Here is a 68,517-nt window from a genome sequence, read left to right as displayed (position 1 = left end):
AACATACTATTTCTTATACTACTGTTACTGGGCAACTATTAAAATTATGAGAATATGAATAGTATTTAAACAATTTTGATACGCTATAAAATTTCCGATTTGTAAGAAAGGACCCCAACACAGATTTAAAGCACGATCGTTTGGGTAGTTCTTGATGGTGTCAGGCAAGAAATATTTTTGGTCCCAAATTTAGTAATAATTTTTGGAAGAGCTTTACTCTACGTTTAGAAAATATGCAACTGTTTTTGTTTCTTGTATTATACTGGTGGGGAATATTTAGGAAATAGGCTTTTATTATTGAAAACAAAGATTGAAAAACCAACAGGTTATAGATTTGACAAAAAGTGAGATCAAAGTTTAAGATTTCCTCTCGACGAAAATAACCTCTAGAACTTTCTCTTTGTACGAGGCGACAGATAATATTCTAAGCGCCCTTTTTTAGAAGCACAAAAAACTCTCGCCAAAAACAATTCAGAAGCTGCCCTCACAACGTGAATCCATAGCCGAGAGCAGTGCCAATTTTTTCGAATATACACAGGTTTTAACGTTTCTTTGTTTGAGAAATTAGATAGATTCCGAAGACAAGAGGGTGTCGTGGCAAGCCTAATGCAATCTGGTCAAGTTTAGGGTTCCATCTCATGTCAGAATCGATTTTAAGACCCAAAAAACGAGACATGGTCTGAATGTAAGAGATAATCCTCATTGTAATGACCTTACTAGCCAGAATAAAACTAAGGTTTTTTATTCTCATGTGAAGGAAAACGAGGTTACTAAAAGCTGATAATGCAGTTTAAGGGTGTAATTAATAACCTGAAAGTTGAAAGGATTAAATAGTAAACGCTTATTTAACAAACATGAAAACTAATGGTTACAGTTTAATGTTTCAATTGCGCCAATGGCGATCATTCAGTACTAATGTACCATCGCTCAGTAACCACGATTTACACCTTATCTGACGGGGAGCTAATTGTGAGTGTAGCACGGTTAGTTTAGTTACATGACTAGAACGACCTCATGACCTTTTGGCAATAGGGTCGTGAGAGGGTATACAGAGAATAGCAGGGTTTGGTGTACGAGTATTTATTGTCGCACCGTGCCGAATCAGTCTGGCCATTAGAAATATATAACATGTAATAGTCTGGGAGCCTAGAACCAATTTGTATTGTATAGGAACACAACCTAGTTTTTCTTGGAATCAATAGAGGGAATTTCTTCCGGGAAAGAAATCAATCATCAGCCACGCTACTTTTTGGAAAGTTTGGTACACTTAACCTACGTACCGTCATACACACAAATAATATTTATACAGGTGTGTAACAAAAAGGGCTAGCTGTGCATTTTCAGATTTCACGTGTGATTCTAAACTAAAATTGACGAATAAATGTTTTCCCAATTTCCACAATTATTACCTTTAAAACTAGTAAAGCTAAAGAAATTAAATTTGGTGCATAGGTTTGAATAGATAACAGGAAAATGTGTTATTTTCTTTTAATATTAACAAAATGGCGTCTGTTCTGTACAAAATAAAATGATGCAGTATAGCAAATGCCTGTTAGAAGACAAAATGTTTGCTGCTTCTGGCGTGTGCAAGCGTACCTTTAAAGTGGTCGTGCTCATTTATGCCTTGACGGATTTTGTTGGAAACTAGTACTGTTGGAATTAGAATAAAAGTCTCCAAATAGTTGGTTCCTAGTGCTTTTAAACTATACTGGTTTATTTTTTATTTTGACTTTAAAAACTTTCAACTTGTTTGTTAATATTAAAGAAAATAACACTATTATTTTTTTTCCTTGTTACCTATTCAAACCTGTGTGCCCTTTAGCTTTAATAGTTTTAGAGATAATAATTTGTTAATAAAAAATTACATAATGGTGGGGGTAGCGGCGAAACGAAGTGGAAATTGGATAAAAGTTATTTTTCATTTTTAGCTTAGAATCACACACGGAATTTGAAAATATACAGTAAGCCCAAACTTGTTTTGCACTCTGTATATCTGGCATACGACTAGAAACAGGCAATAAAAATTATCACTTTCAATTAAATGGTCGGTCCAAAAAAAAGCTATGACGTGATATGACTAGTATATACGTACGTATCTTACGCCCACCCCCGTGGGTGCGCCCCTGCTTGTATATTTGTATTTGTAGGTTTTGTTGAACTGTTAAAGAACTCATATAATATGTGACTCAAGAAATCCATAACATGATTATTATGCTAACTGAAATAAATATCAATTAAGTTATTGAGGATTTATTAGACTACACAATTTTAAACTTTAACACACAATAATAAAGTATATGTATTGTATTATTTTATTCTTTATGTAAACAAAAGTGCACTATGCACTTAAAAAATTCTTCTGTAGGGTTGAGTAGAGAACAATTGAATTGTGCAATGAAAGGTACTTGGAAAAGAAAGAACAATGGGTAGCACTGCTAATTATAGGTTTTATTTGTCCAAGTATAACCATGTAATTGATAATCATAAATGGTGCCTGCATGTCCTTTACTGCCCTACTCAGAGTGATGAATAATATTAAACTATGTAACACTTGGAACTTGCAGTAAAATGATGTAATGCTCATTGTCCCAAATTTGATGTACTAAGCATTGTCATATAATAAATAATAAAAAAAATTAAAAAAACACACACACACAAAACATGGTAAGGGGTTCTTAGGGAATGGAATTTTTCTAATTGTATATGACGTAGGTTTACTTGAAAGTAAAACAATTTAGCTTATTTAATTTTCATTTGAGTTAGTATGATCATCGTGTTAAAGAATTCTTTAGTAATTCAAAAAAGTGTCTACTGACCCATGCGCAACAAATACTCTGTAGCACACTAAGTGTTTGAAGATCAAAGAATAGCACTTTTTCCAAACATTTTATTTTTAATTGGCGAAGTATGTCCTTGTAATAAATTGTCAGAAATACCTCCTTTATTTAGCAGTTTCTTTTAATGCCGTGAGCTAAAACGACGGTGAAACTGTTCATATATGGTAATACAGTGTTGAATTTAGCTAGTTCACATGACAGAAGACTAGGCGTCAGAAACAAGTTAAGTGGAATGTTCATAAACCGAAAGTATAACATATGTTGAACTTCATCCATTAATAGCAGCTACAATCCTGATGAGCCGCGAAGAACTTGAGGTTCATTGCAAATGCCCCTCGCAGTACGAGTGAACAAAAGAGACATTTAACTTCAAAAGTGCAAATTAGTAGAATCTTCGAAAACCAAAATGTTGCCTGAAACTGCAAGATGGAGAGGGGTTTCTATAGGGGTAACTATACAAGAGTGAATCTCTTCTCATATTACAGTATGGAGCCCGAGAGTTAATTGGCTCTTTATAAAAACCCAACTTAGATTTAATGAAATAGAGAAAGCAGTTTTCCCTAAAAAGGGAACCGATCATCAGCGTTAATTTTGTTAAAGATCTGAATGCTTGGAAGTATAGAATAAAATGTCCAAAAATCCAAATGATACGTTTTTATACAGTTCATGACTTTTTAGCGCAACACATAAAAATGAACCATCAGACATGTACATAATTAGACGAATGCAAAAAAGTCCATAATTCACGGGAGTGACGAAATTCACCGCTGCCTTTTTTCTGTGTATGAAATTGTTTTTACATAACAAAAACCGAGTTCAATGATGGTGCATGTCTTTCTGAACCACTGGCTAGGATGCCGTCAAGGACACGTCCACGACACCCAATAGAAGGGTAGCAGCCACCCTACTGGCTTGTTTGTAACACTTGGACGTTATGCCACTGTCAGCCAACGAGATAAAGAGAGTGGAGATAACCTATAAGTCACCATGTACAGTCCCTTAACCCTATTAGCTTATAATGTTGTAACTATTATTAAAGTGCATGACGATTGGCCTGAAGTGCATAAATCTACAACAAATACACTAGTGCAAACTTCATCATTTTAGATTTTTAGCCTTTCCACTATTCTCCAAATTCACGCCCCACAAAAATTAGTGTCTGACGATTGATTCATTCTTTTTGTATCGATTCCTGCAAACATTAGTCCGCACAAAGTACGAATTGACTTACCTTCCCAATAAGTGGACTGGTAATATCCATGCATATTTTAGGACCGATTGTTTTTTAATGACATTAACATAATACAGCAGGGTGTGAGACAGAACCTGGGGCCATGATCGTAGCCTCGTGTACAATGCAACTAGTTTTATAATGTGCAGTAATTATTTTTGGCTTTGTTAAATAACCAATTAAAATGTAGCTCCGAGAATACACGGTCGATGGTGTTTAGCTGCCGAATTTTAAAATTATCTTAAAGCATATTATTCTTAGTAGTCTATTACTGTATTAGCATTACAAAACCTTTTTGGGAAATATTCTATTACATCTTAAATTCAAGGTCATCAGATGCATAAAAAACTGTAAAACATTGAAAGGTGTCGAGTAATTATTTCCGAATGTCCACTATCACAATAGTGTACGAATCTTAATATATCCATCCATCTGAATGGTGAGTTATCACATTATTAATAATTGCTATTTATCTTCGTTATGAATTTTATTAATAAATGTCTACTACCAAGTTATAGTTGTCGAAATTGCTGTTAAATAACTTAATAAATTTGATACTGATTGATTCATTCTTTTATTTAATCATGTATCACTGACTTATATACTTTAAATCTGCCTAAGCAGGCCTTAAATGTCTTAAGCATTTTACTATTAATTGGTTTTGTTTGATTTATGTAATGATTTATTTATTTATAAAATCAAAAATTTTGAAACATGTTATTTATTTAAATTTACGTTCACCCTCTGCAAAAAGATGACTGGATAGGCTTTGATGTACTTTGTCAACTGTAGACTATAATGACAATGTATTAAAAAAAATTGTTTCTCTCTTCCACACGTGCTTTGTATAGTACATGGAATGGTTTTTGTGAACTGTGAATCTTCAAGTATCTATAAGGCAATAAAATCGCTTTCACGAATATAGTCCGGTTGTTGTGGAATTATGTGCAATCGATTGTATCGCTCTGTGAGGCAATGTTTACATTTTAGAAGTATACACGCATGTACAACCATGGATAGCACAATACAATAGAAAGATATTTTTGAAAAAGTGTACTTGCAGACGAAATACAAAACTCTTTATTTTGTACAGTGGCAGAGGGAGACAGAGTGGTAAATTTGTGCACCTCTCCAACACGCGAGTATATTAAAGTACCAGAACCCAATAGATCAGGGACGTGTACTCACCGCAAGCATGTCCGGCAGTCTGGCTGGTCGGCAGTCGTCCAGCTGCTTACATTCCCGCCACTCTCTCCTCTGCCTCTCCAGTCAAGGTCAGGACCGCTGGAGTTGAGTCCAGATAGTGTTATCAGTGGCTGAATGGTGGTGGAAAACCGGTGCAGAGCGCTCTCTACCCACCAGGCCGTCCAGTGATACCAACCGAACACCACTAAACATTTTATGTCACTACGTTTTGTTAAACTTGTCTTTTGCGTGTAAACTTTCACTTTTTTGGTTGTACACTAAGAAGCTCGCACGACCCAGCAGGGATCACTTCTGGCTGGTTTATACCTTCCAGTTGAACCCACCACTGGGCACAGCAAAACCCGATGTGTCACATAAATCTGGACAACCTTATGCATGTCCAGGACTCAGGAGCGGCAAATCACTAACCGTAAATGTAGAGATTCTGGGGTGCAAGGGCAATTTGATAGGTCTACTGCGGGAGATGACTTTTGGAGTTTGGTGGGGTTCGTTCCCTAACTATCAGAAGTTCTTGCTAGCCTCAACCAGGGTGTGCCACCCCCTGCTTGCTTTGATGGAGAGGCTGGTTCAGATTAGATTCATTCTTCCTTATGGACCTCGATAGGAAGCGGCCCCTACACCCCAACCTTACCCACCCTGAATATCCTGCACAACGGAAGCAGCGCTAAGGTTCTTACAGAACTAAGTGAGAGAGAGAGAAACACTCGACTGGATCGCTTACAATGAACAATCCATATCAGTTTCGATGTGTGCGTTTAATTAGTAAAACTTAGAATGATACACCTTGTTGATTTCGATGTAATCTCAAAATAGTCGCTGAGTGCGTAAAATTATTCTTTGCTTTTGCTTATAGTTTATTTTATTAGTAGCCTAAAGTAAATAAACGATATACATATATCTCCAAAGTTGTAGATAGTTATTTAATAGCGAACTAGTAACTATTAAAGTGTAGATGCATATCTGTGATAGATGTTTAATTTTAATTTTAAACGTAGCTGTATTGTAGTCTACCTAAATATTTAACTGTTTTAACTGTATTTTATTGTACTATTTATTTTTTTTATTATTGAATCTTTTACCAATTCATTCCGTAGAATCTGTTAATGCATGTATTTATTGTTGATTGTCCATGCTTACGTAATATACTACTGTTTTATCTCGGCCAGTCAGGTTTTTCACTTGAATTAACATTTAATTTAATATATTGTGAGCTAATATCCTATTGAAGCTTTGGTGACGATGTCAATGCATTTTAATGATGTTATGATGACTAATAAAAATTCTTGATATAAACCATTTATGATGTTTCTTATTATGTTTAACAACCAATTTCAAACAACACACTCCGTAAATGTTTATATAGTATACGCACATACTATAGTTTACACAGTATTATATTTTTATTACAGTGTGAAAATTAATATTACTTGTTGCTTTAAAAGAATTTTCAACTTTTTGGAAATTCAGTTAAAGAAGGTTTCTTACTTATTTTTTAAGGTCAAGGCGATATGAAAGAAGTTTTGGTCTATTGTTATATCAAAAAGACCAGCGAATCAAACCTAGCCTATGAGTTTCCAAACAACCAATCGGTTCAGTATTCTGTGCTGGATGGATCACAAAGGATACGTTGAACTAGACTGGAAAGATCTTGGAAAGATTTGTTCTCTTTGGTACATTGGCATTATATGGAGGCCACTCTGTCCCTATCTACTACTTATTACCACGCAATATAAGTAGGTTATCATATATATGTTACTATAGTACCAAAGTTAAAACTTACGAGCGATCACGTGATCAGAGCTTGAACTTAGATACCATCTCGACGGATATTTTCATCTTTTGCTACAAGTGTGGAATGCCGCTGAAATACTGATGGCCAGGAGAATTTCCAAGTGGTACTTTTCCGATGTCAGATCACATTGGACGATCTGGCACGTAAGCGTCCGAAAATTTTATCTTTAAATTTATAAAATAATAGTATTCTCATCTGTTTGGATAGAGTACTGCAATATAATTGATAGATTGTGTAATCATTTCATGTGTAGGAAAGTTTTGGAAATGCTATTGAGCTCACATGCAGACAGTTAGCCTTATATTCTGTACCCTGACAAACAGTTTGTTTTTTATTTTCTATTCATAAAGGTTTCTAAATGTAAATACGGTGGTTATGGTGAAATAAAACGTAAAGTTATTGAATTTTTCGATTAAAATGCTTAGTATTTTATTTCTAAATTATGTTGTTTAACAACACTTATTTAATCTAAGTAAGTAATCATTAACCACAATTCACTATTTCTAAAACGTGCTTATGTATTTACCTACTTTAATAGCGTAATTACAAGTAGTAGATAGGGACAGAGTAGCCTCCGTTTAATACTAAAGTGCCCTCTCAATTCTGGAATAACTAATTAATGTAACAAGCAGGTTTCGTTAGAATTCTTTTGACGTGACAACGTCTTAAATTAGGTTGCGGCTCGGAGTCACTCATGAAAAAGTGTAACGCCCGGTAACGTTACGATGCCCGTCCAGTGGGTCCGCCGCACGGGATCCGCACGGGATAAAGCAGATAACTGTGGGTCCGCCGCACGGGATAAAGCAGATAACTATGTTTATTCGTGAAAATGTGGAGTGCTTAGATTCGTCATTTACAACAACTACAACAATAAAGGTAAATAATTGTACACTGATATTTCATTATCGTAAACTATGATTGATTGATTAATTGATAGATTGACACAAAAGTTGAGAAACTGAGTTTATAGGTTATGTCATACTATTGACAAATGTTGATAGTGTTAAGTAAATTATTAGTTTAAATCACTCTGCAATCAATCGTAATTCAGTCGATTGAGAAGAAACAGCGCGTACTGCTAGTCAAACATTTAAAATAACAAATTATAACCTCTAACCTGTCATAACAGTGCGACCAAAACAACGACGAACTAAACGACCGACCAACCACGCGCGGAGTTAGAATTTAACTGTGTTTAGCAAGAATTTCAAATTCCAATTTTAGTAAATGTTTTATTCAACTTTAACCATTTACAATAACAAATTTTAATTAATTTCAAATTATGTACAATGTTTTAGTAAACAAAATATATTTCTATAGTTAAAATTTGTGCAATTCTTATTTTCATTCAATTCCTTGTTCCTATTGTGCAATTTAATAATATTCATATCAATAAATATTCTAACCGAGAAAAAGACGTTGTCACGTAAAATCTTCGCCCGTAAAACCGACTTTACAGGCAACCATAATTTTTTTACCAATATTCTCAAAAAAATAAATTCTTTACAAAACATTGTACAGAAAAGAAGTAGCCTGTTACAATACAAACAAAGCTGGAAGGATTATTTTGTGCAATAAACACTTGAGAGCGTGACGTATTTTAGCTACACAGACACAATTCAAGGTCACGTTTTAAAAATTACAAAATATTAAACTCCACCCATTAAGGGAAACAAGTTTAGAATGACACATTTATTCAACTCATCTGTAAATCCTTCTCGCTTAAAACACTTTCTTGAGAAAAAACATACTTGCGGCAATTCAACTGTTCGTGTAAATGCTAGAAATTTTTGATAAGGTGGGCGTTAGCGAAGCCTATTATTTGAGGAGCTGGAAAATTGCATAGATATGAATTTTGCATCAAGTTATACAGGATAGGCAACACCGAGTTCAATGATGGCGCATGTCACTTTATCGTCATGTTATATGGGTCTTATGGATACCGTAACAATATTGGCAACGAGAAAGTCGCAGAGTAAATAATGCTGTAAACAAACTAAGTAGCTTACAAACATATGACATTTTATTATGAGACAGTAACGTATGACGCTATACATTTGAAATTTTATATTCAGCCTCAACAGAGCCTGTTACGTAACACATGATGTGGTGTTTTCGTGCCTTATACAATGCATAAGATAAATTATTTTCGATAATGGTTTGATTAAAACCCACAATGATATTCCTATTATAGTTAATATTTACAACTTTTGGCAGCGACATTCTCTGTTTCGTTCAAACATTTTCAAAGAATTGATTATTCCTACAATAATACAAATGTGATTATTCAGTAAAATACACAGTTTCAGAACCAATGAAATATACTATAATATAGTCATTAATAGGAAATGCAACCTTCACTGTGGGTCTGTAGTGCATAAAATTGACTTAGGACATTATAACGCTTTAATTTTTATGTGTTTAACGAAAGTTTATTAAGAATGTCAGTGCGATAGTTTTTACCCTCGGGATCTGGGACATTCGTCGGCAACTTTTCCTTAGTTAAAATTTTCCTTATCTTTATATCCCTGATCGTATATTCCGTATGTATCTAAACATCTAAACATTTGTTTTATTCAACCCAGCTCGTCTAACATTAAAACCAAATGAATGAGATTGACTATGAATCACTCCAGAAATATACAGATTGCAATTAGGCCTACGGTAGTGGTTTTAATTCGTTTTATCACTAACTCAATACTTTTATAAATGTGAATTTTATTAATATAAGACAGGATAAACCAATTATATTCTAGAATATTTTCAAGTAAAACGGAATCCTCAGATGAAATATTATTGATTTAAAATAGAGTTTACTTGGTTTATATATATTCACAAAAGAACTTTTTATTCCATTAGGGTTCTGTAAATACTGACTTTAACAGTGTCTCAAGCTATTCAGCGCGTACCAAAATGTATGCTGTCAATGCATTTCACAACATTTTTCTGAACTTTAATAGGTATAAATGTAACTTAAGGGAAGTGTTAAGGTACGCCAGAGGATATTCAAAGAATAACGAACAATATTTCTGTAGACTTCATAAGTTTTGAGGATGTTGACTTTAAAAAACTACGCAGTAGTTTAGTCGGTCTTTGCTCATGTGTTACATCAGTCACATAAATGTAAACATCAATCAAACCAATGTAAAGAAGTTCAACTAGTATTTAATAAAGCATTTGATGGTTAACAATGTGAAATGCTTGGTTCACAACAACACAAGGCAGCATCCTTACTGCTCCTTGATAAGGAAACATTGAAAGCATCATAGAATAAGGATTCAGGTTCAGAGCTAATCGATAACCTCCAAACCCACCAATATGTCTAGTAGGAAACTATTAACCTATCAGCGGAGTTTACAGATATGGCAGATATCTCCGTGAAGGAAAACATCTAGTGTGAAAGTTTTGTTAGGACGCAACTTATTGTTATGCACTCTTCCTTCATGGCGTCCCACGGGGCTCGGAAAACTGATACACCTCTAAACTAGATCTGTGGGCAATATTGTGATCAAGTCCAAATAAAATGGCCAAATGTGACAATGAGAACTTTTACATTTTGTGCCGTATTGCTACAGAGATTGACATATTTTACTATAAGTTGTGACAGTTAAAATACATTTTTAAAATTAAATATAATTTAAGAAATTACTTGATTTAAACACAGTATTAGATTACTTAAGAAAACTAAATTATATATATTTTATCCTTTATATACATGCTGTAAAACTGAAAATTCTTATTTTCAACAATTTTATATTTCAAGCCTGATTATAAAAGTTATAGTAAATACTATTTGAAATGCTTAAAATCGCATTTAAATGATATTTTTGTCTTTAGAACAGTATCTTTAAAAAACTGTCATAAAAAAGGTTTAGATAATTCCAAAACCCTAGATTAGATAATTATCTCAACCTAATACCGATTTGCACCACATATAGTACAAAGTTTAAAAATAACTATGTTTTCTAGTACCTTTTGATCTCTAGAACGAACTTTTTACTCCAATAGACAGCTGTGATAAAACAAATTAATAATCTTGCAGGCAACCGAGGGGGAGACTTTGCTGTGGTCTCTCTATGTCATCTACTCAAGGCCTTTCACTGTTCTTCGAAAAAGTATTTACTTTTAAAATATATTTCCTTTACAATTTAAATTCTACCAGGAGTTTCATTTATGTACATCGTATCTTAAAGATAGAGAACAGTATGTGTTACTTAATTGTACACACTCTTCCCTCAAACCGGTAACAATGGCGTTCCCCAAGGCTCCGTCTTTGGGCCTCTGTTGTTCTTGGTCACATGGTAAACGCCTTGGCATGGACTTTCCGAACGACAGGTACTAATATCAAAGCCCACTGTGAATTTTTGTTTTAATTTAATTTTTGTACAATTCTTTCAAAATATAAAATCACTCTGTCACTTTTCATTTATCAAAACCTGACATATTGTGAAAGAACTGAACGTGTGTCACGGAATTAGTACACAAGAAGTGACGTGTAAAATAATTGCACGGGAATAATAAAATCCAAATTAACACCCCTTAATTGTGGAATTGCTAAAATTCAGCAAACACTCATTTAATGTTTGCATTAATGTTAATGAACAAGTTGCCGATGACTGTTACACATTTAAGTAGTAATATGTTTGAGAGGGCTGTTTCTAAGTTCTGTAGTGATTATGTTTTCTACAGTATACAAGACTTTTTAGATTTTAATTGAACAGAAAGCGACTTCTTAATTATGTACACCAGATCAGTTTCAAACACTTTTGTATTTTTTCAATGTGTTTGAGCTGTAAAATCAAATCTTCAAATCCATTTTTACTCTACAAGAATAATTTTCAACCTCAAAAACTATAATCCCTTCAGTTTGGTCAATAAATTGAAGAGCACTTTTCCAAAACCTGCTAAGTCCAAAAAGGTAATTTTTCAGGAAACTCGTTTTTTGAACAACCGCTCATTTATCAGATTAATATGCACTATATTAAGTTAAAAGAAGTACTTACTTATTTAAATATTTGAAAACACTGATTTTTTAAAATTTAAATGAATGAAGTCAATTTTTTGAGAAGGCTTTTTTCCAAAACACAGCTAAGTCCAAGGAAGCACTTCTACCTCGTCCTGGAAGCACAACTTGAGGGCTTATAAGCCCTTCTAAATCAAAATCACTCATACAAAAGTTTTAAAAGAATATACTTAAAAACTGGAAACATAAATGCAACACACTGGCAGCTTAAAACATCAACAAGTGAGGTTATGTTTATTACTGCTATACCGCATAATAGCTTGAGTCAGTCAGCTGTTGTCCTGTATTGCGCATGCTTCTGGACATAGTGGGTTTTGGAAAAAACCTCTGAGGGACCTAGATAAGTTTTGGAAAAAATCTGTTTTTATTTTATTAAAATAAATGTGACTAAGAGGGTTTAGGAAAAAATTATTATAATGCATAGTAGAGCTGTGAATGTTTAATAATGTAGTGATAGCAATTCAATTTATAACAAAATGGACTTAGCAGTTTTTGGAAAAGAGCTCTTCAATTATAAGGGATGTTTCATTTTAAAGATATGATCAATACACATACGATAATAAATAGTTCTTCGATATTATTATTGCGTTTTTGAAAAAGAAAAATCACAAACCACTTTGCTTTCTTGTTTTGTGAATGTTGTGTTAGCTCCAGATTCCTCTTAGTACCGTCTGGAATCTGGCGCTATCACAAACTTGACTCCTGGAGTCTGGAGTCATGTTCATCTAAAGAGATAAAAAAAGTCAATGATAAAGAAGCTCAAAATCGTCGTTTTGACATCAACGAAATCTAGACTCAAACTGTTGTGTAATCTAGGTGAAAAATGCAATCTCATTGTCTCATCACGTGCACGATTATTGGAGTAAATTCGAGTAAAGGCGCAAAATCTTAAGATGAACTTGGTTCCATATTCCAGGAATCAAGTCTGTGACAGTGTCATATTCCAGACGCTGCATTAGGAGGAAGGTGAACTGGAGCTAAACCCAACACTCACATTAATTCAACTCTTTTCTACCATAGCTGCGTGTATCTTTTTATTATTAAAATAGTATACACTTGTTTTAACAATGGTGTAACATTGTTCTTGAAGTTTTAAACTCAAGGTCGTTTCATTGCGACCGTTTTAAACTGGCCCGCGGTGATGGTGGACGACGTTCTTCTGGATGAAGCTGAATCCACCAAGTTCCTTGGAATGTACCTTGACAGAGGGCTGACATGGAAACACCCACGTTGAGAGCGTTTGCTCTAAGGTTGCCTCGGGCATTTATGTCCTGCGCAACCTTGCAAATTGTTGTTCCTAGGATGTTTTAAAACTGGCCTACTTTGGTCTTATACATCCATACCTGTCTTACGGCTTGATTTTGTGGGGCAGTTGTTCCAAAAAACATGTTTCAAAGAGTTTTTAGATCTCAAAACAAAGCCGTTAGAATTTTGTTAAAATTGAACCCCAGAGAGTCGTGCAAAGACGCCTTCAGGAGTCTTGGATTACTGACTTTACCCTGTCTCTTTATTTTAGAGGTTATCCTGTACTGTCGACTCAAATGTGAGTTGGAACGGGGCAGGGATGTCCACCAGTACGGGACTAGAGGCAGGGACAACTTCCGACTCGATCAGCACAGAACGACGGCTTACGGACGCTTACCGTCCCAAGTTGGTGTCAGGCTAATCAACAGACTCCCTGAGGGTATTAAAAATTTAAAACGATCCCAATCAATTTAAAGCTCGACTAAAACACGTCGTGGTGTCAAAGCCATTTTACTCTGTTGATGAGTTCATAATGGGCCGCTGGGATGAAAACATTAGAAATTAATGAAGTTATTCAAGATTATTAACACGTAACCCGGTTCTGATATAGATAAATGAAGACCGAATGATATCTTTACGACATGCTGTGTGCTTTATGACATACTCTGTTCCATTTTATGACGCATGCTATGCAATAATTGTAAATATTGTTAATGCAATAAAGAGTATTATTATTATTGCTACAACCAACTTTTAAACAGCTACGGTGTGCACGTTTACTTTCGGTTCTAATCAACCCTGCACTAAAGAAATGAAATTAGACCTACGGAATGCTCCCAATTTGCGATTTCCACAGCTTTTAGCGATTTAGTGAATCTCACGATAATCAAGAGAAGCGTAAGAAGACAGTCGGGCGCCTCGCCGCGTTGTTCCGGTCGACCGGAAGCAGGTTGTGCAACCGGAAGTAAGTGCTGCACTCTTGTGTAGTTTATCGGAAACTGACAGTTTCCTGATGTTAAGACATATCGGTTCCGGAACACTTTCAGTCCAACTATAATAGGCGTAAATAAAACTGAGCCATTAAGGATGATACTGATTGATAATGGTGCAAAAGTTTACTGAAAAAAATGTACGCTTGATTATAAAAATAATTAAATTTCTCCGTATCGACTTTTCTTTCAGTTTTTAAATTAAATGCTTAACACAGCATTTCGATAGTTTTGCCCTTTAAGAAACAATGTGGTATTAATAGTACTGTTTACTTTCAATTCTACCATAGAGTAGTGAAAAAATGGTAGTACCTGTTATACAATAGGTAGGCCTACTTAAATAAAATGATCAAATTCTATTTAACACCAACTAAAAAAATGTATTCCTTAATTCACGTTAGAATCAAATATTTTATTTTGTAGATCTTTATAAAGGTAATATACAATATTGTACTACGCATTACTAGAAATATTCTATACTGGTTACTTTTATTACTAACATGTCTAGTTTCACTTCTAGCGATACACACACGATTTATATGGGAGTGTCGAATTTTGCTTTATATATAGGGCTATCTGTGTGTCTTAAAGTATTGGGTGAAATATAATCAAGATTTATAGATATGACAACAACTTTTTACAAGAAGTCTCTTACTTTTATATCACATAAGCAACAAGTCTAGTGTTTATGTCCCGTAATACATTGCATGACTGCTCGGCTCATGAGTTTGGAGGAACAAATCAACTGTCAGAGGCAGCACAAGAAGTAAGACACATCATATTATCAAAGACATGTAAAAACGGCGTGACGAACCCGATGTCAGCGCAGATGAGTGGCGGCACAAGAAACATTATGCAGCTCGCTTAATACAGCAGCGTGGCGTGTACATTGTTATTCGACACGTCATCAGCAATCGTCTCGTCTAGTCGACGTGTATTACGATAACATATCATCTAACCGATGACGGTAGTGTACCTTCTGTTCTCTTGTCATTGTATTTGTTCAAACCTTCAAGAGTGTAAACAATGTAAAACTTTGGAGGTTAGATGTTTTAGCTGGTGTTCCTCAGGGATCAAGATTGGGCCTACTGTTGGTAGTAAAAATAGCAAATTTTGAATTTATAAATTACTACCTATACTACCTTGATGATACGCCATTGTAGTTTTCAAAATGTCGTGCACTATTAACGATAAAATTTAGTCAGTATACAGGTGTTTAAAAGAATATACAAAAATTGCGAATAAACTATTTTGAAATTGCTTATAACATTACATCGTGTCTAACGATACAAATATAATACTTAAGGTGTTCCAGAATCCAACGAGAATATTAAAATAAGAGTGGTGAAAGACGCTGCAGCGTCTATTAAATCTCGTTCGCGAGTGGCAAAGACGCTCTAGCGTCTATTAACGCAAGCCTCTCTTGTTCCGGTATTTCCGATGTTATGCCGCGACTTAAACGCTATATATTAGGTATGGTTAGAAAGACCAGATTCTAAACTTTAATTTGATATATTATTTAGATATGCTGGTACTAATGGAACTCTTACAAATGGTTCATCCACCTATTGTACTACCTCCTGGACCAAGTGTAGGTCTTCTTCACGGGATTGCTTATTTACCAGACTTTGTGCAGTGTGTGTACAACCAAAAAAGGGGGTAAAAGTCACTTCTGGTGCCCAACTTGTAATTTTGGGGTTCATAGGGAGTGTTTCCCTTACCTGGAACATTATTGGAGGCCTCTCAAACTAGGAAGAATGATGAGGAATGAGGTTGGTTCTGATACTGACTAAAATGCAGTAAAAAACGTGTACATAAAAGTTTCGATCAGCAAATAGTGCGTTGTTTTTAGGAATAATACTTATAACGGATACATATTTTTGTTCAGAATTAAATTTTAAACAAAATGGCTATTTTGGATTTGTGTTAAAAAATTAAGTTTAGGAACATTTACTCAGCCTAATATAAAACAAAAAAATTTGGATTTTTATTTTTGGAATTCAACCCATTGGTTTGTTACACCCAATCCAAGGTAAGTGTTTCATATTATTACCATTCTACTCTGTGTGTTATGATGTTTAAATCGATGTATGATATGTCATAATTATATAATATACAGGATTTTATATAAATTTTCTTTTGCGAACATACAAAATCAGTAAAAATGTCCCGCCACTTGGAGGGTTAAAGGTGTGATAGGTCTCCTAATTACTAATCCAAATAAGTAATAAAACATGACATTGGTAACAGTTACGTAATTTCTAAGATATCGAAGCTATTTTGAAAATCGCAAAACATGCTACTCTAGATTAACATTTAATCTATTACTGATACAAGACTGGAATATTTGTTCAAACACGTATTTGAATTAAAGACAATGCTAGGAGAAACGGTGAAAATCAAAGAAAAGAATGGACGCAATCTTAGTGTATTCATCAAAGTGGTTTATTCTAAGGAATATTAAAGCATTCTCTAAACTCATGCTTTAAATAGAAATCAGTAAAATATTTAATTTACTACTGATTCAAGACTGGAATGTTTGTTCAACATTTATTTGTATTAAAGACAATGCTTGGAAATCCGGTGAAAATTAAAAAAAAAGAATAAACACATCACTGTGTATTCTCAAAAGTGTTTTATTCTAGGGAATTTAACATAATCAATCTCTAAACTCATAAATTTATGCTTTAAAGAGAAATCTAATAGTAAAATGTCATTTTGGTTCAAAAAAGTTATAAATTTAGGGAAATTACAACATGGCATAGTTATATTATTTACTACCTACTTTAAAAAATAAAAGTGTGTATTCGATTTTATTAAAAAATCAACACTTCAATTACCGTACTTTGAAAAATATTAATAATATTAATCTCTAGGGACTAAAGGGTAACTTTTCCCTACTAAGCGTGTTGTTCTTAATTCAACACAAGTGTTCACTAAAATATCGTACAGTTTATACGAATAACTTTAAACTATTTTGGTACCAATACGGCATTGAGCCTATTCAATTTGTATTTGCTGTCAGTAAAAACCAATGTATTCAGGCTGGTACATAGTCCAGGAGAGCCAATTTGTATTGTGTACGAACACAACCTAGTTTTTGTATGAAATCAATTGAGAATTTTCCCACTAGACAGAAATCGATTGTTAGTACGTTCGCTTTGGTAGGAGTCGATATATGAAGCAAAAGGTTTAAAATAAGGAAAATAATTTTGTACAGACATATTTTTTAAATTCCTAAAAACCAACTGTCAAACAAGTGATTAATGTAATAATTAGCGTCAGTAAACTAGATAAAGAGACGGAAAATGGTCTGAAAATCTTAATGTCAGTTCGATGGCTGATGATGATTTAACGACTATTTACGAGTGAACATTGCAATCAACCATTCCCACCCCATAGTTACGTTATGTGTAGAAAACATGTGCTTAGGAGATCGCAGTGCACTCAATTGTGCACCTGATAATTTACTAGCATTTCCGCTGTTACTCAACAATTTCCCCCCAGCAGTCGTGTAGTCTTGTCGACGTGTATTACGTCAATCCAACCGAAGACGGTATTGTACCTTTTGTCCTTTAATAATGTTATTTGCTTAAACCTTAAAGAGTGTAAAAATCTATGTTACGGATAAACAATGAGAACACCTACCTAGATTGCACTATATTTTGTAGTCCAGGTGTCTTTGATGTTGAAACAATGTGAAGGGTCCATTTTGAGCTTCTTCGTCGTCGATTCTTTTTCCATCTCTTCAAACGAACATGTCTCTTGATTTTAGGAGATAAGTCTGCGGCGACGTCAAATGCCAGACGCTCCACTATGAGGAAGGTGAACTGTAGGTAAACTTTACGTTCACATTAGACCCGAAAGTCTTAATTTCGGTCTCGTTGACTGACGATTATACAGGGTGTCCCATGAAGAAACGGAGAAACTGTCAGGACTTGTTCTTACGATGAAAATAACGAAAAAAGTTCATATATACATAGGTCCAGAGACGCTTAGTTAGCGAGCTATACAGGGTGAAATATAATTTTTATTGGCTTATTTTACATCATTATCTTAAGAAATTAATTGTTTACAAGTTTTGTTAAAGAATTTTACGTGTTTGTTACACATTTAACAAAGTTAATCTACTTGAAACCTAAATGAAACTTGTTTTTGGACACCGAATTTTGCGTATTTCTTCAGATATCTTAAAAAAATACTGCTCTGGTACCTATTTTATTCAATTATTTTCAGTTCAATTTGCATAATATACATTAAATTTTACGTCCTGGGTAACGCTCAAAATAATTTAATAATAGGGCTCCCTTTTAACGGTGGCACTGAAATCTGGGCAAAATCTTTCACCCTGTATAGCTCGCTAAATAAGCGTTTCTGGACCTAAGTGTATATGAACTTTTTTCGTTATTTTCACCGTAAGAAAGTCCTGACAGTTTCTCCGTTTCTTCATGGGACACCCTGTATAGCTACTAGTATGAAGGCTGATTTTAAGTGAGCTAAACTAAAAAATACAACATGTAAAATTTTTATTATTTAACCATTTCACTATATTTCCATTTATAAAAAATCAGCATAATTAACGATCAATTTTTTTTTAAGAGAAATTCCTCTGTTGACTTCATATCTCTCGTCTTTGACTAAACTATCGCAGAAACTACTCATCCGAAAATCATCATTATGCATCCGCGTTTACCTTTTTTTAGTAACGTTTAACGTCTTAGTAAGGGAATCAACCGCTTTATTTTTTTGTAATTCCAGACACGGAACAAAAATTCGAAAAAAGTTTTAATGGACGTTACACCGATTAAGTGATCATATCGCTATTGCACGGTAATCTGTACAAATGGTAGTTAATCGTAAAATGACGCTTATACCGAGTAGCCGGACAGGAATAATAAATTAATAAACGCAATTGAGGTGAGGTTTGACTGATTGTTTTATAGCTTCCCGTTCTTCGAGTTTGCAAGATGGGAAAATGAAAGTGTAATTTATAAACGCAGCACTAATTCTCCCTCCCTGATCTGGTCCTGTCGTACTTGCATATACCTATTATAGTTCAAGTACCGTAACTTTAATTAAATATTGATCACTATTCCAAATTAAAGAGATACGTAAACAAAACAGATATATTTGTGTAAATATTCAAAGAGTATTAACCAATGGCTTTAATAGTTTATTAATATTTTTTAGTACACTTCAGACTTTATACACTGCAAGACTAATATTTATTTTTATTAATGTTCGTTTAAACGTTTACAAAAGTTTTATCACAGCAAATGTATATTAACAACCAGAGAAACGGGAATTCGAAATGATATTTACAATACACTGAAAAGCTTCAATAACAATTGAGTATTAGCACCTTCAGACATATTCAGAATCAACAATATGTTCCTTGCACTTTATCAATTAATTTTAACTGATCTTAAACGATCAAATATTTTCTGTGTGTGGTGTGTATAAAAAATGTGCCCTGAGTGTAATATGTTCATGTATTTAAAATAGTTTTTTAGGTAATTAAACTATATTCGGATTTAAGAGAACATTTTCTCCGTTGTAATAACGCGTTGTATAAACAGCCGTTGATTGAAATAAAATATCAGTGAATGAGTTTATAAATTGAAATGAGTAAGGGGGTAAAGAGCACCAAAGGGAACATTTTTCGTAAATAAATCAAACTGTAAATTAAGATTAATGATACATTCTAAGCCACAATTCAAAATTACGCAATAGTTGTTTTAAGTTAAAATGGACAATAAAAGTAGAACCCAGCAATCCAATCGTATGAATATGAGAGATTATAGTATCAACACGTTTCTGTAAATAATCTTCAAAACGGTAGGTAGTTAAACAATTCTGGACTTTTATAAGTAACTAAGGAGTTAATGATCCGTATGTCTACTGTATACACTTATTGATTAGAGTATTTTAAAGTATATTTTGTATTATTTATCCCCTGTATCATATGATATACAATACAACATTTTTATTGTCACATACAAAAATGTTGGGTAATGAATATTTATATGTACAGTAATTTAGATCTAATTACTATAATACAGAATAAAAAAATACAAAACACCAATACGAGCTATGTCGATACATGTACAGTAATGTTGTGTTAGCTAAGGAGAGAAGTTTTCTAATTGGTTTTTATGAACTGTATATTTTAAAAACTACCATTAACATTCGTTTGTCATGTACATCCAGTTACTAATGTAACAGATATGCAATTCTCTACTAATTTATATTATTACCTTTATAACTCATGAATTCATCAACAGTACTATAGAATGCTCTTGGTACTATATTCATCTTTTACAATTGTCTTTGGGTAATCTCTATTGTATAAGCTTATTAGTTATTTAACTATTACTATAAACTTTAATACAATCACAGGAACCCGCGCAGCTCGGCTCTGGCCAGCATTGACAACTTCTTTATTGCACATTCAAGCTTAAATCTTTCATTCGGTTGTATTCACCAAATTACTACTTCATATACTCGTATTTTTCATTTATTCGATTTCAAATAAGTGAAGAACAACTTCTGAATTACCAAAAGTGGGATTATTGACGTAATGCGGGTTGAAGATTTGACGTGTCCTTAAAACTGATTACAAAAGGTTCGAAAGTAATTTAATTTATAGTTTGTATGTTATATGCAACTATATTTTTCTTGTAATCGAGGCAAATTAACTGCTGTGGACCTGATGCGCCGTTATATCGTGTTTAATATTGAGTGTATGTTCGAAGGCTTGACCGTGATTTGCTAGGTGGAGACTCTCGGTGTCGTGCTGGATGGCGATCTCACTTTCTCTGATCACGCTCCCATGCTACTTAGCGTTCTTGAGGAACATTACGAGAACTATACAGCTTTACACGTTTACCAGAATACGCTAGGCTGTTTTATCAGTTTATTGTATTTTTAACCAGCCAATAAAAATAGCATGTGGCATATTAAAAACCAAAGAATGAAAAATACCGTAATTAGATTTCTATTCAACTTGCAAAGGTATGAGTATGTGTCATTCTTTAGACGTGCCTTCAATATATGTTTCCAATTGAAACGGTGTAAACCTTTATTAAAATTCATAATCCATCAAAGTCCTTACTCTCTGAGTAACAGAATATGTCTCTACGTGGAATGATACGAACTATAACAGCAAACTGCGATTTTCATACTTAGATAATGCAAATGTTCAATCTGTGACAGTTTAACAAATAAAGTACAAATATTTAAAGTACACATCGTTAAGTTTATGTTGCAAAAAGAGTTAAAACCTTTCTCTTAAATAACGAAAACAACCTCATTATTTTCCAGTCGCAATCTGATTGGAAACTCTAACGGAAGTTGAAACGATTTCTTTAAAAACAGTATTTCCGTGACATCGGCAATAAATAATATTCAACTGTTAGTTGAGTGGCGTGTGCCGCCAATAATGCTGTGGAGCTCTCAAAGTAAGCTTCCAAGGTACAAAGCGAAGACTCTAACGCTGACTAGAAGACTAGTCTGAACACACACTATTAACAAGAACACTGTGACGTTAGTTACAAACATTCATGTATCCTTTGTGTTCTCACTTATGTCAAGTTCTATTATACTGACACGTTTTGGTACTGCGCCCATGATCACAGTAACAGTAGTAAGTGAACCTTAAAATATAACAAACAAATTCCAGGACGCATGTTACATTATACTATGCGATTTAGTTTACAAAATAATCATGTACCGTACTTTATGCGGACTTGTCGCTTAGACAAATATGCATATTTTTCTAATATAAGACATTTTTTTCTAACTTGTATAATATTCAATAAGTTATGGGTTTTTTATAGTTCATTAGATTGTGTACATTTTATTTGTTCAGTGTTAATTTTTCACCTTTTATTTCAAACGTTTTCAAGTTCTTTGTACGAATGATTTGATGTATTTTGACGTGACAACGTCTTAAATTAGGTTGCGGCTCGGAGTCACTCATGAAAAAGTGTAACGCCCGGTAACGTTACGATGCCCGTCCAGTGGGTCCGCCGCACGGGATCCGCACGGGATAAAGCAGATAACTGTGGGTCCGCCGCACGGGATAAAGCAGATAACTATGTTTATTCGTGAAAATGTGGAGTGCTTAGATTCGTCATTTACAACAACTACAACAATAAAGGTAAATAATTGTACACTGATATTTCATTATCGTAAACTATGATTGATTGATTAATTGTTAGATTGACACAAAAGTTGAGAAACTGAGTTTATAGGTTATGTCATACTATTGACAAATGTTGATAGTGTTAAGTAAATTATTAGTTTAAATCACTCTGCAATCAATCGTAATTCAGTCGATTGAGAAGAAACAGCGCGTATTGCTAGTCAAACATTTAAAATAACAAATTATAACCTCTAACCTGTCATAACAGTGCGACCAAACAAACGAACTAAACCGACCAATCACCACGCGCGGAGTTAGAATTTAACTGTGTTTAGCAAGAATTTCAAAATCCAATTTTAGTAAATGTTTTATTCAACTTTACCATTTACAATAACAAATTTTAATTAATTTCAAATTATGTACAATGTTTTAGTAAACAAAATATATTTCTATAGTTAAAATTTGTGCAATTCTTATTTTCATTCAATTCCTTGTTCCTATTGTGCAATTTAATAATATTCATATCAATAAATATTCTACCGAGAAAAAGACGTTGTCACGTAAAATCTTCGCCCGTAAAACCGACTTTACAGGCAACCATAATTTTTTAATGTTCAGGAACATTTGATTTAATTCTAGTCTGTATATTTGACTTCAGTGCCTAAAATATGTTCTCTAAAACTTGAATTAGAATTTTGATTGGTTTTACCACAGGATAAAGATATTACTATAGAAACATCTTTAGGCTGTTAATTTAATATCAATCATATTCTCTGGGGAGTCTCAAACTGTCCGTAAAAAGTTTGCAGATTCAAACTTTTTTTAATATCCCAATGAGTAGAATTTAGATTTTTTTAATTTCGGATAAATTTGAAACTGTTGTTTTTAACTTTATAACTCAATTTGAATAAATCCCTTAATCAACTGAAAAGTTATTGTCTGTTGGTCAAAAAACAATTCTCAAGTTTGACCGGCAACATAATATTATTGTATTAATTTAACTACAGTGAGAAGAGTTAAAAAAAATACAATGCGATCATAGAAAAGAATGATACAGATGGTACAAATTAAAACACAAAACATGCACTTATGCAAATAACCATAGAAAGAAAACAAGTTCTGTCAAAGTGACAATAGAAGGTGCGGCCTCATAGCGCCACAGCTCACAGCGCCACAACAAATGTGTGGCGCTATGAGCTGTGGCGCTGTGAGCACTCCGGCCAAATGTGTGGCGCTATGACCTGTGGCGCTATGAGCTGTGGCGCTGTGAGCATGGATCCGATTATTTATTCGGTTGTGTTGGCGCTGTGAGCACTCGACCAAATCTGTGGCGCTGTGAGCCTGGATACGATTATTTATTCGGTTGTGTTGGCGCTGTGAGCACTCAGGCCAATTCTGTGGCGCTATGAGCCAGTCTCTACTTTCTGGTGTTGCATAGCGCCACAACCTCCTATTGGTTCAAATTTATTAAATAATAACCTTGGAGGGGGACACTTGATGTTGGGGAAATATTGCTAAAAAAAGTGTTTGTGTGAGTGGCTAAACGAAGAATTATGTTGTGACATTGAGACCCATTCCTTCGTTTCACTTGTAAACAGCATCTAGGTTATGTTGATATGTGAAATGTATTGGTCTCATTGGCCGTTCCCAGATTTACCGACGTGAAACTGGCCATAGATTCCATCCATAAAAAGAACGAGTACCGGGAACTAGTTCCTAAATGAATCCTAACCTAGTTCATCAACTCAAACCATACAAAATATATATTTAATTAATAACGTGAAGATAAATACTACAAATAAAGATTTTAAATGAACAAACAGTACTTTTATGATAATAATCCACTTTTATAGCAGCAATTTTCAAGACTATACTCAATTAAAAGGCAAGTTTTGAGAAACCCTATAAAAGGGCCCATACCTTAAAAACATACGAGCCAATTTTGATAAAACTTTCTGTACACATTCACTACATAGTCTACTACACTAAAATACAAGCCTCATTCTTAAGCCACGCCTATTTCCGGAGCCACATCGATTTTACAGGCCAAGTGCTGACAAAAACCAATCTATGGACAGCCATATCTCAAAAACGTACGAGCCAATTTTGATAAAACTTTCTGTACACATTCACTACATGGTCTAGTATACTAACATACAAGCCTCATTCTTAGGCCACGCCTATTTCCGGAGCCACATCGATTTTACAGGCCTAGTGCTGACAAAAACCAATCTATGGACAGCCATATCTCAAAAACGTACAAGCGAATTTTGATTAAACTTTCTGTACACATTCACTACATGGTCTAGTATACTAAAATACAAGCCTCATTCTTAGGCCACGCCTATTTCCGGAGCCACATCGATTTTACAGGCCTAGTGCTGACAAAAACCAATCTATGGACAGCCATATCTCAAAAACGTACGAGCCAATTTTGATTAAACTTTCTGTACACATTCACTACATGGACTAGTATACTAAAATACAAGCCTCATTCTTAGGCCACACGCCTATTTCCGGAGCCACATCGATGTTACAGGCCTAGTGCTGACAAAAACCAATCTATGGACAGCCATATCTCAAAAACGTACGAGCCAATTTTGATTAAACTTTCTGTACACATTCACTACATAGTCTAGTATACTAAAATATAAGCCTCATTCTTAGGCCACGCCTATTTCCGGAGCCACATCGATTTTACGTGCTGACAAAAACCAATCTATGGACAGCCATATCTCAAAAACGTACAAGCCAATTTTGATTAAACTTTCTGTACACATTCACTACATGGTCTAATATACTAAAATACAAGCCTCATTCTTAGGCCTCGCCTATTTCCGGAGCCACATCGATTTTACAGGCCTAGTGCTGACAAAAACCAATCTATGGACAGCCATATCTCAAAAACGTACAAGCGAATTTTGATTAAACTTTCTGTACACATTCACTACATGGACTAGTATACTAAAATACAAGCCTCATTCTTAGGCCACGCCTATTTCCGGAGCCACATCGATTTTACAGGCCTAGTGCTGACAAAAACCAATCTATGGACAGCCATATCTCTATGGCTACGTACATACTAACTACATACAACCCCAGATTGTTACAATACGTAGTGTACCTTGTATATTATATATGATTGAATTTCAGTTTAGCTTTCCGCAGAGCATCTCGAGAATGAAATGAGCTATAGATTTGAAACTGTGCATGCAACCCCGGTTTGTTATAATACGTAGTGTACCTTGTATATTATGTATGATTGAATTTCAGTTTAGCTTTCCGCAGAACATCTCGAGAATGAAATGAGCTATAGATTTGAAACTACATGCAACCCCAGTTTGCTACAATATGTAATGTACCTTGTATATTATGTATGATTGAATTTCAGTTTAGCTTCCCGCTGAACATCTCGAGAATGAAATGAGCTATAGATTTGAAACTACATACAACCCCAGTTTGTTACAATACGTAGTGTACCTTGTATATTATGTATGATTGAATTTCAGTTTAGCTTACCGCAGAACATCTCGAGAATGACATGAGCTATAGATTTGAAACTGCATGCAACCCCAGTTTGTTACAATACGTAATGTACCTTGTATATTTTGTATGATTGAATTTCAGTTTAGCTTTCCGCAGAACATCTCGAGAATGAAATAAGCTATAGATTTGAAACTACATACAACCCCAGTTTGTTACAATACGTAATGTACCTTGTATATTATGTATGATTGAATTTCAGTTTAGCTTTCCGCAGAGCATCTCGAGAATGAAATGAGCTATAGATTTGAAACTGTGCATGCAACCCCGGTTTGTTACAATACGTAGTGTACCTTGTATATTATGTATGATTGAATTTCAGTTTAGCTTTCCGCAGAGCATCTCGAGAATGAAATGAGCTATAGATTTGAAACTGTGCATGCAACCCCGGTTTGTTACAATACGTAATGTACCTTGTATATTATGTATGATTGAATTTCAGTTTAGCTTTCCGCAGAGCATCTCGAGAATGAAATGAGCTGTAGATTTGAAACTACATACAACCCCAGTTTGTTACAATACGTAGTGTACCTTGTATATTATGTATGATTGAATTTCAGTTTAGCTTACCGCAGAACATCTCGAGAATGAAATGAGCTATAGATTTGAAACTGCATGCAACCCCAGTTTGTTACAATACGTAATGTACCTTGTATATTTTGTATGATTGAATTTCAGTTTAGCTTTCCGCAGAACATCTCGAGAATGAAATGAGCTATAGATTTGAAACTACATACAACCCCAGTTTGTTACAATACGTAGTGTACCTTGTATATTATGTATGATTGAATTTCAGTTTAGCTTACCGCAGAACATCTCGAGAATGACATGAGCTATAGATTTGAAACTGCATGCAACCCCAGTTTGTTACAATACGTAATGTACCTTGTATATTTTGTATGATTGAATTTCAGTTTAGCTTTCTGCAGAACATCTCGAGAATGAAATGAGCTATAGATTTGAAGCTACATGCAACCCCAGATTGTTACATTACGTAATGTACCTTGTATATTTTGTATGATTGAATTTCAGTTTAGCTTTCTGCAGAACATCTCGAGAATGAAATGAGCTATAGATCTGAAACTACATGCAACCCCAGATTGTTACATTACGTAATGTACCTTGTATATTTTGTATGATTGAATTTCAGTTTAGCTTTCCGCAGAACATCTCGAGAATGAACTGAGCTATAGATATGAAACTGTGCATGCAACCCCGGTATGTTACAATACGTAGTGTACCTTGTATATTTTGTATGATTGAATTTCAGTTTAGGTGTCCGCAGAACATCTCGAGAGTGAAATGAACTATAGATTTGAAACTACATGCAACCCCAGTTTGTTACAATACGTATTGTACCTTGTATATTTTGTATGATTGAATTTCAGTTTAGCTGTCCGCAGAACATCTCGAGAATGAAATGAGCTATAGATTTGAAACTACATACAACCCCAGTTTGTTACAATACGTAATGTACCTTGTATATTTTGTATGATTGAATTTCTGTTTAGCTTTCTGCAGAACATCTCGAGAATGAAATGACCTATAGATTTGAAACTACATACAACCCCAGATTGTTACATTACGTAATGTACCTTGTATATTTTGTATGATTGAATTTCAGTTTAGCTTTCTGCAGAACATCTCGAGAATGAAATGAGCTATAGATTTGAAACTACATGCAACCCCAGATTGTTACATTACGTAATGTACCTTGTATATTATGTATGATTGAATTTCAGTTTAGCTTTCTGCAGTATATCTCGAGAATGAACTGAGCTATAGATATGAAACTGTGCATGCAACCCCGGTTTGTTACAATACGTAGTGTACCTTGTATATTTTGTATGATTGAATTTCAGTTTAGCTGTCCGCAGAACATCTCGAGAATGAAATGAGCTATAGATTTGAAACTACATACAACCCCAGTTTGTTACAATACGTAATGTACCTTGTATATTTTGTATGATTGAATTTCAGTTTAGGTGTCCACAGAACATCTCGAGAATGAAATGAGCTATAGATTTCTCTGGCTGTTGTTCTTCTGTGATTCTCCAGAGGACTTGACAATATCGATTACATTTGATGTTATCTTGACCAAATACTCTCGATTAGCTTATAAGAATAAAAGTAGGCAGATGCTAATTTAATGAACTAAACTAATTTTATTTTATTAAACTATATGTGTCTGAGATAGTAAGAACAACTACTTATTGAATGAACTTACATGATGGCCTCTTAATATACTTGAACGTTTGATTACAGAAAGGAGAGGACCAGTAGCAGCATCTCCAAAGAAAGCAGTAATTCAAATGTTGGGAAATTGGAGTACATGCATTAATCTAGTTATTTATTGTATAACTAAAAGTTTTAATTTAAAATTGTTTTATTATATTCATAGTTTATTTTTTTGAATGCATTTAATTTTTTCTTGTTAATCATACATATTTTAATATATAAAATTAAAATGTTTCATAGTAAATTTTGAAATGTCTTATTTGTTGTTTAAATGTTATTTTTTCGTGACTATATAAAATATTTTGTATTTGTTGTATTTTTAAAAGTTAATTTCAGTTGTGTTTGTTTTTTAATTGTTAGTTTAAATTTGTATTATTAAAAAAAAATATTAGTTTGACATAAGACCAACTTTCCAGTGTTTCCACACTTGTAGAGAAATGTCCTGCAGTCTTAGTTTAATTCAGTTTTCTTTAGTTCAAATATGTTTATGTTCAACTGTGATTTTTGTCCGAAATAAACTTTAATAACATGTGTTTGTTGTTTTTTAATACCAATGTTATGTCTCGTTATATGTGTGTGTGTGTAAACTGTATTATTTATATTCAACAGTTTTTCAATTGATTCACTTATTTAAAACTTTTCCTATAATAAAAATATTGTGTAATCATATTCGTAGCTATGAAATAAAGGATATTTTGTAATAAACACAGTTAAGACCAGATTTAGAATTTCCAAAAACTGTATTATACAAGTAACTAAACTTAAAATAATGCATTTGAATTTTTCTTGTTCATTCTTGCTATTCACATAAACTTCTAATACCATGTACATTTCAAAGACTAATAGTAAATAAATGCACCTGAAACATGCTAGTTACGTGTTTGTTCATATATTGTAACCAATATATTACTTTGAAACATATCAGATGTTACTTTGAAACATATCAGATGTTACTTTGAAACATATCAGATGTTACTTTGAAACATATCAGATGTTACTTTGAAACATATCAGATGTTACTTTGAAACATATCAGATGTTACTTTGAAACATATCAGATGTTACTTTGAAACATATCAGATGTTACTTTGAAACATATCAGATGTTACTTTGAAACATATCAGATGTTACTTTGAAACATATTGTATAAGTTACTTTGAAATGTATCAGATATGTTACTTTGCAACGTATCTGATATGTTACATTGAAACATATACATATATTTGTGACGAAACATGAGAGGACATTCTTGTCAGTTAGATACGTGTCTGAAACTAAGCAGATACATTTTGAAATGTATCTGAAACATTACCAATATTTAAATGAAATATTTTTGATACTATTGGGTGCTATGTGGGTTATTTTGATAGATGTGAGACTTCAGGAGCAGTTGCAGTCATGAGTTCTTCAGAGATTATTCTTCGTGTTCAAAGGGTTCTTATACAAGAGGATAAGATTTGAAACTGCAATGTTTCCACGTGGCATAAATTTTATAATAGAACAATTAGAATAACAAGTGATTCCTTTACTAAAAAGTTCTTTGATAAAATAGTAAATTATTATTATATAAATAATAATAGTTTAAATAAGTATTATACCACTTTTTAAGCCTTACGAAAGTATATTTATTTTTCTTATTTAAATTGGAGGCGATTGGCATGGTGCGCCTGAATTAGCACCCCCTGGACATAGCACCCCCTCGCTACTGACGTCATTTTGACGTCACCAAAGGGGGTGCTAAATCAGCACAGATGCCGTGTCCAGGCCCTGAATAAGCACCCCCTTCGAATAGGGGGGTCCTAATTCAGCGCCTTGACCGTGCTCATGTGCTGATTTAGCACCCCCTTGAATCTGGGCCGTATTGATGAGATGAATAATTACCCCAACGGAATAGAATATATAATCGTTTAACCATATTGCGATTTATTTTTAAATAAAATAAAATAATATATATATATATATATATATATATATATATATATAATAATTTAAATATAATGCAATGAGTACATTTACTGCATTTCTGTCGTTTACTTAATATTTTCAAAAAGAAACAGTTCATTACCAATTGTAAAAATACTATGCATGAAATATACTTAAGTAAACAACTAGGTTCTAGGCATTCAAATACAGGTTTATTTTAGAATAAAATTAATTTGGAATCATGGTACGAACAACGCAGAGGAACTGATATTGCGTAAATCCGGCATGTGTAATAAATATACATGATCAGGGATTACATCAACCTATTAACCAATTTAAAAACAATTATTTATTTATTTTAATTTTTCGAATACCAACCAAAAGCGGGAAAATTTAGAAGCGTGAAATTGTAATTTTGTGACGGCTAAGAGCCAATTATTTTTAATGACGCATCTCAACTGAATTATACTATTTAAACTGAATAGTATAATTCAAACACACTTGACAAACAATTTAAATATTATTTTATATCTACAAGAATCAATATCATTCAGTTATATCCATATCAGTTAGTTCAACTATAATTAAAAAAAAAAGTTGAAAACAATGTTTAAACACGTAGCAATAAATATACTACTGTATTTTCAAAAGCGTTATTGCTTAGGTCAAAACATACATTTATATACTGAGTATTATGGATCTACGTTGCTTAATTTCCCCTCTGTCGGTTAGTGTGCATTTTTTTGTTGTTGTTAAAAATGGAATATCTTGAAAAATCTAAAAGGAAAACCTAATAAATTTAATCCTACCAAGTCTTGGTCAAAACTTTATGGTGGCTAAAAATGATTGTAGGACTGTAGGTCCACGCCTAGTTTTGACGAGGGTGGCTGACGTCACTTTTCTGCAGAGTAGGACAGTTAGTCCACGGGTGTCGGCGTGGACTAACTGTCCTACTTTTCAAAACTGACCTGGCCGTGAAATAACTTTTCTACCTGCGCTCAATCTTCAATCTGTGGAAGAATGTGAGTGATACTTCCACTACACACGCACAGCGTACTGCTTAGGCAGTAAATATAACAGCTTACTCAAACCAAAACTCAAGGTATCACATATGAAGTGGGTTGCTAATTGGGATTAAATTTGAACAAATTCCATACATCACTACATTACTATCTGAGTAATTCGACAATATCCTAATGAATGATAAACATCTACAGTCAGTTTGTTATAATTTTATTATACCTTATCTTGGTCCATCGTTAGCGTAATACGGTATATGCGAGTAGACACGTCACTCATAGTAGGCAACACGTTAATTGAAATGGATAGTTGATTGTTTTATTATTACTGTTATTAATTAAAACTACACTTTAGATCATATTTAATATATCACATTTATAATTGTATCAAATTACTTTAAATATATAACTATAGATAGGCAAAATATTGTATTACCTTAAATAGTGGCTCTTGGCCTATAAACCAAAATTTCTCTCTTGTCTTCAGAGACATATTAGCTTACACAAAAGAGTGCGAGTATATACGAGTACTAACATGTCTCAGGAGGTAAGACGTTATTAAAAATTAATCTTTTAAAATAGGTATAACTCAATTAGGGAAATTTGTTGATTATTTGTACTAACAACGAACTTTATGTTTATTAAAAAAACAACTTGCAGTATAGACAATTTTACAAAGTATTATGAAAACTAATTATGGTCTCATATTAAAAATTCTTATTTTTGAATTACCAATACATGATTAATTACAATTTACAAATAAATGCTGAATTGGATAGTACCGCTAGATTAACCTAAAATGTAAGTTAACTTTCGACTTACAAATTGAGTATAATTTTAGAAGAAAATTACTTTACCGACGGATACTTCTTATTGAAGAAAACAATAACTTATACAAATTTAATAAGTGGGACTATTGCCCAAAGTCCAGATAGGTGATAAATTAAAACAACGTATATTACTCATAATATATGTATTTATACCCATAGTACAATTTTAAAAGGAGGACGATTAACAATAGAATAATATTTTCAACAGAAATGTTATGAACATGAAATTTATTGCATCTTTGTGTGTTTTATTATTGTTTAGCGCTAGAGATTTATATGTTAGTCTTAAAATAAATATTATACCTCTATTTTAAGTTAAACTGTACATTTACAAAGTTAGAAATGTAGCTGATAAAGAAAACACCTGTATACCTATTTTATGTAACATGTTCTGCTCAGTGAATTGCTATGTTATTTGGTACTCACGGTTTTGCTGGGACAAGTTTAATCCTGTCATAATATAAGTGCTAAACCACAAACATTTATGACAATCCAAGTATTATCTTAAAAAACTGACATCATATTTTAGCAAATTTGGATTTAAACAATCGTATCATTACATTTACAGCGAGGACAGTATTTAAAAGCATTTGACCTATTATATTTTAGTTGATGATACATAGGTGAGATGACATGCCCCTTTCATATTACATGGGAAATGTTTATGTGGACATTAGATCCACTTAAAGTAAATTAATTTCTAAAGAAGGAAGTCCTTTAAGCATTGACGCATAAAATAAACGTATTTGCACCGGACACAAGAGATTTTTAAGTTCCATTCAAACTTGCAGTTGCTATTCATGGCTATATGCCGTTACGACATAATTTTAAGTTCGTTCAAATCCCGGAAACACAGTATATAATATTTTTAGTTAGTAGCAAGTTACCAGCGACTTCGGCCACAATAAACTATTTAATAGCTTCTTAAACCCTATTAGTTTTATTCCTCTTTAAAATAAATCAAACCGTTAAAAATGAGGAACATCTTAGTTAATAAAAAATACAAATGATGTAAAAGTGTTGAAAGGCCACGATTACAATATGTTAAAACTAGTAGTTCCCTGCGGTTTCTTACACAATTTTAGACAGCTGTCGTATGACCACTTCTGGTTCGCATAATTCATATTTCCGACACCAACGTTGAGATTTCTTTGTTCCTACGATCCAGGAAATATGTCTAAAAGTGTATACTTATAGTGATTGTATTTATTCCTGGCTTAATATATTTTGTGCCTTAGTTCGCTTTGTTACTTTGTTTGCTCGATCAAGTTTGCGTTTTAGAACAGTCTTTAAATTTATAGTAAAAGTTATATAGTAAATGCTTCTTTGATATCAGATTTACAGTACTCACCAAACTCTGCATACTCAATATTTGCTAAAGTGCACAATTAAAAGTAGATCTTTATTACCAAAACTTTTAATTTTCTTATCTGAATATTTTTGTTACTATGTGTTCAACAATGGTTGCATAAAAGGTTAAATAAGTAGTGGTTACTATCAAGCTAATTCTATGCTTTCAACACCAAATATAAATAAATTGAAAATAATGGTAAAATTATTACACATATGATTATGCTATCATACATTTAAACAGAACAGTTTAACAGACTCGTATTATATAAAATTCTTGTTCTAATTACCTAATTTTTCCGTGCATTTTACGATAGTTTAATAGTTGTTTTAAAAGACCATTATAATCGTTACAGCAATTCTTAAGTTATAAATGATGTATTACTTAACAATATACTTAAGAAAATAAACCCGACTTTCATTTATGCATTTAGCTTTTTGTTTCATTCTTTCTGTAGCTGTATACTGCAGCTAGTTAGAAAGAACTAGTCTAATGAATAATAGTTAAAATATACAGAGTATAGATCTCGAAACATCCGTTCAAGGACAGTAGAGTGAGTACGGCGATCCCCTGTCAAACCCTCGTCAAAAGAAACCCGTGAGTCGGACAGTAGGTCCACGGTCCCGGCCTGGGACCCACTGTCCATCCCTTAAGAAGTAGGTAAGAAATGCTTCCGGCAAAAAGAAACCCGTGAGTCGGACAGTAGGTCCACGGTCCCGGCCTGGGACCCACTGTCCATCCCTTAAGAAGTAGGTAAGAAATGCTTCCGGCAGTTTTACGACGTGGACCTACAGTCCGTTTACCGTCTGAGTCAGCTCATGCTTGTCGCGCTAGGAGTACCACAGGAGGCCTTTTATTAATGTCCATTAAACATCTATAAAGCAGAATATACATGTACAAATAAAACATTTTGCCTATGATGTTGCAATTTTTATTCTGACAAAACCATTCAGAGATTTTTAAAAGAAATTAAATTAAATCTTCTTTCCATTTTAAATTGGTGTAATATAAATTAAATGCAAGTCGTAAGTAAAACCTTGTTTGTTAATTTTGATCTCAGAGGCTACACTTTTCAACATACTCTAAAAAATCACGACTCAAATTGTAATTGTGTTAATTTTGCAAATTGAAACTGTCAAATAATAGGACTTGTTCTAATTTTAAATATGTAGGATTAATTTTTGGATAAAAATCTTTCTTGGATTAACTAATTTCAACAATGCACAACAAAATATTTTATTACATATGAGATCGATGTGATCACACATGCTTCGTAATAAATGCACTTATTCAGTTCAGATTACAGTATGTTTTGAATACACCGGACCGAAATACTTTAGTACTACATTAGTTATAAGATTAAATGAAATAGACTACGACTATTTCAAAATAATATTATTGAATTTTTGAACTCAGTATCAACCTAAACTTATGGTTTATATTAAAAATTAAATATTCTTTTCTGTTGTAACTTACTTATTATAATATTGCAAACTAAAAGGTACTTGTGGTTTATTAATTTTGTGTGTGAAAAATCATTTGATCTCTGTTTACTTGTAAATTAATTTTAACGCCACGGAATGCCGACGTTATTTACGTCTGGTATCTTTGCTTTTGTATATATATTTCACTTAAGTATATTTAAACGTTAATACTTGTAAATATTTTTTTCACTTCTTGCTGTCCGTATACTGTATAATTGGACAGTAATTTTTCCGACAAGTACTATGTTGTAACCTTTACTTTAGAACGAAAATAAATCATTATTATCATATAAATTTCTTTTGGTTACAGTTAAAGAAAAACTATTATTGAGATCTAAAAGAGGAAGCACATGAGGATGGCTGAAAGTGTTATAATTTGTGTGATTTATATTATTTAGCGGCTAATGACTGTTTCTCATATATTCACCCGTCAATAAAACTATTCCAGCAGTTTATTGTAAAAATGTAGGCCTATTTTCAAATTTAAAGGTGAGCGATTACACTGCACACAATAACCATCATGTAACCAAGAAAATAAGTACTGACCAACATGCTTTTGCTGTAGAAACGTTTTACGAACAGTGATTCTTATGTAAAAACTCACAGATTTTTTACAACTCACTTTAACATTGGTTGGCACGGCGCTGTTCAAGATCTAAAAACAATTAAAATCTGGGTAAGTTCATTTACAAATACGGCCTCTACCCAAAATAAAACTGAGGGAAGTCTACAAACTGTTCAAACACCGAACAATGTGGAAAGAGTGAGAGTTGCCGTTAGTCGCAGGCCAAAGCAGGCGGCCTGATTGCAAGCTTTGGCTAGGGTTTTCAAAAACAGATCCCCGCTAAGGATTTTTCACCACGACATTCATTTTTATCTTTGCAAATTCACATTATGCAAGAACTTGTTATTACTAAATACATACAATATTGTTAATGTTAGTATGTAATAATACAAGTTCAGGTCTAGTACACTAAATAGGTATATGAACGTCCATTAAACAATAACTGTATTCTTTTTCAAATACGCATGTCATTCATGAAGAATTTAAAACAATCTGATCATTTAAAAAATTTATAGGTACATGATAAAACTTGTTTTAACTAAAACCAAAAAGTATTCACATAGTCCACACATAGTTCAAAATAGCATGTTAACAACAATTATGCATGTACGAGTGTGAGGACTAATTTTAAAGCGATTTCAATTCAATATACAACATGCAAATTCACAATGACATAAAGCTGATGTGTACAGAAAATAAAAAACTACAATCAATTCGTGATAATTAATACCTGTTCTACTATTATTTCATTAACAATAACAATCTATTTTTAAACATTATAAATACAGATATACACACAAAGATTAATTAATTAATACAAACGTGATTAGCACATAATAGGTTTTAAAATACCGGTTCAAACAATAGAAACAATGTTTCTTGGTTATCACGGGAATTATAACTTTGGAGGTTGGTACAGGGAAGGCGGGTTACCCCTCCAGCGGGTGTTTCCCCCACTCTCAAATCTGTGGCGCTGTGAGCACTCCGGCCAAATCTTTGGCGCTATGACCTGTGGCGCTATGAGCTGTGGCGCTGTGAGCATGGATCCGATTATTTATTCGGTTGTGTTGGCGCTGTGAGCACTCGACCAGATCTGTGGCGCTGTGAGCATGGACCCGATTATTTATTCGGTTGTGTTGGCGCTGTGAGCACTCCGGCCAAATCTGTGGCGCTGTGAGCACATTCACGTTGTGGCGCTGTGAGCAAATTCACGTTGTGGCGCTGTGAGCTTAGGCACTATGAGCCACCACCACAATAGAAATAATATAAATATAAATAATTAAAAGAGCTACCACAGTATAAAGAGTGTTTTTAACGGGTGTTTCAATATACCAACTTTAATTATTATAATAGATTAAAGGAAGTACTAAAGTTAAAAGATATAAGAAGCATATCAAGAAATAAACCATTACTCAAATGTTATGGAAAGAGAAATCTAAAACAAATCAACAAGGACATTTTGTTTTATTGACGTGTTTGTTTTGTGGTCGATGGTTTCTTTGTCCCTACTTCCTTTCCTGGTCGGGTTAGGACAGCCTGGCTGGCTGGGTCATGCATGGCGGGTCTCTGGCTGGAAGATTATCTCTCCTACCATTTTCGATTCAATCCTACTAAAACAATGCTAGTAATTTATGATTTAATGTAATAACAGTACACTGATAGACAATTAAGTACTTATTTTTATGTGATTAACAATTTTAGGGAAATAACATTTGAAACAAAACAAATATGTGCATATATTTATAATTGAACGGTAACTATTCACAGTACCCATAAAAAGAAACTTCGAAGCTTCATGGATAAAAGCCAAATCCCAAAAAATTAGTAATCTACACATATGTACAAACATAACCTAACTCCTAACAATAACAATTGTCGTAAAAGTTTTACATAACATAACTTACGTTATTAGTAACTATAATTTAGTTGTTTTATGATTTTAAATGTAGGTTTTAATTGTTATGAAAACAATGTGTTATGTGTAATTCTCTGTGTTAGTTAAGATTAGCCTACTATTTTCCTTTATTCTGATCTTGTTCCTGTTAATTTAGGTTATGTTAGGTAATTTTTATTTTGGTAAAGTTTATTAGTCCTACTCATGGTTTGTTGAATCTTTAGGAAAGTACTAATAAAGTATTTATGATAGCAATAATTATTAAAAAAAAATGAGACACCTACTCACAAGGAAGCAAATCCCTCAACGTAGGGAATTTGTTAACCTTCCATCTTAAGCCCTAATGTACTGAGGTTTTAGTTGGGGGAGACTTTAATAAGTAGCCTACACTTGCTATCCTGCAGTTTTTATTGAATTTTTCAATTGTTTTTAATAAACTGAAGGATTTGATAACATTTATTTAACTTAACATATTTTTAACTCTTAATGATAAAAATAACAAAGAGAAGTAACAATTTTTGAATAATTTTTGGGTAGGGCTCGATAAGCGGACCCGGTTTTATATATCGAAAATGGCAAACGATATTAATTAATCATAACCATCGATATAATCAATCGATCCTGATTAATTATTTTGAACTATTAAATTAAATAATCCATATCAACAACTGTAAACACTTTAAAATAATACACATAGGGTAATGTTTTAATTTCACATTAGTAATTTTGATTATTAAAAATGGCAGTCAATTTTATAAAACTACATGGCATTACTTTGAAAGATGAAAAGACATGTTTTTCGTGGCTTCAACATGTTGGACTCTTACGGAAAAACCCATTATGTGAAATTTGTGGGAAAGAAACAACTGTAACTGTGAGAGGAGCAAATATGGTCGTCTTCAGTTTTCATAATTTTGGTTATAATAATTTGTTTGATCACTGTAAATATTAAATTCATATTTTAATTTAAAACATATAATTGTTATTGAGGACAATAGGTACTTTTATATCGATTGATAGTCTAGGATTTGAGATGCGAATATTAGGTATCGATGACTACATTCTTTGATATATAAACCCGGATCCGCTTATCGTACCCTACCCGAATTTGTAAATGGTGATGAATATGAGGAAACTGTGTGAGATAGTTCTGAGCAAAATGTCAGAGAAATTTGAGGAGTGGAATAGGGATAGACTGTTTAGCAGACAATCTGTGATTTTTTTTGTACTACAGGGAAACTCACCTGAGGAGAATCCTTTTCTCCATTTCACAGAAACGGTTACTCACTGCTATTCAGGCAATCTATAAATGCTGTAACGTTTCTCTGAAATGTAGGTCCAGACAAAAGTTGGTTTTGTTATTTGTTAATATCATTGTCATATTTATTTTGTTAAGAATTCTAATGTATAATTTTTGTTACTAATGTAATATAATTCTTGTTGCATACGATTATTATATAATAATCAAGTTAGCTAATATATCAAATCGTTTGATAATAATCGATTAACGAGTGTAGGGTGCTTATTAAAGTCTCTCCTTTAAGTGAAATATGAGATTAACAGTTCCTGTTTTTCAATCCCCACTTCAGATTTTTTTTGTTATGCTTAATATTAGACCAAGATAGCAATAGTAATTTAATAAAAGTGGAAAAGGCCTAAAAACTAAAGTAAAATAAACATTCATCAGTAAAGGGAGATAATTCCTCTTGGATAGGGTTGCAAGTCTTCATATGAACAGTAACAAAGTATTGCACAGTTTACTGTTGCATGGTTTGAATTAATATTTAACGTCTGTTTTGTTAGATAGATTTTTTTGTTTAACTTAGTATTCAATATTAAGGATCTGTCTGAATACTTAATTCAATTTGTGTATGACTTTTCTTGGAAATGAATGTGTATAAGTTTGAATGTCTTCTAGCCTGTATACACATAAAGTGCACAGTAACTGTCTTTCTACAAAGAGCGACTATATTATTCTGATGTTGAGAAATTATAAATCATGTGTAGATCCTGTTAACTGACTGGTTTCATCTTGTTACTCTAGAGATCCAGGTTCAATTTTTAGTTGCTGCATTTTCACTTGCTAACGATTAATTATCTGAGTTTATGCTAAACTATTCTGGATTAAAGCTTCATATCTTCCAAACAAGTATAAAAAAACTTCTGTGACAATAGATTTGGAAGTGACCCAAACACTTAGCAGCATTGTATTGGTAAGGCTCTGATACAATGACCAATTTCAGGGTTGTAATAAGTCAGTTGACTATGTACAGAAAATGTACACAGTCAAAATGTACATTGAAAAAATTACAGTAAATATAATTAATTTAATGAAATAATATAGTTTTAGTAAGTTCATATTCTTATTATAAAATTGACAACACATCACTAGTAATTTAGACTAATACTTTAATTGGTATTATTTAACTCAACATAATATTTCAGGAAATGTTTACAATGGACGGCAACATTGAGATGGTTAATCTTCTGAAACCAATACTTTCTATGTGTCTGACAAAACAGGAAATACAAATGCAAGAAAACATATCACCGGATGTAGAATATCTTCTGTTAAAGTCCCTGGACCTTTTAACAGCCTTAAGGTAATTATGTTTACTCTCTAAAAACATGATCACTTTACAATCTGTCAATACTAATTACACATGATCGGTTTTGATCACATGTATCAGTATTGAGATGGATCAGGTACTCTTTGCAAGGTCGTCAGAACAAAATTAAAAATATAAATTATGAAAAAGAAAATTAAGTCACATTATTTTATTCACAGAGAAATGCATTCCTACTGGATAATAAAAAATCTCTAATATGTATGTTTTGCAATGTACTTCTCCACTTTCTCACTTGGGGAAAGAAGGGAGTGGCTTATAATAAATTAATTTTAAAATTTAAGAAGCCAAGATAGTTTTTTGGACTTTGACAGTGTTGATCTTTCTGGTGCCAGGTAACCGTAAAACTATTGACATTTGACATTTATACCAGATAAAGTAATAACTAGGAACAGGTACTGGCAATGTTGTAACTTCAAGGTGTTGTCTGCCTTGGAAACTGAGAAGTCGGAAAGCTTTGTCATCAAGTACTTCTTATCTTGGTCAACAGCACTTTTGTCTAGAATCACGTGTACAAGTGTCTTATGAGGATACACATTTACATTTAGTGGAATTTTGAGGCTATAAAAGACATTGGTAAGATGGTTTCATCGACTGTGAGACTACCTTTCGTTTTTAGCTTGGAACTCTCAATTTTTATTCTGATGTTTTGACCTCTCTCCTCTGGATAAAGAGAAGCCTTTACAAGGGTTCTAGAGGGAAACAACAATCATAGACAATATGTCGTACAAGGCAGATCATACCAACATGTCCCACTGCTGACCTGTAACATCCAAAGGAGCTTTTATCTTGTAGCTGTGAAGATGATTTTGCCAGCCAGTATTTGCACATTTCAGAAGGGTAAATTACATAATGTAGATTGCCTGAATGTAATGTAATAATAGCACTAAGCAGAGATCACTTCTGGCTGGTTTATACTTTCCAGTTGAACCTACAACTAGGCACAGCACAAAACCGATGTGTCACTTAAATCTGGGCAACCCTATGATTGTCCAGGAGCGGCACATCACTAACCGCAAATGTTGAGATTCTGGGGTGCAGGGTAATTCGATAGGTCTAGTCTACTGCAGGAGATGACTGTTGGAGTTTGGTGGGGTTTGTTCCCTAAGAATCAGAGATGTTGGCTAATCTCAACAAGGGTGTGCCACCCCCTGCCTGCTTTGACTGGAGAGGCTGGTTCATAGCTGGCCTCCCCTTCTTACGGGGGGACATGACTTTGAGATTAGTGCCCTAATAGGAGGCGGTCCCTACCCCCTAACCTTACCCATCCTGAATATCCTGTCACTCTGGAAGCAGTGCTAAGGTTCTTACAGTACTAAGTGCAATTTATAAGCTTCTTGTCCTAAGAGAAGAACAAAAAAATAATTCTAAAACTAATCATAATGGAAAGACCGACACTAGGCTATACACAAGTGAATTTTAAGATGAGCCTTTTTTGCCATGTTACTACTACCAGTAATTGTTAGTAAAGGTGTTTTTTGATTGATTAGTATCTATTCTTATTGTTTCAAACTATCTGTATCTCAATCAACATTGAAGAAACGAGTACCAAAACATGTTGAATGCGGATTACATTAAGGTAGTGCGGTGGCGGCATGCGAGACGACCTACGTTAAACATGGTGGTGGCTTCACTTCGAATTCATTGATTTAGTACGAGCTCAGTTATTGCCGGCGGACGTCGACTCATTTGTCGCCTCTTGTGTTGGTTCAGGTGGACAATTTGGTGCATTTCGTTACAAGGTCCGCTATATCCGGTGGTGCTGCAACGCCTGTCGGGGTTACGCACTGTAACCTACGTTGAAAACTGTATATTTTCCACAAAAAATGGATTAACAACAAAATGGTTACTATCTGAAACAAGAGAAAGCTATAGAATGTTTTACAAAAACCTGTGATGCGATACAACGCTCATATGAATGGTCGACCACATTGACCAAATGATGACTTACTACTATTGTAATATAAACATAATATGACATAAACAGATGTTCTATTTTCTGTCTATGTACAAATAGTTATAAATAGTGTTGTTTTTCATTTTACATTTACATTGTGTATGGTCTAGTCACGTGTGTGAACTAACTCAATGAAGACATCCTCCTCTACGTTATTTAACGTACTGGAAATTGCATCACAATTGCATTCAACATTGATGTATGAAGATCTTTTGATGACATTTTAGCAACATTGATATAATTTTTTTATGTATAATCAATAAGAATATGTCAGCAATTTAGGTACGATTTTTAGTTATATATAATCAGCTGAATTTATTCCTCACTGGATACAACTCAGAATTTATCATAAATTTGTCATAATCTGTAAAACGTTTTTATAACAGCAATAACCATTGTTTTGTTAAATATAACAGTGATAAAGGTCTGAAATCCTGTTTACTTTTCAAATCATCCATTGTAGACACAATTTTTTAAACAAAAAACGTAACATTCATCTGACGTTTTCATTACATTTTATTAACTCCTGACTGTTTTGATGTAATATTACGCATCGTTGTACTGTTCCTGTGTTCTGTTGTCTGCCATAATATTGCAAAAGAAGTATTTCTATGTAAACCGTGTGTCACACAAGTAGTTCTGGCTTTTTCTATTAGATTTCAGTACTTCCTGGTCCTCTTTCATGACTGCACTTTGGTGATTTCACTGTAGTTGCACAGTTCAGACAGCTACCACGTGTTATTGTACATGTCACCCATCCTTTAGTATTTTTGTTTTTATTGTACCATGGAAATATCTGACGCACAATCAACGATGATTGAATTTGTTTGCCTCATGGACACAGATAGTGAAAATGGCTTAGTGGACAATGTATTAAAAATTGGAAAAAAAGACACTCAAAATTACTTTTTTTGCATATAAACCAAGTACCTAACCTATAAACCAACCTTGTGTATATAAATGTGTTATATATGTATTATATGTCTGTTATAAAACTGTTAAAATATCCAGGAAAAGTAAAAACAACATCCAATTGAATTTATAAATTGTTTACAAAATTTCTCATATCAAATTGTTCTATCCCATTAGCCATGTAAATTATTATCAGCGTGAATAATAATAAGTTACGAACAACTTAATGGTACAATCAGTGGATCATCATGACACAAATTAAATGTGAAAGTTGTGTCAGTAGAACTAGACTTACTAGAAAATTGTGACTCAATTTATTGAATTGTTTGCTGGATAAAATTATATTATGTATGATATTGGTTACCTCGTTTGTAGATATACAGAATGCATCGAGAAGGTTCAGACAGTTATAGATATTACGTGGGAGGAATTGAACACGGGTCATTGGAGTATGGTACCAGAGTCACAACGCAGCGTATACTCCACTGCCAGTCTACTTAAGGTATACTTGTACCTACTTCAGATATACCTGTATACTTACAGGGTACAAATAACATTAACACCTGCAGGAATATTTACAATTTGGAGTTTGTGTGATGTAGTTTTTATTTTGCTCCTGGTTTATTGTTGAGACATGCCTTACTGGTTCATTTTTGAGATCGTGTGAACAGATAAGACAGGCAGAAAGAAATAAAGTTTGTCCATTCCCTCGAGTGATAAGCGTTGCTCTAAATCTCAGCAAATTATTAGTATTCTGGGTGTTATTATTAGTATGTACGGAGTGGACTACTACCTCACGCAGTTCCTGACAGGTCACGGCTATTTCAAGTCGTACCTGAACCGGATGGGCAAGACCGGTTCACCGGATTGCATCTACTGCCCGGGCGTTCCCGACGACGCGGAACACACCTTCTTCCACTGTCCGCGTTGGGAAAGGCCCCGCCTGGAGGCCACAAGAAAACTTGGGGTTTTTTTCGGTGGATACGGTCTGCGAAAAGATGATGGAGGATGAGGGGAATTGGGATTGTTTGTCACAGTTCGTACGGGGCATCCTCCTGGAAAAGAAACCCGATCTGGACCGCGAAGTGGCCCAGATCCCTTGACCGAGCGGCTGGATAAGGAGCGAGCCCCACGGGCTTAAGCCAAATTTAGGCCTAGCCTGAAGTAATGCGATAAACAATCCCAGGTTAGAATCCTAAAGAGTAGAGGAGGTTTTTTAGTGGGTAAACCCGCTTTTTAGGGGAGTCCCACACTACAGGCTGGCCACCTGCGTGCGTAATTGCATTTTTTCCTGCCTCTCCCTCAAATAAAAAAAAAGTATGTACGGAGTTATTTAATTTATAATGAAGGGAAGTAAAATACCTGAAAATATTTTATTATTAACACGTTCATGAAGATGGCTTATTTCCTGACTAAAATTTCCTGTTGAATTTTCCAATTATAACGGCAAAAAGCGTAATATTTGTTTACGTTAAATGTCTAAGTATAGCGAGAAATGTATGTAGGCTTCGCAGTTAACACATTCATGATGACGGATTATTTCCTGACTTTATTTCACGTTGAATTTTCCAATAATAACAGCAAAAAACAGTAATATTTTTTACGTAAAATGTCTTAAGTATACTGAGAAAAGTATGTAAGCAAACCACCAAGAGAGGCAAACAATAAAAACGCAGTAAGAAAATGCATAGAAATACATACCCCATCGGGCGCACAACACGCTTTACGAAAGCCTGGTGTGTACTCGATTGTGTACACAACTTCATGAATGTGTTAAAAGGAAATAATGCCGAGAGGAAGATGGTAAATTAAGAAACATCTATGTTGACTACCAACTTAATTTTAGCCCATTAGAACAATGTCAAACAATTGTATTCCTTTACTTTTAATCGTACAATTATGGGAGGTATCTCATTTTAAAGGTGTGATTAATACGCATCCAAACACTTTTTAGTTTTAAATACTTCAAAAAGAAAAATTATCTTGTTCCAATCTAAAATGTGTGGTAATTTTTCAATGTCATAGTCTGCATTTTGCATATAACAAAATAATTAAACAACAAGTCTCTATTTTGAGAATGTAGAAATGAATCTATATTTTCTGAATAAAATTTTACGGCTTGATATTAATTCCAGGAAATGTTACATGGAACAATGGATCAACCAAATTGCAACTAAACTTGTAAGTAGTGAAAAATGAAAATTATAACAAACGAAAATACAAAACTTGCAAAAGGTTAGCTTTGTGAGCTTAAGACAATCAAGGATTTTTTATATTATTCTTTAAAATGTTGTAGTAGTTCTATTCATAATAATTGTCAAGAATATTTCATAATACTCAGTTATATAAATGAGTGAATAATAGTCATGTAAAGCTTAAATTAAAGACGCACTATTTTTCATCAAAATATTAAAGTTTTTTTATCACAGTGCTTTTAAATTTGTAGGAAACTGTTGATTAAACTTGGCAGCCTTGTTAGTGGCTTATGGCAATCTGAATAGTCTCTTAAAGCACAATAAAATGCTTTTAATGTAAGTGTCAAGTCATGCTTTACGTATAATTAAAAGAAACACATTTAATTTTTTATATGTTCTACAAAGATAGGGAGTGAATTGATGCCAAATTTATATAACATACATTGGTAGAAGAAATATTCAAAACAAGTTACATCACAGTAATAATGCAATTAGGTACAAGAGTAATGTTTGTATTTTTATGTAAAAAATGCAACATTAATATTATTTTGTAAGATGCAAGATCTGTTTGTTGTGATGGCAACAAAATGTTTATTGTTCAAACGAAAGTGATTAGTGTAGCACTGACTATCACACCTTAATACACACTCTGTAACTGGCAAGCCAATTTTGTCCGATTTGCAAGAATTTTTCTAAAATTTTATAAAATCTATGTGTGTTATGCAAAGATAAACTTATTATATATATATATATCTTTTTTTTGTTTTTTTGCGAAAGTATGTAGAATTTGAAATATTGAACTGGAAAAATATTAGCACTCATACAAAGTGTTAAACCTGTTAGACGAAGTGGAAGGTTTTAAAAAGAAACTCGAACTATCGCAGGCTATCATTTATTGAAGAAAAATATTTTAATGTGGAAGATGCCGTATGTGTGCAGTGTGTTTCCAAACTAGGTGTTTTGATGAATATCTCCACATCAACAATGTCAACTCTATAATGTTTGTATCAAATACATTAAAACGTTGAAGAGAGTGGACAACTGGTAGATATCCAAAATCAAAGTACTTGCTAGAGTTTTGGTGTAACATTAAAAAAACAGTACCCGCAAATTGACAGGAAAGCGTTACGTGTGTTATACCTTATGCTGCTTCCTACCTTTGTAAGGCGGACTTCTCCACTATGGCACGCATCACATACCAAACTTAAAAATTGAAAAAGAAAAACATGTTGCAGTTTTGAATATAAGTCCAGATTTCGGCGTAGAAATTAAAGAAAAATAATCTCATACTTCCACTAGACTTTTAGCAAATATGCTCGATTGGGTGGTGAGAAACTTTCAAACAAATATTATGAACTGTGATAAATTTAAGTAAATATGATCCGACTAGCTAAACTGTAATTTGTATGAAGCAATTGTTGGATTATGAAAGCAATAATTATGAATTATGAAAGCAATTCAGTAAATATGTAAAGCTCTTTTTACTCTATTTATTAGCCTCTATATATTTACTGTTACCACTCCAGGTCTAACAGTTGTATAATAATAGTATATAATTATATTTTTAAATCAGTAATAGTGAATAGTAAATAGTTTTTTATGTTTTTTTACTTTTAGATTTTTATGATGGCTCATTTACAATAATATGCATACAGGCAAATATGTTATCAATGTGTATTAATTATTATGTCAAATACTTTCAAAAGTCAAAGTCAAAGTCAAATACTTTATTGCCATTGATCATTACAATGAAATAGGCACAGTCACATTTATACATTAAAAACAGGCTATTAAATAAGATACATAAATAAGACATTTCATGAATGAACAATTAGACAGATAAATAGGCTACTTATGCTTAAAAGATAAGGCAAACATCAGTTTGTAAAAACTCCTCTACAGAATAAAATGGATTATTCTGTAGCCAGGTGGTCAATTTGTGCTTAAAATTAGATAATGGAGTGTCATGAGCCGAAACGTGTAATTTGTTAAAAAATTTGACACAATTTACCTGATGTGAGGAGCCTGTTTTTGATAGGCGATGCTGCGGCAAGTCAAGCTTATGGCTGAATCTAGTCAAATGGCAATGAAAATGCTGCCTAGTGAAAAATAAATGTAAGTTAGTTTTAGTGTAGATAAGGATATGGTAGATGTACAAATTGATCACTGTAAGAATTTTAGCTTGGATGAACAAAGGTCGGCAGTGTTCAAGATACCTGGCTCCACACAGTGTTCTGACGACTTTCTTTTGTATGATGAGAATATCTGATACACCAGAAGAATGACCCCAAAGAATTAGACCATAAGATAAGTGTGATTGAAACAGTGCAAAATAGGAAGACCTCAGATGTTCTATTGATATTAAAGCTCTTAATTTCCATAGTAAATAGCTGACTCTCGAGATTTTTATACACACATTATTTACATGCTGAGCCCAGGTCAATTTCGAATCAATAACAAAGCCTAACAACTTTACAGGATGAGGCTTTTCTTTAGATGTTAAACTCAGCAACAGATTTTGAGTTTTTTCTGGATTGCAATGTAATTTGTTGGAGGTGAACCAATTTAATGCTCCGGTTTGAGCATTTTCAATCTCTGTTTGAAGAACGTCCAGATATCGGTTACTCAAGAAAAGAGACGTGTCATCCGCATAGATAACTGAGTTTACATTTAAGTTCACTGATAGGTCATTAATTATTACAGTAAAAAAGAAAGGTCCCAATACAGACCCCTGTGGGACTCCAATTGTTACCTCTTTCATTGAAGAATTACACCCCTTAATAGATACAAACTGCTTTCTATCCGATAGATAAGAGGTAATAATCTGACAAGCACTCTCAGAAATACCATAATATTTGAGTTTTTGAATGATTGAATCAAAGGGGACACAACCAAAAGCTTTGCTTAAATCTAAGAGAGATAGAGCCGTTGATTCCCTCCTCTCGAAGGCCACAAGGGTATGATTAACAACCTCCAACATCGCTGAAGTTGTGGACCTGCCTGGCCGAAAACCAAATTGTGATTCAGACAGGAGATTGAAATATTCAAAATACAAAAAAAGCTGTTGGTGCATGATGGTTTCCAAAATTTTAGAGAAAATGGGGACAATAGAAACTGGACGATAACTTTGCGGCTTGTCCTTGTCACCTTTTTTGTAAATCGGAATAACTTTTGACACTTTTAAAGAGTCAGGGAAAAAACCCGCCTCCAGACATTTATTGAAGACAATAGCCAATGGCCTTTTGATTTCATGGATGGTTTTCTTGATTATATTGTTAGATAACCAGTAATAGTCCATACTTTTGGAATTTGAGAGTTTAGAAACCATTTTAACTAAATCATCTGGTTTAATTTCTTTCCACTGAAATGAGTTAGGAGGAACAGGAATATTACCCAATAAATCCATGAAAGGAGAATTATTCTGTGGCAGATTGTTTGAGAGCTCAGTGACTGAATCAAGGAAAAACTGGTTAGTAAGTTCAGGATCTAAGTAAATATCTTTGGAAGAAGCAGGAGGTTTTTCCAAATTGATTATTTCCCAAGCAGCCTTACAACTGTTAGCTGATGTCTCTATATACTGCTCATAAGCTTGCCTTTTTGCGGTGGTCAGATTTGACCTGTAAGTTCTTTTAGAAGCTAAATACACGTTGTAGGCTACAGGTGTCTGCTCTGACCCCCTATCTCTAAGGCATTTATAAACATTAAAAAAATTTAACATAACATTTCTATCTTCTGCCAATTTATCATTATACCAGTTGATTTTCCTATTACTATTAATATTCTTCTTTTTACTTTTACTGATTAGTGGAGAGCTAAAGTGCCACAAGTCTACATATTTCTTAAAAAAATTATTAAAAAGTTGTTCTACCCCTAAGTTCAATAACATATTTTCATCCAATTCATTCCATTTTTCCTCCTTCAAAAACATAATAAATTTATTTATTTGTGCCGCATTTTGTTTTCTAAACTCAAATTTAATACTACCCATATTCTCTTTTGAATTCTTATTCTCCAATTGTCTTACATAAATATTAATCATGCTAGATTTATGATCGGCAAATTGATACTCCATATTGCAATTTTTATACAAGTCCTCTGAGAAATTGACCAGAATATTATCTATACATGCCTTTGCATGGGTTGGAGACTTGACAGTACAGTTTAAATTTAGAGATCTGAGTAAATTAGAGAAACTGATAGAAATATTTTGATCAATCAACGCCATTTCGATGTTGAAGTCACCACAGACTGTCACCAGGCTGTTTTTTTTAAAGATTGATTTCATTGCCAATTCAAAATTGTCAAAAAAAACTTTGAGATTGCCCTGAGGAGACCTATAAAGACTTACAAGGATGATATTCTGTTCAATCAGCCTGACACCACACAACTCAATATCTAACTCCGCATTATACTGACTAAAATCGAAAACTTCAAACTTTATACTACTTTTTAAGAAAATCCCCGACCCCCCATTCTTTTTTTCTCTTCTACAATAGAAGCTTGCAGGCAAATATCCACTGGGCACAAACAAGTCAATTTCATTTTCTGTCATCCAGTGCTCCGAAACACAAATTGCATCTATCTTATGACTTTCGCCCACATGTTCAAGCTCAAGTAGCTTGTTACGTATGCATTGTACATTAGCCTGCAATATTCTTATAAATTTCCTACAGTTAGCTTTACTTTTGAAAGGAATGTCATTATTGTTATCCGACACCCTCATATCTTTACCAGACTTCTGATAACCAAGGCCTTGGTTACCTCTACAACAGTTCACACTTTGTGAATAAAGGCTTGTCTCTATGGTGGTGCAGCTGGATCTGTCAGTAGACAGTTTCCCAAAGAGGCCGGCATTTCCTTTTCCCCATCCATGAGTGGCTCAGAGCCTGAAGTGAAGGCTGTAGCACAGATACCATCAGCAGCGTTTGAGTTAGGTGACCTCTCATCAGTTTTGCTGGCACATACTTCTTGTGGAGCAGTTCCCTGGGTCGTGGACACTTCTATCTTCTTGGTCTCATCCAATGCCTCCCAAATTTGTCCTGCAAGCCAGTGCTTCCCTCTTACATTTAAGTGCATGCCATGCTGAGTATGCACGTGTCTGTCTGCTCTACTAAGCTTAACCAGATAGACATTGGGGAACTCTTGACTAATAGTTTCTAGCTTTCTATTAAATTGTCTAACCTCTTCATTAACACATGACCAAGTTTGTAAGTCGTGCCTAAAGGGTAAGTCCATTAAGACTACTCTAGAATTATTATATTTTACAATTGTTTCTTTAATTGCATTAATTGCATTTTGTGCTTCATTTCGGGAAACATCATTAGACCCACATGCAATGGCCAGCACATCATCAGGACCCAGTTCTTCACCATCAATGTTGTCAAAGTTCAAAATCTGCTCGGCTAAACCTCCAGGCCTAATAAAACCGACAGCTTCCAATGATTTAGTGTGTTTTTTAAGTTGCTGCTGATGTTTATTTAAGTGAAATGTTAAATCACGGCCATGGCTATCGGCGCATAAAAGCAGTTTTTGTTTAGTTCCGTTATTCTTTCTTATATTAATATGACCTCTTCGTTCTTGATGAGCAGACGAGACTTTTTTGTAAGTTTTTTGCCGGGTAAGAGACTGTGGACGTTCGTATGGAGTACTGATAGTGTTGGATGTGATAGTGCATTCATTGTAATCAGACTTTTCTGATTCAGAGTCATTCTGGAGCACTGCAAAAGAATTCTCTGAAGTGAAGTCCGAATCCGCTACATTCTTAATTACTCCAAATGATCGCTGTTTCCTCCGACAAGAGCTTTTGGACACTTCCTGCCATTTATTATCAACAGAAGGAGGTTTTTGTTTATTATTAATATTGTTAAGAGGGGGAAAGCAATTAAGACAGGTGAATTTCTCCGGACTCAAAGGATCATACTGTTTTTGCTGATCAGAACTTTCCCTTTGTAAGATTTTAATTATACTTTCCAGTGTTTGTATTGTTTCAAGCATTTTTTTAGTCTCTTCCTTATAAATCACACACCTCACACAATTTCCAGATTGCAAACAGTCCAGTTTTAAACTGTTACTGATCTCCTCCTCAGCATGTAAAATAATATTTTCATTTGCTATTTTTTCCCTTTTTAATTTCTGCTTCAACAATGTTATTTCTTTTGAAAGCTCCTTTTCTCTATCATGAAACAGTGTTTTCATTGATTCAATTTTCTCTTCACAGCCTTTCAACTTGTCTTCAAGTTCCAGTACATAGAGAGAACTTTTATTTTTTTCCTGATGAAGTTCTTGTTTTAATTCTTCATTCTCATGCAAAATGGACTTGTTTATCTCTTCGGCAAGTGAAGAACAGTTTAACTGTTCAATGATTTCTTCACCAATCACATTTTTACCTGATAGCACATTTTCGTCATCAGTGGAATTTAAATTACATTTTGAACATGTCCATTGTCCTAACAAGTCTTCCTTTTCCATCATCCTTACATCAGGCAGGGTTAATTCAGCACATTTAAAATGGATCCATTTATGGCAAAAACCTGTACATAAGATTCCAGCTGACCTTACATTGTCCTCACATATTCCACATGGATATTTGGCCATTTTCACAGCTGATACTAAGTTCACAAGATAACTTAATGCATAAATAATAAATACCCGTTAAATAAATTCGTTTAAAATTAGTCATTAGAAAAATGTGACTAATACAGGGTATAAGTCGTAATAAAAAGTCAGTATATGTTTGAAAAGTCTGAATGTAAACAAAAACATTGTAAACATAGCAGACAAGGTTAGAGCAGAAGACGCAAAGGGTCAGAGATAAAGTCAGGTGGCCAACAGGCAACAGCTGGTTTGACCTTGACCTGTCACTACAGGTGGTTTGATGTGACAGTTGGTTCTGCTTGGTTAAGAATGGTCTGCCTGTTACTGTAGGAGTCAAAGCAGCATACAACTTCCTGTCAGTGTTATATTCAGTCAAATCAATATTGCATCAGCAAGTACAAAAATACCTTAAATAATATACCCAGTTCAAGTGATGAGTGTTTCCAGTCAGTTTTATGTTGTAAATAGTCACAATAAATATCAAAATCACAGGCACACTTCCACTAACAAAAACATGTGCTTTTATCTTCTGTGGGGTAAGTTACTTATATATTAATTTCATTCTCAAAATAGTTTATAAAATTTCAAACTTTTTGTCCCATTTAAGTCTCGACAGTTAAGTCAAATGTTATATTGAACTATATTATGACAATTCATTCATATAAGAATAAAAATTCGAAAATACTGACACTTGTACCACAGGCTGCATACACTCACTGACTGCATACATCAAAAATGTGAATTATAAAAGTCACACTACATTATTGGTATTCTTCATCGACTCAATTTAGGTGAGCTGAGGGAGTGAGGTGCCATGGAAAGGAAAAAACCTAAAGAAGGCCTTGAGCCTAAAAAATTTGAGAAACACTGAGTTAATATTTTGTTCTGTGATGGTTATTGTACAACTAGTTTGTCAATTGTGCAGGTTGTGGTTCTAGTAAACAGTTCAAGAATCAGCTGTTAGCACACTCAGCTGTCTGAAGCAGCTGACCTTGGCCTGTTGTACAGCTAGTTTGTCAGTTGTGCAGGTTTTGGCTCTGGTAAGCAGTTTCAAGAATCAGCTGATAGCTTACTCAGTTGTCCGAAGCAGGCAGTGAAGACAGCTGACATTGGCCTGTTGTTGTACAGCTAGTTTGTCAATTGTGCAGGTTGTGGCTCTGGTAAGCAGTTCAAGAATCAGCTGATAGCTTACTCAGTTGTCCGAAGCAGGCAGTGAAGACAGCTGACATTGGCCTGTTGTTGTACAGCTAGTTTGTCAATTGTGCAGGTTGTGACTCTGGTAAGCAGTTCTAGAATCAGCTGATAGCTCACTCAGCTGCTTCAGACAGCTGACCTTGGCCTGTTATTGTATAGCTAGTTTGTCAGTTGTGCAGGTTGTGGCTCTGGTACATCAAGCAGTTCAAGAATCAGCTGATAGCTCACTCAGTTTTCTAAAGCAGGCTGTGAAGACAGCTGACCTTGGCTTGTTGTTGGGTAACTCCCACAGGGATCAGCTGACTTCTGCAGCCAAAGCCTTGTCAGAGGCTATAAATCAGGGTGAGTGTCTCTCTTAGTAAGTAACCTATCAGTTTTAACATGTAATGAGTATGGTCTTTATTTAATCCTCAAACCGGTGATTGCTGTATATAAACATTGGTCCCATTTATAACTTTAAAACTGGTGTTACACAAACCTCCATTTGTTAGTGACATCCGTTAATTATAACAGACATTTAAAATTGATGGCCCTATTTCTGGTTTCAACATCTGTTTGAACTATTATACTGCTACAGGGATGCCACGCCAAAGCCAGATGGGTTTTAATCACCTTGGGGCATACCTTTCTGTATTGGCAACAATAAACTGCAAAATCTGTTAGGCATTGCCCCAATTCGTGTAACTACGTGTTGCTCCGTTATGACAAACGCTCAACACACGTAGCTACTGACAACATTACTATTGTGATCAGTTACAATATATTTCACTGTGAAATGAGACTAACCCCGCCAACAGATATTGATTAACCAATTGACTACCAATAAAAATTTTACCCTCTGTACCAAATAATTTTTTTCATTTTTCAATACAAATCATTGTTGGGTACTGATTGTCAATTAATTAATTAATTAATTATATTTATATTTATTGGTTTTGTGCTATAACTGTTGTAATTTTAAAGTTATTAAGTCACCCAAAACATCATTTTGTAGGGAATTTAAAGCGCTATACGTCCTTTAAATTACATTTTTTTAGCACTTAGTTGTTTAAATTTGTAAGTTTGAAGGGCTTAGGAAAGGTAGTCGTCGTGCTTAGTTTTTAGCTTCTAATAGTCATATCTCAAGTCAAATTTGTTGCTACAAAAATAAAAAAAGCAAATTCTTCAGTAAAAACAATTTTTTTCTAAAAAGAAAAAATAAGTAAACCATTTTGTTTTGATTTTAACACAGTTAGCTTTCATATTAATGACTTTTACCGGTATTCAATTGAATGGTTTATTCAAGTATTTCCAAATTTGCATTGAGTTGAATCATACTCATCCGTATTGAATTACAAAAATATTAGGTCCAATAACAGTGTATAACAGTACGATAACGAATTGTCAGTACTATTTAAAATCTTTTCTTTGTTTCTATAATCTGTTAACCTATGACTATTAGAATAGTTGTTCCAGATTAATGTTTTTTCCAGCCGAGCCAAAGCTTGGGTCGAGTGTTCATGAAACTCTCCAGTCCAGTGATATCCCACACCTGCAAGTTGTCACTGACCCCATCGTTGAGCTGCACTCTCCATCTCTCGAGACGTTCTCTTCACAACACTTCTACCCTCGGGTTCCTGTCAAAATTACAGGTGATTGCCAACCCGTATTTCCATTTGCACCCTTTCCTGAAAGGCTATCTGGAAAATGGAGGTGAAGTGATTTCGAGGAAGTTTGTATTACACAGCTCAATACGTATATATCAGTTCTATAGGAAGTTTATTAACGGCTTTGTTGTTACTATCATTAAAATTTTAAAGAATGTGAACCAACAATTTTTTTCAGAGTTGTAGAAGTAGATGCTTTGTAAAAGTTGTACAGATTAAGGAGAGAACATTATGAGTAATGTAAAAGAATTTGTCTCAGTAAGGTTGGGCTATGCCAATGCTTCGTAATACTGGTTATCTAAATATTGTCTGCACCTAATCAACAACTGTATTTTGTGTCAGAAAATAAATATTTCTGGTTAATTTTATGGTAAGAAGATCTACAACAAACTTTTAAGAATGAGGATGGGATAAATAATGAGGGTCGAATCAGTGGCGTAACTAGGACTTGCTTTGGGGTAGAAATGAATCTGATTGAAGAGTACAATACAAAGGGGGGAGGGGTATAGAATAAATTTAACACGTTAGCTGTCCACTCTGAATTTGGGTGGTTTTCTGTGATTGTAAATTCTTTAAACTGTTTTAATCTAATAGATTGTATTCATTTATTGATTATTACATATCACTGACACCTAATATACCCAAATAGCGTATTTATATATTCAAATAAAAAAGGTCAGATATGGGTCAGGATATAGCTGGCCAATTTTATTTTGTTTTTATTATCCACTGAAAATGCTCCTGCCGGTCAGATATGGCCGGCAGGGTTAGACTGTCGAAATTCTTCTACTCTGCAAGGTTGGCACTAACTAACGGCCGCCCTACTACTCTGACTAACGTTCCCACCAATTTGATGTGTTTTCTGTTTACTTTTCTGCTACTGATCATTACACAGGCAACATCATTGCAGGCTAAGTGACACGTTGACATAATGAGTGATCCATTAGATAATAATCGCATCAATTTATATTTGGACATACCAATGTCTAGTGAACCAGATGAACATCTTATGAACAGGAGTGACAGTGAAGGGGATTTAGGTGATAAAAGTAGTGAGTATATGGATGACACGGACGAAGATCCGGACTTTCTTCCTAGTGACAGTGCACCTGAAAGCAGTGGTGATGAGTACAGTATTCCGATGGAGATGAGTGCGGCAGAAAGCACAGATATAAATGAAGTAGGTGAGGGAGAAGAAGGAAATGATGAAGTAAGTCAATGGACAGTTTATGAAGGTAGGCAAAAAATATTTCCTTTCAATTTAGTGCCCAAGTGTATCATGCCTAACATTCAGAATCCAGAGGATTATTATAAAATATTCCTAAATGCAGACATATTGCAATTGATGGTTGATGAGACCAACAGAAATGCTGCAAAGGTTATATCTGAATTACGTTTGAATCATAGTAGCAGGTTGAGAAAATGGCGACCAACAAATTCAGAGGAAATGACTAAGTTCATTGGTATTTTAATATGGATGGGCTTAATGTCAAATCCTTGCATCACAGACTATTGGTAAAAAAATATATTGTACAAAAACTACGTTACCAACAAAGTAATGAGTCAAAACCGCTTTCAACTACTCCTCAGGTTCTCGCATTTTAATGACAACGACTACATTGCACGTGATGGTCGTATTGCTAAGGTTTTGCCATTAATTACAAGGCTCAATGATCTCTTTACTAGCTGTAAGGTTGCAGATAAGGAACTAGTTGCTGATGAAAGTATGATACCATTTAGAGGTAGGCTATTGTTCAGACAATATCTACCTAATAAAGCCCACAAGTATGGGATAAAAATTTTCAAACTCAGTGACAAGCATGGGTACACTTTTAAAACCAAACTTTACATGGGAAAAGGCACCAGTGTAAATGATAATGAGCTCATGGCAACTTCTGTTGTCATGGAGCTAATGGAAAACCACCTGTACCAGGGCCACGTGCTGTATGTAGACAATTATTATACCTCATTTGAGTTGGCAAATGCCCTATTATCAAAAGACACACACCTTGTTGGTACTCTTCGAGCATCAAGGAAAGGCCTACCAGTTGAGGTTATGAAGTTGCAGCCTCTCCAGAAGGGAGAAATGACATCCCTTGAGAACCCAATTGGCATAGTAGTTTCCAGATGGAAAGATAAACGAGACGTATGCATGCATTCTACTCTGCATGGTGTTGATTTTATTGATACAGGTAAAAAGGACAAACAACATAGGCCTATTCTGAAACCACACGTTGTAGATGATTACAACAATGCTAAGATGGGGATAGATGTATCCGACCAAATGTCTTCGTACAATACTGCTGTACGAAAATCCATGAGGTGGTACCACAAGGTGGCTGAGGAGCTTCTACTCGGTACAGCAATGGTTAACTCCTGGTTAGGATTTACAGACAAAGTCAAGACAAGACCAACAGCTAGTGGACGACTTAAAAAGTACAGTATTTCTATAACTGCTTTCAAGGAGAAGGTAGCCTTGATGGGCCTCAAAAGAAGATGAAGTTGTTCCACCTATAAGGGTTATGGGACATCATTACTTGACCGTCTCAGAAACCTTTGTCGGCGAGGGAAAAACCAGACACAGAATGAGGAAAGATTGTAAAATATGTTACAAGAAAACAGTAACAGAGTTTGGACGCAAGGAGGCAAAGAACTTTAAAAAAGTGAACACTTTCTGTGACCAATGTGAGGACAAACCATACTTGTGTAAAATCTGTTTCAAAGAAGTACACAAATGAAGTAACTGACTTTTCTGTGAAAGCGCATGGCTATAAAATAATGTTATTGTTCGTTTATTTTACTAAATAATAAGTAAATTTAGCTAATTACTATTTGGATTTACTTGTAAAATAAAATTAAAAACAACTTCATAATAATCAATTTTACCTACAATTTTTATACGTACCATACCTACAGGTTATGGTACGTATAGATTTATTTATAGCTTATTTCATATAAAACAATTTAATTTTATAATACCTGTTGTATAATTCCACATAAACAGTTTTCTGTAATATTTTTAAATAGACATTGAGCGTAAAAATAATGGCGGCTATATCTGGTCGGAAGAAATACGCAAACATTGTTGAATTTCAAGCCAGCACTGTTGTATGTTCACAAAGCCCTAGAATAAAACATCATGGTTCTCTGTATAGCCCATCCCTAACAGACTGCTGTCAGTTTAGTTTGGGACCGATAAATCGCAGCAGTAGCCAGTTCTAGTCTGTCAAACATAACCTTGCATTCCACCACTGTTGGCCAGATATGGTCGGCACAGTTCTGTTACTACCATCATTGAGCCAGCCAAATCTAGTCGGCAGGCAAGCTAACGTGTTAAATAACTTATAATATAGACCTAATACAAACTGAAACATTAAACAGCTGTATTTCAATCAAGTTAAATTGTTGTTTTACATATACACATTACACATATATACATTACATGTTAGTTTTTGGAGCTTTTGGGGAGAAGGGGGTTCTACCCTCCTCCCTTTGCTGTGCCACTGTGTGAAAGCAAAGTTTAGCTGACTGAATTCTTCTAACAGTGCATTGAAAAATATTCTAAGTACAAGGTGGTATCTAAAAGTTCCCGGACTAGGTCTGCTAATTTTGGTTTTCTTACCTCGGCTATTATTGGCTGTTGTTCCCTCTAAAATAAGGCCCAATTGAGTTGATACAACGAACCCAGTGTTTTTTCCACGACTGGAAAGTGTCTGAAAAACAACTTTTCCGAAAAGCTGTTGTGAACTTCCTGTGTTTTTTTTTTACATCTTCTACACTGTAAAAACGGTGACCTTTCGTATGCATTTTCATTTTGGGCAAGAGAGAAAAGTCACAAGGAGCTAAATCTAGGGTATGGGTAAGATGTGGAACGGTAGCCATGTTGTTTTTGGTCAAAAACTGTGTTATTTTCATAGAAACATGAACTCGAGCTTTGTCATGATGCAATAGCCAGATTTTGCCTTTCTGGAAATTAGGCCTTTTTCAACGCACATTTTCCCTCAAACCATCATAATAAAAATCACTGCAATACGAGGTGGTAGGAACTCACAATGGACAATGCCTTTAATGTAAAAAACACCACGAGGTTGTTATTGATGTACTTCACTTGTCTTTATTTTTTCGGTGATTGTGGACTTTCCACACTGATGACTGCTTTTTTTGTTTTTGGATCGTAACCATAAAACCAACTTTCATCACCAGTTATGATCCTGGATATGAATGTGGGGTTACTTTCAGATGTCTGAGTTAAATGCACTCATCGACACATTACTGTTTCAGATCAACAGTCAACAGCCGAGCCACAAATTTGCAATATAATGTGCAATGAAGGTATTGTCTGACCAATGTAGTTTTTTGGACATTTTTTATGACATTGCTGGATTCACAAGTTATTTTACCAATTGTTGTTAAATTTCTTTATGTTGTGCTACTACAGACATTTGTTGAGTTTATTATTAAATTTCACATTTTACAACTCGATGTGTGCCTAGATTTTCGGTTAAAATTTCTTGACAGCTTCCATAGCTAATACCGACACTACTACATAAGTAATTTATTATCTGACGACGGTCTTCATGAATGATGTGCAATGAGGTTCAAAATTTTTCCAACAATTTCATCTGTTTTACTCGTGGAAGGCCGTCCTGAATGATGATCATCTTCAATTGAAGTTCTATCAGCTTGAAATGAGCATATTACTTAAAAACCTCTGTTGTGCTTAGTGAATTTTCTTCCAAAGCTTCTTGAAGCATTGTAAAAGTTACCGTTGGTGATTTTGTAAGATTAAAGCAAAAACTGATGCAAGCCTGTTGCTCGAATTTATCAGCTCACGAACTCACCACGATGACTCAGTGCCTATTGCAGCAGAGGCTACTGTGGTTGTCACGTACAGTCGCATAAAAAAAAAAAATGGTGAGTGAAGTCCGGGAACTTTTTGATACCAAACTCGTAGCCTTGTGTAATAACAGAATTCTTAATGTAATGTTGTGTTTTTTGAATAGGAACACTAATTTACAGTCTTACACAGTACTGTAAAATGATATCACTGCCATTTGCTAGGCTGCATGAGTCACTGGCCTGCCCTGCGTCGGTGGTCAGATCTGGACTATTTGTTGGAGAAAGCTGGCAGTCGCACTGTGCCAGTAGAGCTTGGCTCCAGCTACTCCCATGCTGACTGGTCCCAGCAGCTGATGACGTTACGACAGTTTGTGACACAGTATGTGGCAGGCGCTAACAAGTCACCAGGCTACCTTGCTCAGCATCAACTCTTTGATCAGGTTCGCTTTTTAATTGGTCCAAGCAACAAGTAAGAAGTTTGTAGTTTCTACGTTTAAGTATCACTGCAGGTCTGTTGCGTCTACGCGTAGACAGCAGCTTCTCTGCAGTAAATGAAATTGTTATTTGCTGTTTCCTGCAGCTTTGCACGCTTTTTGTAACCTTTGTCCGTGTATGAGGACTTTTAGTTCAAGTGAATTATGTTTCCATCGCCGAAGTAGAGTTTACCTTCTTGCCACGATCAAGAAAGTCTGTCAATAGTGTATGTTTATAGCCATTGTACATGTACATGTACTTTTTATTATAAAGTGATTTAAAACTCAAGCTTTAAGTTCAGTCAGAAATTTATTTTAAAAGATACACATACATCATAAGTTAGCGCCTTCAAATAGTGTTTGGCTTTTTAATATACGTAACCGTCTCGAAATTCAGTTAATAATGTGCAGGCACTTTAAAAACTTGTTATCTTTTGCATCGCCAGCTGGTGGCGAGTTACATTGATGAGCATAGCATATAAACCTTCTCTGTGGAAAAATACGTATAAATAAAAATTTTCATAATGATCGGTTCAATTGTTTTTGAGTCTATCAATGTCATATATACAAACATCTTTTTTTATATGTATAGATTTTTATAACAATAGATGTGAATTTATATCTTATCATGAGTAAGGGTTGTCCATAATATTATAACTGATTTTAAATATATACTTATATGCATTTTTAAAAAGGCATATATTCAAGAAATTAAACTTATAATCTATTAAATAAAAATAAAAGGAGGAAATTACTTGTATTTCTTAAAATATAACCATTTTCCTGAAATTCAGCAAATCCCTTTGAAACAGCTTCGCATTTTCAGATTACCTTTGTGTTATTGGGATAGAAACGTTAACACCTATCCTATAATACTCAGTTAAGGACTTATGTTTTTTCATATCTATGTTCTTAAACAAATATGAAAAAAAAAACACTTTATTTTCTAATGGTCATAGTCAAGGTTTATTTTGCTATCAGAGGATAGTTCACAAATATTTAACAAAACATTTTGTTAAGTCATATTTTTTAAGCAAAAATTGAACATTTTAAGAATAATGCTTAAATTCAAGATCATTAAAAAAAAAAAATTAAATTTACATTAATGTTCATTAAACACATCTATTGTCACACACCCAACTCAGATTCCTATTTTGATATTTATCACTCCTTCTCATTAAAGACATTTGCAAGGCACTATGTCATCAAAGTGGTTAGTGTAAATATCAGGAAACCTGACCAAGATTGCTGGATTACACGCCAACACCAGCCGTAGCTAGTAGAAAAACAGATGAGATTTGATCTTCAGATAATAGTCATACCTGTGACATTAAATGAAATCTGTCTCAGTTCATCACAGCAGTAGTCATGAGAACGATTTATTTTACATAATGAGTATATTTTTAGATTCTTTTTTTTTTTAATTTTTTCAAATTTGGTTGTTGACCAGGTGCCAGAGTTGAAACAAGACATTGTAGTGCCGGACTACTGTGCCTGCTCGGACATAGAGGACGGGGAAGTGGAGGTGGATATCAACGCTTGGTTTGGACCTAGTGGAACTGTCTCCCCCCTCCACCATGATCCTAAACACAACTTTCTCTGTCAGGTTAGTTTATCGCCCGTTATCGGACACTTTTAGTCAGATAAAGTCAAGTCACTCTTTGGAAACTAAGTTTAAGTTTTTAATTGATTCTAAACATTTGAGTTTCCTTACCAATGGTATATAATTATTGTGTCCTGTGCACAATAATCTACTATGCACATATACTTTCTAATTTATCTTACGGGTTGGCCATTTATAGTGAAACATCTAAAAATAATTTGGACACAATTTTGATACTTTTAAGTACAAAAATTCATTTTAAATTTATAAGAGCGAGTATATTTAGAAGACAAATTTTCTGTTTTAGAAATACCATCAATATATAATATATAACTTGATACATAATACATCTTAAGAGTGCATTGTGTGTGTAGGGAGTAAACTTAACAAATTGGATACACGCAGTAATATTCATTCTTATACTATACACAAAAAGTATCAAGATTTACCCCAACACAAACTCATTTTTTACATAAAGAAAGCCACTTATATCGGTGCTAAATTTTTAAATCACTTGCTATCAAATATAAAGAGCAAAATCGGTGAAAAGGGCTTCCGGTGTTTTCTAAAGAAATATTTGCTGCAGCATTCCTGCTATTCACTAAAGAGTTTTTTCTAAATCTTAATAAAATATTTATATTGGTGCTAAAATATTTATTATATGCTCTGTAGACAAAAAGTAGATCTAAACAGTTGTAATGCAGAAATATAATTTTGTAGAAATTAGGCCAAGTAATCCGTAATTTAGGTTAATGCATAATTTATCATATTCATTTCCAAGTTTATAATTTAATTCATGTAAATTAAATATATTTTTTTGCCAGATAGTTCAATTTAAATTGTTAATTTTATTGTTGTTCTTTCGTTTGTCTCTGTACCTTACCTGGCAAAACAAACTAAAATTAATTTCTTTAAAGGATAGCGTCTTTAGCCTACACACAGGCTGCTTGCCCTTGTAGGCTAATTTCTAATAAAATATATATTCAGAAATTACAATGTTTTAATATCTTTGGTAACTGATTATTTCTTTGCAGACATGATTGTACTTTTAAATGTGTTGACACGTTTATATGGACACACTGATTGTGTGTGTTGTAAGGTGGTTGGCCGGAAGCAAGTGACACTCTACTCACCCACAGTATCTGACTGTCTGTACCCTCACGAGGGCAGACTGTTGTCCAACACTGCTCAGGTGGATCCTGAGGCTCCCGACTACCAGCTGTTTTCCCAAGTATCGCGACACACAGGCGACTCTCTGTCTCCTCTCACCAGGTGTGAATCCTTTACCATAATATAATTGTTGAACGAAATAGGAATTATAAGAACTAGAATAGGCAAGGAAAACCGAGACGATCTTTTTAGCGCATGGCAGGAAAGATGGCAAAGGATTGCTGCAGGAACGGCTCACTGGACACGAAATCTCATCAAGGACATAAAAAGTTGGACAGAGAGAAAGCATGGAGAAATCGACTTCTACATGACTCAGTCTTTAACTGGCCATGGTAGCTTTAGCAGCTATCTGAAGAGATTTCACCTGACAGATGACGATGGTTGCTGGTACTGTGGAGAGGTGGACTCAGCATACCACACCTTCTTTCTATGCCAATGATCGGAGGAAGAAATGGAGCTCTTGAAGAACCTTACTTCAAATCATCAACTAGTCCCAGACGGGATTGTGCTCCATATGTTGAAAAAATGACACATGGAATGCAACTAGATTTGTACACGACATTCTCCACAAAAAGATAAAGGATGAGAGGCTGAGGGGAGGCCTATGAAAGCTGTTTCAAGATGCCCGTCTAAGTAAGTTTACAGAGACTAGACACTTCCAGGCTTAAGTAATACTTAAAGTGGTTCCAGCTTAGAAGTGGAAAGAACCACTTTTTTTTAACCGGTAAGAGTCCGGCACATCCAGAAGTTCGGGCGTCTGGGTGTCTATGAGGATTTCCAAACCCCCTGCGAACGGGTGGGGGAGGGAAAAACATAATTGTAGCAATATGGCAAATGATATTTCAAAATTTGTACAGTACATAGTTGATATTTATGACAACACATTGTGTGTGGCACAGTCACCAAAGTATTTTGATTAAATGTTCATAAAAACCAAAAGGAATATGGTATTGAAAATAATATTTGAAGTGTTTGTATTCTATGAGTAATTCTACAACAAAAATATGAGTTTTCATTACGCAACGATAAGTTAATGCCTACAGATAGAGATAACAGCAGCGTGCTCCTGTCTTTGTTTTAGCGAAAAAAGATTTCGCAACGCATCGATCTGCGACCTTGAGACAGTCGTACGGTTATGTACTTAACTTCATTTTATTACAAAATATTTCCCCAAGAAATTTGTACCGTGACCATTTGAGTAGAAACTTTTGTTATAATATAGTATCTAATGTAAATGGTCGTTATATTATAATAAATGTGCTGTGGAAATTTTATTATTGTAGGACAAACTCTTTGAAGGTACAAAATAAAATTATAAGAAACACGGTTTTTTGTGGGGGATTCTTGAAAACAACTCCTACATTTTTGAGATAGTACATTGAAATTTCCACTAAAATAATTGATTTAAATGCTTAAAAAGCCATATATTAATAGGAATCAAAACTCTGTTACTTAGGACCAGATGCAAACTTGCTGTTTGAACTAAGTGATGTTGATTTACCTGGGTAACATTAGTTGTGAATTAGGTAATTGCTACAAGAAGAACTGTTTGATGTTTATTTTTATTATACTCACTAACTCTTTATTTTTTGCTTACTATAAATATTGTACACAAATTCTTTTGAAATGTATTGTAAATAAAATTCTTATACATGCACTGCACACAAAAAAATCCACCTTAAAAAATTAAATAAAAATAACAAAACCTATAGAAAGGGTTTATTTTTGATAATTCTCCTACAAAATAATTAAGTCTTTATTATTTGGACTCTTTATTATTCAACAAATTTTAAAATATGGACATTACATAGTGTTGTTATATTCGTAATTTAAGTACATATGTGAATACTTTTTAAAATATTTTTAAAATCTTATAAATATTTTTTGTTGAAATAAATTTAAAAGGACTTTTAATATTGTTTTATTAAGTACTTGTAAAGTAGTTTAAAACACAAAAATCGACTCAATTTTGTCACAAATTTTCTAATTGTGTTACAAGATTTGCCATTGGTTTTTGATGGAAAATTGTGCAAATGTAAAATATTGCAGCTATAAAGCATACACGTTTTATGATACAGTAAATAAGTTATTATATAAAATAAACGTGTTGTTTTATAAATAATATAAATATTACTAAAAACCAGTAATTATGTAATATTCCTCATTTAAATTTCTTTATAAACAATAAAAACGATTATTTCTACGGCATTAGTATTTTTTACTTACAATTTGATAAAATTTAATAAAGTACTTTTTTTGTGTATTTTATCTTAACCCTTCCCATGCGGCAAACGGATATATCCGTTAGGCCTAATTTTGACCGAAAACGCGGTTGGGGGGTAAACGGATATATCCTTCAAAGTCTATTTTGTGTTATTTAATAAATTGTAGTTGCCGTGGAATCCGCTAGAGTTCAAGGGAGTGTTGAATACTTGTTCCGAAAAGCAGATGTTACAGTTTGAACCTCATTTGCGCGTCGCAGTGGTGGGAGGGCGTGGCTTTGTCCCTCGTGGCGTGATTTTGCCCCAGTCTGCAGTCAACCATTACGCGGTAAACGGATATATCCCGGCACGGCATATTTTAGTGTTTAACGCCGTTTTGCCATATTTCCTTACTTACTGTTCGTGTTCCTGTTGTATTTAGCATTATATTATCTTTTTATTTTGTTGTTATTACTATATTTGTTGAAAATATTTTTAGAAATTCAAGTAAAAAGGTTGTTTTTTCAATTTTATGTACATTTTGAAAATTTGTAAAAAAATATAGGGGTCTGATTGTTTTGTGATACTGTATTATTTTTTTATTCCTAATTAATAGCCACCACTAACTAAAAAAAATTAGAGTTGGTAAAATCTAGAAAAAAATTTTAAAGTTAATTACGCGTTATGAGTCAAAATTGAAAGATAAATTCCGTGTGGGAAGGGTTAATATTCTGTTAGAGTGATCATAAGATAAATATTAGGCATAATCTGTTGCAATTTAAGAGGTGCAAAGAAAAATATGTTGCACTGGTTTTATCTCTGTGAACAAAATTCATGTCAATGATGTTTTGGTGTTTGGCTAATCTGATAACGGTTAGATAACTGTAACCTCGCTGTAATTGCGTAATAATCAGAAATATAACTCAAGAGTATTCACACTATCTAAGCATTCAGTTCTTTGCTTTAGAAAAATGCCAGTTTATAATTCAGAAAAATCTTTTATTTGGACTTAAACTTATGTAGCATTGTTTTTTGATATAAATTTAGTTACTAAATCCAATTTCAAGAATTTTTGTTGCCATGTTCTGTGAAATATTGTAATCATTAATTGAACTGTAAATGAAAATATTTAACAGAAGAACATTTAATAATTTTTATATTGATAAAAGATTTCTTCTGCCTTATACATTTAAGGAACCTAATAAAATACTGCAAAACAGTCATTAGGAACGTTCTTATATACTCTCACTCGTACAGAACTGGTGTATGAGCAATTCTTCTTGCTTAAAATTAACTGGGCAAATCATGGGACACAAAATATAAGTTCAAGAATAAGAATGTCTGCTACAGAGATGTTAAACAAATATTTTATTTTATTTTTGAAATCAGGCATTTACTTTGCACCCATCTAATAAACATTGTATTATATGATACATAACAATAAATTTTAATATTTTTCCAGGTGACATGGTTTATATACCCCCAACTTGGGTGGCATCACGTTCGAGCTCTGGATCTCAGCTTTTCTGTCAGTTTTTGGTGGTTATGACACACCTGCTAAATGTGTTATTACAAATGTGATTATTTTTGTTTCAAATAAATATAAGTAAATGAAAAGTCCTGAATATTTATTTAGTCTGTCATTTCCCAATGTGATGATTGTCATAATTTAAAAATGTGTGAAAATGCCAGGTAACAGTTTAACATCCAAGTTTAATACAAAAACCATAACTCTGTTTTAGAATATTGAGTTATGTATCCATTTATTTATAAACTAGCAGTTACCCACGGCTTTGCACACAATTTTTAAAATCGAAGGATATATTCTTTTTAGTTAAAGCATTTACTAAGTAATATGGAACCCTATGATATTTTTCAAACAGAAATAAGAATATATCTAGTATTTATTATTTCCTTGTCCATGGTTAAGAGATTCATAAGACAAATACAATTTTTATTCGTTTTTATTTAAGGTTTTGTGTGTGTGTATGAGCATGCATTTCTAGTTCAAATCAATTACATTTCTGAAGACATAGTTTGATTCCCTCCCCTGATGCTCCGATTCAAAATATATGCATATACAATATAAAGGACTCAAGTTGTAAAAGGTATTTCCAGTGTCATAACTACTGCGGCAATAGTTCCAGCCATTTAAATTCACTTCCAATCTAATTTGCTTACGGATTTACAGTTGAGTTTGCATTGTACATACATGTAGGTCTCGGAAACCAACTTAGATTAGAATGCCTCTACTTCCGATCTACAACATTTCTGGTCGTATTTCTTTCAATTATTTTAATTTCTTTACTTTTACTCCGATTAAGAAAATATTTACGTACATATGGTTACGACTTGTTCAGTCAATAAGTATCTACTTCCGCTGCTTGTATTTTGCTTCTGGTATAAAGGCAGGAGTGCAAAATCCTTGAAACTAAGTTCATGCAATATTTAAAAATAATCGTTAACAATAGGATTGTGGAATGTAAATCTTGAAAAGAATGGCTCGTTGAGGCATAAGTATTCACCTCACTGATTATTTTCTTGCATCCACAGAAAAATATCGTTCACAATGTTAAAAGTGCCAACCAGCTTGAAGTACCTCATGTAAAAACTACTGATCAAGCAGTGGTATTCTAAAATATTTGTTTTCTAAAATTTAAATATAAACAAATGTTTTTGGCACTTCAGCTGAGTGTCAACAGGTGTTTATTGTGACTTTCGGATTACGTTTCAAAAAATTTTCATTATTTTTACAATTCTAAAATATTCTGGGAAAATGTCCAAATTTTTTTCTTGACAGAAGCCTTCCTCAGGCTCCAGTGAATATTGTAAAGAAATAATTAGCCGAATTGGTCCAGCCGTTTTCGAGATTAGTACTTAACAACAATTTAGTGATTCATTTTTGACTAAATGCAATGCAGAGTATGAAGCTGGTTTGTTTACATGAGGCAACTTTCAATGGTTATATAGTGTGTTACATCATGTTGCAACATTGGTCTATATTTGTTTTTTTTATATATTGACTCGGCCCCCACCAAAGCCTTGCAAGGTATGTCAGTGAGGACCCACATGCAAATCAAATATATATATATATATAAAACTCCCGGCGGAGCAAGTACTTTTTGTGATTCAATGTTTATTGAAATTAAATAAGGCTATTGCCATTTATACAATTTAATGTAAATAAAAGTCGTTTGACAGGTGTTTGGTCTTCTGATCATATGTTAGTTTGCTTATTTAAATGCATATGTGACAGATACGGCCAAATACAAAATAATTGAATCGGAAAAAGTAAGCGCTCTGTGGTGTAATGGTAGCACAATCACCCGGCAAGTGAGAGATCCGGGTTCGACTCCCGGCGGAGCAAGTACTTTTTGTGATTCAATGTTTATTGAAATTAAATAAGGCTATTGCCATTTATACAATTAAACGTAAATAAAAGTCGTTTGACAGGTGTTTGGTCTTCCGATCATATGTTAGTTTGCTTATTTAAACGCATATGTGACAGATACGGCCAAATACAAAGTAGTTGAATCGGAAAAAGTAAGCACTCTGAGGTATAATGGTAGCACAATCACCCGGCAAGTGAGAGATCCGGGTTCGACTCCCGGCGGAGCAAGTACTTTTTGTGATTCAATGTATATTGAAATTATATATATAAGTAGATATAGTTTTTTTTTCACTTATATTAAGGTGAGATGTACGCCCGAAAATTAAAAATTTTTATTTATTTTTTTTATATTTTTGTTGTATTGTTTAGTTTGTTCTGATTAAAATGATATATAATACAT

At 33.8% G+C, this 68,517-nt stretch overlaps 1 protein-coding gene across 1 annotated transcript; it reads left to right on the top strand.

Annotated features, from left to right (window-relative positions):
* Positions 1-37,271: 37,271 nt before the first annotated feature.
* Positions 37,272-66,343, top strand: LOC124373171 (bifunctional peptidase and arginyl-hydroxylase JMJD5-like). The gene is given in 10 exon segments (XM_046831572.1): positions 37,272-37,366; positions 39,761-39,918; positions 43,187-43,313; positions 52,974-53,136; positions 54,267-54,425; positions 59,502-59,719; positions 61,203-61,358; positions 62,455-62,629; positions 66,189-66,217; positions 66,219-66,343. Coding segments are annotated over 10 exon segments (1,254 nt in total). The 5' UTR covers positions 37,272-37,354; the 3' UTR covers positions 66,276-66,343.
* The last annotated feature ends 2,174 nt before the right edge of the window (positions 66,344-68,517 follow it).

Source organism: Homalodisca vitripennis, unplaced genomic scaffold, assembly GCF_021130785.1.
Source record: "Homalodisca vitripennis isolate AUS2020 unplaced genomic scaffold, UT_GWSS_2.1 ScUCBcl_4963;HRSCAF=11436, whole genome shotgun sequence".
Taxonomy (NCBI): Eukaryota; Metazoa; Arthropoda; class Insecta; order Hemiptera; family Cicadellidae; genus Homalodisca; species Homalodisca vitripennis.
The sequence above is the reverse complement of the archived record's forward strand: the minus strand, read 5'-3'. Positions and strand labels throughout refer to the sequence as shown.